The sequence below is a fragment of the Lissotriton helveticus genome, chromosome 3_2 (assembly GCF_964261635.1).
Source record: "Lissotriton helveticus chromosome 3_2, aLisHel1.1, whole genome shotgun sequence".
In the NCBI taxonomy this organism is placed as follows: Eukaryota; Metazoa; Chordata; class Amphibia; order Caudata; family Salamandridae; genus Lissotriton; species Lissotriton helveticus.
In genome coordinates, this window is record NC_136062.1 from 387917330 (window position 1) to 387989418 (window position 72089).

The window sequence follows — 72089 nt, forward strand, 5'->3', positions numbered from 1 at the left end:
TCGGTCCGCAACTTAGACATCACCTCGGTGCCATCCGGATCTTGGCATCTCAGCGCCTTGTGGTGTATTCTCTTCAGAAAATATTGTTGAGCTGCCTTTGGCCCCATTCGCACATCGGTCCGCAACTTACACATCACCTCGGTGCCATCCGGATCTTGGCATCTCAGCGCCTTGTGGTGTCTTCTACTCCGAAAATATAGTAGAAAATATTGTTGCGCTGCCTTTGGCCCCATTCACACATCAGTCCGCTACTGACACCATCTCACAGGCCAACAGGGCGCCCCACGCCGACTTTTACCATTGTACGATGGCCACACCAGTGCCACAACTTGCTAGACACCACCTCGGTGCCATCCGGATCTTGGCATCTCAGCGCCTTGTGGTGTCTTCAAATCAGAAAATATTGTTGCGCTGCCTTTGGCCCCATTCGCACATCGGTCCGCTACTGACGCCATCTCACAGGCCAACGGGGCGCCCCACGCCGACTTTCAGCATTGTAGGATGGCCACACCAGTGCGGCAACTTACTAGACACCACCTCGGTGCCATCCGGATCTTGGCGCGTTGTGCTGCCTTCGGCCTATTCGCACATCGGTCCGCTACTGACGCAAACTCACAGGCCAACGGGGCGCCCCACGCCGACTTTCAGCATTGTAGGATGGCCACACCAGTGCGGCAACTTACTAGACACCACCTCGGTGCCATCCGGATCTTGGCGCGTTGTGCTGCCTTCGGCCTATTCGCACATCGGTCCGCTACTGACGCAAACTCACAGGCAAACGGGGTGCCCCACGCCGACTTTCAGCATTGTTGGATGGCCACACCAGTGCGGCAACTTACTAGACACCACCTCGGTGCCATCCGGATCTTGGCGCGTTGTGCTGCCTTCGGCCTATTCGCACATCGGTCCGCTACTGACGCAAACTCACAGGCCAACGGGGCGCCCCACGCCGACTTTCAGCATTGTTGGATAGCCACACCAGTGCGGCAACTTACTAGACACCACCTCGGTGCCATCCGGATCTTGGCGCGTTGTGCTGCCTTCGGCCTATTCGCACATCGGTCCGCTACTGACGCAAACTCACAGGCCAACGGGGCGCCCCACGCCGACTTTCAGCATTGTAGGATGGCCACACCAGTGCTGCAACTTGCTGGACACCACCTCGGTGCCATCCGGATCTTGGCGCGTTGTGTTGCCTTTGGCCTATTCGCACATCGGTCCGCTACTGACGCCGCCTCACGTGCCAACGTATTTTCTCCGCATTTTACACCCTATGCCGCATAACAGGTCATGTGACTTGTTTATAAAACTTTTCACTGGTTCATTTTACTTTTGGTTTCCTAATGATGGAAGGCTTGATCATGTGACCTAAAAACAACACTTTTCATAGGATGAAAACTTTTTTTTTTCCCAAACGATGAAAGCCCCACCTTGTTTCTGGATGTTTCAGACTGAAGCTGGCGTCAGCATGAAAGCACCACCATCTCGTAGCTCAGTCGTGGTCATTCCGCGAGCAATCATGGCAGCCGCTCCCCACCAGAAGCCTGCAGGAGTCGGAGCCCCCAAAACTTTTGATGAATTCTCAAGGCGGAGGGGACGCTTTCGAGAATGGGGTCCAAGACCTAGCAGACAAGCGTCCGATTTCCAAGGTGTCCCAGGGCCATTTCAGTGGACCAGGCCCAAAAAGGAAACAGCCTGCCGCCATTTTGAGAGTCCTGTGACAGCCGCCTATCGCTGCACCGCAAGAGTGGGCGCAACTCAGCTGAATTGCGGCTTTTGACACAGTGGACCAAAAACGGACGGAATGGCAACTGAAACGGTAAAGGGGCGCCCCACTACAACAGATGACACTCCACCTGGAGAGGCCCGTTCACGCCGCCTCCCCCGGGGCGCTCCACGCCGTTATTCGGAGCAGCATTGTAGGATACCAAAACCAGTGCGGCAACTTACTGGACATCACCTTGGTGCCATCGTTCTGCTGCCTTGGAACTATTCGCGCAACAGTTTGCTACTGATGACCCACCCCCGCGACGCCCCATGCCGTTATTTGCTGGGTGGCAACTTACTAGACATCACTTTCGTGTCATCTAGATTTCGGCGCGTTCTGCTGCCTTGGAACTATTCGCACAACAGTTTGCTACTGATGACCCACCCCCCGCGACGCCCCACGCCGGAAATCTGGACGTTGTGCTGCGTTGGGACTATTCGCACAGCCGACCGCTACTTCGTTGTTTTTCCTTAAAAATGTTTATATGTTATTACTATTTTTGTTTTCTTCTATATATTTATAAATTATTAAAGTTTTATAATCTTACTACTTTGTCGGAGTGCTATATATTTTTAATGTGACACATAATTGTAAAAACTTTGATGTACAAACAGTCATCCCTGGAATCTTCCGCTTCAGGCTCGGTCCCCTCCCCAATCACAATACAGGATGGTTTTCAGATAATAGCAACGCTTCTGCTGTGACGGATCTCATCGAGTGTGGGCCTTGATCTACTATAACTCCTTTGATCTCTCCTGAGGTGGAAAGCCGGGAATCCACCTTTTTAAAATATTGTATTTTCTGTGTCACCTTTTGTTGAAATAATTGTTTTTAAAGCCTCACTCACTTGCCTGGCTCCTCCAGAAACGAGCGATAGAAACCCCCTAAACAGCGCATCTCGCTGCAACAAATACTTGGCAGAATCACTTGCCTGCCGCCATTGACGGCGAGGACACGAGGCCACGCCTACCCTAGGCCACGCCCACCGCCCAACATAGTATAAAACACCGCTCGCAGCGCCACGGAAACAGAACTTGATCACTCCTGAGGCGGAAAGCCGGGAGTCCACCTTTTTAAAATATTGTATTTTCTGTGTCACCTTTTGTTGAAATAATTGTTTTTAAAGCCTCACTCACTTGCCTGGCTCCTCCAGAAACGAGCGATAGAAACCCCCTAAACAGCGCATCTCGCTGCAACAAATACTTGGCAGAATCACTTGCCTGCCGCCATTGACGGCGAGGACACGAGGCCACGCCTACCCTAGGCCACGCCCACCGCCCAACATAGTATAAAACACCGCTCGCAGCGCCACGGAAACAGAACTTGATCACTCCTGAGGCGGAAAGCCGGGAGTCCACCTTTTTAAAATATTGTATTTTCTGTGTCACCTTTTGTTGAAATAATTGTTTTTAAAGCCTCACTCACTTGCCTGGCTCCTCCAGAAACGAGCGATAGAAACCCCCTAAACAGCGCATCTCGCTGCAACAAATACTTGGCAGAATCACTTGCCTGCCGCCATTGACGGCGAGGACACGAGGCCACGCCTACCCTAGGCCACGCCCACCGCCCCTTTCCTCCCCCCTAAAAGATGTGCAATCACCGGACGCGCAGCGGACGGGCGCAGCGGGCGCGCCGTCAGCGCGCCGAAGGCGCGCCAAAGGCAAGCCCGTCTGCGCCCGTCATCGCCAAGTCATCGCCTCTCGCCAGACCCCCTGGCCTTATTCCGTCACCGCCCCTTGCATACGACAGTGAGACACTCTATAGCTGGAACCCCGGAAGAAATTGCGCTAACATTACAGGTAAGCTCGGCTTCACCTGCCAACAATGCCAAACCTGCAATTTCTCCACTACTAAACCCCACGCCATTCGACAGCTCTTAGGTCCGGACAAAACCACCTCCATTACGATACTTCACATCAATGTAAGATCATTAGCCAAACATCACCTTGAGGTTAATACCCTAATCCTGGATGAAAATCCAGATATCCTCTTCCTCTGTGAAACATGGCTTCGCGATGGCACCTCCACCATTCCCAACCTTATGCTACCAGACGACTATTTGATGTCGGCCATCAACAGAGGGAGAAGAGGAGGCGGTCTCGCTATAATCTACAAAAAACCGCTCTCCTGTTCTTTTGTTAAGGAAGATTTGTCAGACTCCGAAAGCGCCCTCTTCAAAATCACCATAAACCCTAACTTTACCGTGTCGGGTCTCTACATCTACCGCCCACCTGGCCCCTCTTCAAAATTCATTGAGGCCCTCCTTGAGTCAACAACTTCTCTAATAACCAAAAGCCCCAATTTTACCATTCTGGGAGACCTTAATCTTCATTTTGATCTACTTAATGACCCTACGATCAAAACACTCCTTGCAGACCTCTCCGCACTACAACTCAACCCTCTCATCTCCACTCCAACTCACCTAGCTGGCCACATCCTAGACCCAGTTTTTTCAAATTTAGAAGAACTCACCTCAGAGCCACCCCTTCCTATGGGATGGACAGATCACTCCCTTATTAAAATGACCATTCCGGTCAATAAAAGCAGGCTCAAGACGGCATCGACCAGCCGCCTAAAAAGACCATGGCATAAACTGTCTCAAGAGGACTTTCACAAGACCCTAGGGGATTTCTACCTTGACAACAACTCTGACATCAACGCCAACTATAGCACGTTTCACGAGTGGATTACGGGTGGACTAGACAGTCTTATCCCAGCAAAATGGACAAAAGGTCGTAACTCTCCATCCAACCCCTGGTACAACGACACACTCAAAAATCTACGGAAAGAGTGCAAAAAGGCAGAACGCCTCTGGCGTAGGGAATACAACAAAGAAGACAAAGCTAAATACCTTCTGTTACAGAAAACCTATCACAAAGCCATCCGTGCTGCACGGACCGCTTTCTACGCCAACAAAATCGAATCTAGTCCCACTCCCGCTAAAGAAATCTTCAAACTGGTACAAGAACTGCAGAGCAGCAAAACACCCCTCCCTACTATTTCCTCCGAGCAACAATGTGAAGAACTTGCCAGGTTCTTCGTTGACAAGGTACGGAAAATTTACACCTCCTTCCCCCAACACGACCCTAGTACCATCAGCAATCCTTCAGTTTCTCCTAGCTACTCGACCTTGACCTACATCCCAGAAATCTCCAAAGACATCCTCATCAGACTATGTAATAGAGTCAAATCTGGCTCCCCCGCAGACCCCATGCGCCCGGCTCAATTCCTGGAGTCACTCAACTTCTTCCTACCAGCGCTAACCGCCATCCTGAACCTCTCCTTCACTTCAGCGTGTGTACCATCTGCCTGGAAGCAAGCGTGGGTTTCGCCTATCATCAAGAAACCCACCCTAGATCCATCTAAACCGGAGAATTTTCGTCCAATCTCCCTGCTCCCATGGCTATCCAAACTCGCTGAAGCGCATGTTAACAGCACTCTATCCCAGCACATGGTCAAAAACAACATTCTGGACCCATCACCAAATGGGTTCAGACCAGGCCATAGCACTGAGTCTGCTCTCTTAGCCACCACAGAGCACCTCCGTACGATCTTAGATGCCGGTCAAAGTGCTGCGCTGATCCTTCTGGATCTCAGCGCGGCATTTGACACGGTATCCCATGTCATCCTTCTTAAACGTCTGGAGACCTTTGGAGTAACCGGTCATGCCTTGGAGTGGCTTAGATCCTTCCTCGAGAACAGGTCTTTTCGAGTTTCTGCCCCCCCCCTTTCTATCTAAGCCCCACCCTATTGAACAGGGAGTCCCGCAGGGCTCTGCGTTAAGCCCCTCTCTTTTTAATCTTTATGTTCAGCCTCTGGCGGCAGTGGCCAAAGAATGGGGCTTGACATTAGTATCGTACGCTGACGATACACAACTGGCCATCGCTCTCTCAGATGGTCCTTCCAACTTTTCCTCTAATTTCAAAAACGGACTCTCTGCGGTCGCCCAATGGATGACAACGAACTGTTTACAACTTAATGGCGGAAAAACAGAGGTGCTCCTCCTTGGCAAAAACACCAGCCTTTGGAACGAGCACTGGTGGCTGTCCTCCCTCGGTACCATCCCTCCCCCCAAGACTCTAGTGAAAAACTTAGGTGTCTGGATGGACGACTCACTCAACTTTCGAGCCCACACCAAAAAAGTTGCCGGCACCTGTATTGGCCTACTGAGAAGCCTCAGCCACATACTAGGCTTCTTTGACGCAAAGACCCGCCAACTCATCATCCAAGCCACCATCCTCTCGCGCCTAGACTATGCCAATGTGCTCCTTCTTGGTGCCAACAAATGTGAGTTAGCACGACTCCAACGCGTGCAGAACTCTGCGGCTAGAACTCTGGTCGGCCTCCCCCGCAGATGCTCAGCCAGAACGACCATCAGAAAACTGCACTGGCTCCCTGTAGACTCCAGAATCAAGTTCAAGACCCTCATCATGACCTTCAAAATCCTCAAACTCAACACCCCCCCTCTGCTTCAACCCCTTCTTACTCCCTACGCGCCGTCACGGAACCTAAGGTCGTCCAACCAAAACCTTCTATGCGTCCCACGCATAAAACTCTGTCGCATGGGCGGCCGCTCCTTTAGGTTCCTGGGAGCCAAGATGTGGAATGAACTACCACATCACATTCGCTCGATAGACAACTTATCAGCTTTCCGGAAAGCAGTGAAAACTTTTCTATTCCCTTGCCTGTAATCCTTCCTCTATCCATGGACTCTCCACGCTTAGGATCTGATCCGGGTTCCAGCGCCGGGACGCCTCATTGCCGGGGCAGCTGTAGCGCTTTACCAAAACAATAAGATAAGATAAGATAAGAAGAGGGGTGATTCTTTACAGCTGTGGCCATAAACTACATCTGCAGGGCTAGCTGATACCCTAGGACCAGCCTGGACAATCGGACACAGAGGAAAAGGAGTGTCAGAGGGTGCGGTAGTGAATAGGGCGAAAGGGAGGTGTCGGGCGGGCACAGGGTGTGATTCTCAGGGAACAGCAGCGCAGATGGGGGAGGTTTATTACCCATGCATAAGACAGAGAGCGGGGGTGACCACTGCCTGGGGGAGATGCTTGCGAGGGTGGGGAGCCATGCTAAGGATCAACAGCGTGCACAGAGTGGGTCTGGTCAAGGCATCTAAAATGGCTGCCGTGCACGACAAAAGTGTGGCATTTGAAAAAAGACAAGATGGCGCAGACAATTTTTTTCAACACTTCCTGATTTCCTTCGAATCGAACGTTAACAGACGTTGGGGCATATTACCAAAGTTAAGCGATATTTATCCCTAACGATGCTTAGCAACGATTTTTTTACCGTCAGAAATTATCGCAGATAAACCTTGCTATTATCAAGGTTTATCGGAAATACGATAAAAAACGACCGCAATGCATTAATATCGCTGAAAACTCAGCGATATTCATGCATTACCGAGCTAATGCTCTTAGCCATGTTATCCACCTCCCATTGGATAACATGGCTAAGAACTGCTCAGGGCAGGTGGTAGCTTTTGGAGATATTCGCCCTTATCTCGAATATTTCCAAAAGTTGATAATAGGAGATAACGATGTTAGCGACTGTTTCCAGTCGCTAACATCTTGGCATGCCCACTTTGCATGTCATTAGTGATAAATATCACTCACATGCAAAGTGGGGCCCAAGATGGTCGCTATCTTCTACTAGCCGTCGCTAACTGGTGTTAGCAACAGCTAGGTAATACACATATAATTTTATCTCCGCGAAGCGGAGCGCTGTTACAGATATATATCTTGTTTCTGAACGTTAATTTCTCAAAATGCACTGAAGCACATATATTGAGACCTAGCAAAGGCACATCGGGCTACCAGTCCCTACAATTTTGCCAAGTTTCGTGCAAATCCATTCAGCTGTTCGATCCTACCGAGAGACAAGATGGCGGCCGCTACGGACTGTTTGGAATGTTTACAGACACCGGAGAGCCAATCAGCTTCGCTTCGCAAAGCTCCGTAACGCGAAAAGTACGCGAAGCGGTGCGCTGTTACAGATATATACCTTTTTTTGAACGTTAATTTCTCAAAATCCACTGGAGCACATATATTGAGATCTACCAAAGGCACATCGGGCTACCAGTCCCTACAATTTTGCCAAGTTTCGTGCAAATCCATTCAGCTGTTCGATTATTATTATTTTTATTTTTCTTTGCCCCGCGGGGCCCTTTTAAAACCTCCACATCAAACCTAGGGGGTGAGCGACAATGTACTATGCCCCCTTATGGTCATTTGCCCCTTCGCTTTGGCCTCCTCTTGTCTCTCGATCCTACCGAGAGACAAGATGGCGGCCGCTACGGACTGTTTGGAATGTTGACAGACGCCGGAGAACCAATCAGCTTCGCTTCACAAAGCTCCGTTGCGCGAAAAGTACGCGTAGCGGAGCGCTGCCCAGTCCGCTGTTACAGATATATATCTTTTTTTGAACATTAATTTCTCAAAATCCACTGAAGCACATATATTGAGACCTACAAAAGGCACATCGGGCTACCAGTCCCTACAATTTTGCCAAGTTTCGTGCAAATCCATTCAGCCGTTCGGGCTAAAAGTGAGGCCAACCGCCCTATGGAAATTAACATGGGAAAAACGCGTTTTGGGACCCCCCTTTTTTCTCGGCCCCCCCTTGACGAACCCCCCCAAAATTTTCAGGGGCTGCTCAGAAACAAAATGTGCCATTTTCCTGAAAATTTCAGCCAATTCCGTCCACAAACGCCAAAGTTATTAGACATAGAATTTTCAAAAAACCCATAGAGAAAAAATCCTAACTATATATACCTACTGGCGACCGCCAGTAGGTAATATATATATATATATATATATATATATATTCACTGAAAAAACCATAGGTTATAGACCATATATAGTTAGGAATTAGCATTTACAAAACCTTGAAAATTCACTGCAAAAACCATAGGTTAGAGACCATATATAGTTAGCTGGACATTTTATTGACATAAAACCAATGAAATTCCATATATAGTTAGTTGCACTAACTATATATCGCGCACCCGCAATCCACTGCTGATGATGTCACATATTACATCATTCATGACATGGTCAGTGACATCACTGATGACATCACTGATGACATCTCAAATGACATCACTGATGACATCACTGATAACAACATCCAGTGATTTTTTGTTTCTATAAAGTTTAAATATGTCTTACATATTGAAGAATGAGTGGATGTGTAAGTGTCTGGACGAAGGATTTAGTAGGTGCATGACTGACTGTATGAGTGAGTGATTAAATGTGTCTCACTGAGTGCATGGGTTAGTGACTAAACTGTCTTAATTTGTGCATCATTATGTCTGTTGTTCTGTAAACTGCTGCATGTGTTGATCAGTAGCTATATGAGTAACTATATGGGTTATTGATTGATTGCCCAAGTATTTGTATGGGAGACTGAGTGTGTGTGTGGCTAGCTGGGAGGTGTGTGACTCTGTGCAGATCAATCTGTACTTGTATCAATGATTGTATAAGAAGGTAAGTATGTGTTAGTATATGTTTGAAAATGTAAGGTGCTCTATGTTTAACTGTATAGACAAGAAAATGGAAGTGTCATTGATTCTTTACAGGACTGACTAGGTGTGTGAGTAACTCCATGGATGAGTGGCAGACTGTGAGTGTCTGTATAGGTGTATGAGTGCATATGATAGTGTTGTAAAGATGAGTGATTGTATGTATGAATGATTGTATGGGTGAATGAGTGAAGGTGTGTGTAGACGTAGCAATCAGTGAGTGCGTATGTAGTAACTAGTATTGGTGTGTCAATGGTTTCAAAAATTATACTCTCTTTTTAACACTGGGTGAAACAGAGGTTATATTAAAATGTGAGGAGATGCATTGTATTGTCACATGAATGATATCATCAGTGATGTGGTCATTGATGTCAAATGAGATGTCATCAGTGATGTCATCAGTGATGTCATTTGAGATGTCATCAGTGATGTCATCAGTGATGTCACTGACCATGTCATGAATGATGTAATATGTGACATCATCAGCAGTGGATTGCGGGTGCGCGATATATAGTTAGTGCAACTAACTATATATGGAATTTCATTGGTTTTATGTCAATAAAATGTCCAGCTAACTATATATGGTCTCTAACCTATGGTTTTTGCAGTGAATTTTCAAGGTTTTGTAAATGCTAATTCCTAACTATATATGGTCTATAACCTATGGTTTTTTCAGTGAATTTTCAAGGTTTTGTAAATGCTAATTCCTAACTATATACGGTCTATAACCTATGGTTTTTTCAGTGAATTTCAATGGTTTTTTAATAGCAAATATCATAAGCTGTCGAATGTCAAGTACGTGGTAAGTAAAAACATTTTCATGTTTATGCACACTGATCTGCTTTGAATGCTGCCCCCCACCCCTCATTTCTATTAGGAGTACTCTCTCTTTGCAGATAGTGAAGGGTAGTTAACGCAGCCCTTTGCCCCCTTTGTAATCCGTCGTGCCTGCTTCTCTCTCCATTTGATTGATTGTTCTCTTTGGTTCATTCTCTATTTACAAACAAGCACAGAGTCGCAATACTCTGTTTAGTCTTTGCAGATAGCGAAAAATCGTGTAAAAAAACAAAAGGAATCGAGCAAAATCAGTAGGCCACTAATGGGATCTCTTTTTGACCTCGCTAAAATAGAAACATTAGGAACAACCTGTTGAAAATAGCAATGCGTATGTACATAAGCGGCGTTCATTTGTGTTCACAGTACCCCTTGTTGATTGTTTGAATCGAGCATTGAATTGTTCGAAGTTGGTTCTCTTAAGGATCTTCTCTGCCTGCAAACGAGGAAGAATAGGAATATTCTCTCTCCCTTTGCAGATAGTGAAGGGTAGGTAACGCAAGCCTTTAACACGTCGTACCTATTTCATTCCTCATTGATTGATTGATTGTCCGAACATTGACTGTTTGGGAATTAGTTCTTTTTGGAGGTATTCCCTGTTTGCAAATAAACGTAGGAAAATCTTTGCAAGTAGTGAAAGGGTACGTAATGCGGACCTTTCTCCCCCGTTGTAATCTGTCATGCCTATCTACTCCCCACTGATTGATGCACCTGTTTCACCCGGACCATTTACTAGAGATACGTCATCTGGCCCGACCAGAGAGCACCCCTAGTGAAAAGGACATATGCAATAATAACGAAGTGATCACTGTATCCTGTTAACAGAAACTTTAGCATGAAACAACCTGGAAAGAAAAGAATAGGAAAACGAAAATCAGTAGGCCACTGATGAACATGAACTTTTATTAAACAACGAACAAAGAAACGATAACATAACGTAATGATAAAACCTATTACTGTCCTAGAAACAAGAAAACGTTAAAATATGCCAGTGGTGAGAGACCAGAAAAACAGTAAGAGAAACCAAATCACCCCTCGCTGTCCCACCGCCTGCCACGCCAAAAAAATCGATAGACTAGGGAAAATGCAAGTCAGTAGAACATCCGCCCCCACTCTGGAAACTTCCAAGGTGGGGCAGGGTTGCGGCTACGCCCAGCCGGGAGCAGCCCATATAAGGCAGGTCCTGCTGCCACGCCTCGGCCAGGAGATCCTAACGTAGGGTGTAGCTGGAGGAGAGGCCGAGGCCAGCGGGACCCGGCCAGGGGATTGCCTTTACAACGCTGAACAGTTGCAGGGGGGGGGAATGTCTCCTCGACCCTCCCCTCTCTCTCCCAGTCCGGCCGCGGTGGCCCTTGAGAGTTGCAGGTACTCCCGCCACATGCTCTTCCGGTCCGGCCACCAACGGTCGGGGGGCCGAGGCCGACGGGATCCGGCTGCAGCCGATAAACCAAGAAACCCGTTCATGGGGCCAGAGCCAGGGGCGTCCGGCCGACATCTACCGGAAGCCCGGCCCGAAGACGGACGGGACACTTCTTCTTTCATGAATAATGGCTGCGACAACACTGGGGGGGGATGTCTTGCACATGCCTCCGACCCCCCCCCCCCCCTCGTCCTCATCGCCTGGTCCGGCCATAACAAATCTCAAGCGAGACGCCGTGGGGTGCACTGGGAGGGAGAGACGGTGCGAACAGGCCTCTCCCGCCTCCCCAGGTGGAGGCTTCCCAGCTGCACCCTCAGCGCTCCAGGCGCCCGGAAAAGGGTTCTTCCACTGTGGCCATGCTGCAACGTCTCGCCCGGCAGGGTGGAGCCCGTCCGCTCATTTGACCCCGCGATCGCCAGTAGCTACCGAACTCTCAAAATGGCGGTCGACCTGGCAAGAGCGGGCCCAGTATAAAGAAATGGCCCGGTCACTGGTTGACTCCACCACCGTAGTCCTCCACGACCTTGAAGATTCTAGAGGAGCCGCGGGAGTCTCCGACCCCCGATGGGGAATGACTGCCATGATCGCCCGTGGAGTGACGAAACTGTATCCGCGGGACGTTGGCGCTCCCATGCTGGCGCCAGCCTCACTTTGAATTACTAGAATCCTGCAGACCTCAGTTCCGGTGAAAGCACAGTGTGACCCGGTAGGAAAAATTGTTGCACCCCCTCCCCTTTTTGACTGATAGTTCAAACCACCGATCCTTTCCTTTGCCCTTTTAACGGAACTTTGGACTGCCTCCCCCTCTTTTACATTTTCTAGAGAAAACAAAACATTAACCACTACATTAGCATAGCAGTTGACACCAGAACTGTTTTCAAATTTAAAACCAACAACATCTTCAACAGAATCCGTTTTGTTTCTGCTGTGACCCTGCTACAGCACAGGCATTGTCCCCAGCAGTAATTCTGCAATGCCGGTAAGAATAGCTGTGGTGCCTACTGGACTCACTCACCCCCGCGGCGCCCCACGCCGTTATTTGCTGGGCGGCAACTTACTAGACATCACTTTCGTGCCATCTAGATTTCAGCGCGTTCTGCTGCCTTGGAACTATTCGCACAACAGACCGCTACTGACAAGAATATTTCATTATTGGTGCTGTCAATTTCAATAAATCTATTGGATAATTCAAAAGAAATTGCCACGGTCTCTTCGTTGTTTAAATGTTTTTACTGTTTTTGTTTTGTTGTATATATTTATATGTTATTAAAGTTTTATATTCCTACTACTTTGTTGGAGTGCTATATATTTTTAATGTGACACATAATTGTAAAAACTTTGATGTACAAAGAGTCATTCCTGGAATCTTCCGCTTCAGGCTCGGTCCCCTCCCCAATCACAATACAGGATGGTTTTCAGATAGTAGGAACACGTGTGGTGTGACGGATCTCATCGGGTGTGGGCCTTGATCTACTATAACTCCTTTGAAGAGGGGTGATTCTTTACAGCTGGGGCCATAAACTACATCTGCAGGGCTAGGTGATAGCCTGGACAATCGGACACAGAGGAAGAGGAGTGTCAGAGGGTGCGGTAGTGAATAGGGCGAAAGGGAGGTGTCGGGCGGGCACAGAGTGTGATTCTCAGGGAAGAGCAGCGCAGATGGGGGGAGGTTTATTGCCCATGCATAAGACAGAGAGCGGGGGTGACCAGTGCCTGGGGAAGATGCTTGCGAGGGTGAGGAGCCATGCTACGAATCGACAGCGTGCAGAGAGTGGGTCTGGTCAAGGCATCTAAAATGGCTGCCGTGCACGACAAAAGTGTGGCATTTCAAAAAAGGCAAGATGGCGCAGACAATGTTTTTCAACACTTCCTCATTTCCTTCGAATCGAACGTTAACAGACGTTGGGGCATATTACCAAAGTTAAGCGATATTTATCGCTAACGATGCTTACCAACAAATTTTTTACCGCTAAGCATCGTCAGAAATTATCGAAGATAAACCTTGCTATTATCAAGGTTTATCGCAAATGCGATAATAAACGGCCGCAATGCATGAATATCGCTAAAAACTCAGCGATATTCATGCATTACCGAGCTAATGCTCTTAGCCATGTTATCCACCTCCCATTGGATAACATGGCTAAGAACTGCTCAGGGCAGGTGTTACTTTTTGGAGATATTCGCGCTTAGCGCGAATATCTCCAAAAGTTGGTAATAGGAGATAGATATCTTGCATGTTGTAATGCAAGTTATTGTGGTATATGGAACTCATACCATAATCTCTCAGGAAAGCAGAAACTGATCCTTTTGGGACCGCCTAAAAAGGCCTAGGGGGTGAGGAGTACTCTACTTTGCCCCCTTTTCACGTTCCGAACAATTTTATTTTACTCTCTTCTGTAATTACACAAAATAGCAGCGATAAGATGCATCGGAGACACACAGTGAGAGAAAGGAGGCCGGAGATGAAGAAGAGATGTCAAATACACATTGGAGATAATATAGTGGCAGAAGGGAAGTAAATATGAGTAAACTTACCATGTAACATAAAAATGTTGCACTCTATACTATAAGTCTAATTTTATACTACAATCACTTCGCTACAACCTCATAAATTAAAAATAAAAATGAATAATGTCTCAAATAATTTTTGATTTCTAAATATAAATTTATTCTTCAGAATTTTCTAAATTTGAAAGAACTAGTAACATGTCCTCATCAGCAATTTCCTCATGAAAAGTCTGCAATGATGATTCTTCTAACTCTATGGTCTCCAAACATTCGATAAATTCGCCATCAACAGATTGATCAAAAAAATCATTCAAGTCATCTCCTCCTTGTGACAATATTTCATTATTGGTGCTGTCAATTTCAATCAATGTAGTGGAATCATTCAAGTCATCTCCTCGTGACAATATTTCATTATTGGTGCTCTCAATTTTAATCAATGTAGTGGAATCATTCAAGTCATCTCCTCCTTGTGACAATATTTCATTATTGGTGCTGTCCATTTCAATCAATCTAATGGAATCATACAAGTCATCTCCTCCTTGTGACAATATTTCATTATTGGTGCTCTCAATTTCAATCAATGTAGTGGAATCATTCAAGTCATCTCCTTGTGACAATATTTCATTATTGGTGCTGTCCATTTCAATCAATCTAATGGAATCATACAAGTCATCTCCTCCTTGTGACAATATTTCATTATTGGTGCTCTCAATTTCAATCAATGTAGTGGACAATTCAAAAGAAATTGCCACGGTCTCTTCATTGTGAGCCATTTTATTTTGAAATTGCTTGCTGTAAATTGCAGAAAAAAATAATCACTTTCATTTATCGTTTTTAGTAATACATAATATAAAACTAACTTTATCAAGTATTTAGTATAACAGAAGGACTGCAAATAAATAACAGAAAACATTTTTCAAATTATCTTCAAGTGTACAACATAGTTCCCCTTACAAATTAACAACTCACCTTTTTAAAAGTAGGAGAAGTGTTAGTACTGTGTAAATCAAACACCAGAAATTCACCACCAAAAATTCCTCACAAATGTACCTCAGACAGTAGTATCACAAAATGGCTGTGGTTTCCTCTCATTTGACATATATACATAACCAATTAACTTTCATCACACACAAATACAAAACCAAACTAACATTTTAATTGGTTCTAAATTTCAACACTTTCAAATGTGTTTTCCCCATGCAATTTTCCATAGGACATTTACATACGTCTACAGCCTGAATGGCTGAACGGAATTACACCAAACTTGGCAAAATGGTACATCAAACCTAAGAGGTCAGGAAGGATCTACTATGCCCCCTTATGGTCATTTCCCCCTTCGCTTTGGCCTCCTCTTGTCTCTCAATCCTACCGAGAGACAAGATGGCGGCCGCTACGGACTGTTTGGAATGTTGACAGACGCCGGAGAACCAATCAGCTTTGCAAAGCTCCGTAACGCGAAAAGTACGCGAAGCGGAGCGCTGTTACAGATATATATCTTTTTTTGAACGTTAATTTCTCAAAATCCACTGGAGCACATATATTGAGACCTAGCAAAGGCACATCGGGCTACCAGTCCCTAATATTTTGCCAAGTTTCGTGCAAATCCATTCAGCCGTTCGATTATTATTATTATTTTTTTTTTTTGCCCCGCGGGGCCCTTTTAAAACATCCACATCAAACGTAGGGGGTCAGCGAGGATCTACTATTCCCCCTTATGGTCATTTGCCCCTTCGCTTTGGCCTCCTCTTGTCTCTCGATCCTACCGAGAGACAAGATGGCGGCCGCTACGGACTGTTTGGAATGTTTACAGACGCCGGAGAACCAATCAGCTTCGCTTCACAAAGCTCCGTTGAGCGAAAAGTACGCGTACTGGAGCGCTGCCCGGTCCGCTGTTACAGATATATATCTTTTTTTAAACGTTAATTTCTCAAAATCCACTGGAGCACATATATTGAGACCTACAAAAGGCACATTGGGCTACCAGTCCCTACAATTTTGCCAAGTTTCGTGCAAATCCATTCAGCCGTTCGGGCTAAAAGTGAGGCCAACCGCCCTATGGAAAACTCAATGTTAAAAACACGTTTTGGGACCCCCCTTTTTTCTCAGCCCCCCCTTGACAAACCCCCCCCATATTTTCAAGGGCTGCTCAGAAACAAAATGTGCCATTTTCCTGAAAATTTCAGCCAATTCCGTCCACAAACGCCAAAGTTATTAGACATAGAATTTTCAAAAATCCCATAGAGAAAAAATCCTAACTATATATACCTACTGGCGACCGCCAGTAGGTAATGTGTGTATATATATATATATATATATATCAAAACAAAACCCTTTCAGGCATAGAGTGACGCATAAATTATGCAAAAAAGAAGGAGAGAACTCTGGGTAGGTCTCAGTTTAGGTGGAAAGCAGCTCCTGTTAGAGCACTCTCAACACCAGCGACACTCTAGATCTGCTCACCTCAAATGTCTGTTTTTCTATCAAAGTTTTTAAGCATAGGATTAGACAGTGCTATCCAAGCCGAGATAGAAAATGACAAAGTCTTTCGCCATTTAAACAGACATTTGAGGTGAGCAGATCTAGAGTGTCGCTGGTGTTGAGAGTGCTATAACAGGAGCTGCTTTCCACCTAAACTGAGACCTACCCAGAGTTCTCTCCTTCTTTTTTGCATGATTTATGCGTCACTCTATGCCTGAAAGGGTTTTGTTTTGACTTAATACTGGGTGCTCCCTTGTGTCTGGACAAAGCTATACCTCTCTGAAGAGCTCTAATTAGAGCGAAACACTGTGTCAGGGGTTGCTTTTATTCATTTCAGGTTGGCTTGATTTGGTATTTTACCAATTCAAAGCTGTAATATTGTGCCTGGAGTGATAAATGGCTTTTGTTATTTGACAGCTCGGCAAGGACTGCACTGTACTAGTCCTATGCTTAAAGACTTTGCTGTTTAAATGGCGAAAGACTTTGTCATTTTCTATCTCGGCTTGGATAGCACTGTCTAATCCTATGCTTAAAAACTTTGATAGAAAAACAGACATTTGAGGTGAGCAGATCTAGAGTGTCGCTGGTGTTGAGAGTGCTCTAACAGGAGCTGCTTTCCACCTAAACTGAGACCTACCCAGAGTTCTCTCCTTCTTTTTTGCATAATTTATGCGTCACTCTATGCCTGAAAGGGTTTTGTTTTGACTTAATACTGGGTGCTCCCTTGTGTCTGGACAAAGCTATACCTCTCTGAAGAGCTCTAATTAGAGCGAAACACTGTGTCAGGGGTTGCTTTTATTCATTTCAGGTTGGCTTGATTTGGTATTTTACCAATTCAAAGCTGTAATATTGTGCCTGGAGTGATAAATGGCTTTTGTTATTTGACAGCTCGGCAAGGACTGCACTGTACTAGTCCTATGCTTAAAGACTTTGCTGTTTAAATGGCGAAAGACTTTGTCATTTTCTATCTCGGCTTGGATAGCACTGTCTAATCCTATGCTTAAAAACTTTGATAGAAAAACAGACATTTGAGGTGAGCAGATCTAGAGTGTCGCTGGTGTTGAGAGTGCTCTAACAGGAGCTGCTTTCCACCTAAACTGAGACCTACCCAGAGTTCTCTCCTTCTTTTTTGCATAATTTATGCGTCACTCTATGCCTGAAAGGGTTTTGTTTTGACTTAATACTGGGTGCTCCCTTGTGTCTGGACAAAGCTATACCTCTCTGAAGAGCACTAATTAGAGCGAAACACTGTGTCAGGGGTTGCTTTTATTCATTTCAGGTTGGCTTGATTTGGTATTTTACCAATTCAAAGCTGTAATATTGTGCCTGGAGTGATAAATGGCTTTTGTTATTTGACAGCTCGGCAAGGACTGCACTGTACTAGTCCTATGCTTAAAGACTTTGCTGTTTAAATGGCGAAAGACTTTGTCATTTTCTATCTCGGCTTGGATAGCACTGTCTAATGCTATGCTTAAAAACTTTGATAGAAAAACAGACATTTGAGGTGAGCAGATCTAGAGTGTCGCTGGTGTTGAGAGTGCTCTAACAGGAGCTGCTTTCCACCTAAACTGAGACCTACCCAGAGTTCTCTCCTTCTTTTTTGCATAATTTATGCGTCACTCTATGCCTGAAAGGGTTTTGTTTTGACTTAATACTGGGTGCTCCCTTGTGTCTGGACAAAGCTATACCTCTCTGAAGAGCTCTAATTAGAGCGAAACACTGTGTCAGGGGTTGCTTTTATTCATTTCAGGTTGGCTTGATTTGGTATTTTACCAATTCAAAGCTGTAATATTGTGCCTGGAGTGATAAATGGCTTTTGTTATTTGACAGCTCGGCAAGGACTGCACTGTACTAGTCCTATGCTTAAAGACTTTGCTGTTTAAATGGCGAAAGACTTTGTCATTTTCTATCTCGGCTTGGATAGCACTGTCTAATGCTATGCTTAAAAACTTTGATAGAAAAACAGACATTTGAGGTGAGCAGATCTAGAGTGTCGCTGGTGTTGAGAGTGCTCTAACAGGAGCTGCTTTCCACCTAAACTGAGACCTACCCAGAGTTCTCTCCTTCTTTTTTGCATAATTTATGCGTCACTCTATGCCTGAAAGGGTTTTGTTTTGACTTAATACTGGGTGCTCCCTTGTGTCTGGACAAAGCTATACCTCTCTGAAGAGCTCTAATTAGAGCGAAACACTGTGTCAGGGGTTGCTTTTATTCATTTCAGGTTGGCTTGATTTGGTATTTTACCAATTCAAAGCTGTAATATTGTGCCTGGAGTGATAAATGGCTTTTGTTATTTGACAGCTCGGCAAGGACTGCACTGTACTAGTCCTATGCTTAAAGACTTTGCTGTTTAAATGGCGAAAGACTTTGTCATTTTCTATCTCGGCTTGGATAGCACTGTCTAATCCTATGCTTAAAAACTTTGATAGAAAAACAGACATTTGAGGTGAGCAGATCTAGAGTGTCGCTGGTGTTGAGAGTGCTCTAACAGGAGCTGCTTTCCACCTAAACTGAGACCTACCCAGAGTTCTCTCCTTCTTTTTTGCATAATTTATGCGTCACTCTATGCCTGAAAGGGTTTTGTTTTGACTTAATACTGGGTGCTCCCTTGTGTCTGGACAAAGCTATACCTCTCTGAAGAGCTCTAATTAGAGCGAAACACTGTGTCAGGGGTTGCTTTTATTCATTTCAGGTTGGCTTGATTTGGTATTTTACCAATTCAAAGCTGTAATATTGTGCCTGGAGTGATAAATGGCTTTTGTTATTTGACAGCTCGGCAAGGACTGCACTGTACTAGTCCTATGCTTAAAGACTTTGCTGTTTAAATGGCGAAAGACTTTGTCATTTTCTATCTCGGCTTGGATAGCACTGTCTAATCCTATGCTTAAAAACTTTGATAGAAAAACAGACATTTGAGGTGAGCAGATCTAGAGTGTCGCTGGTGTTGAGAGTGCTCTAACAGGAGCTGCTTTCCACCTAAACTGAGACCTACCCAGAGTTCTCTCCTTCTTTTTTGCATAATTTATGCGTCACTCTATGCCTGAAAGGGTTTTGTTTTGACTTAATACTGGGTGCTCCCTTGTGTCTGGACAAAGCTATACCTCTCTGAAGAGCTCTAATTAGAGCGAAACACTGTGTCAGGGGTTGCTTTTATTCATTTCAGGTTGGCTTGATTTGGTATTTTACCAATTCAAAGCTGTAATATTGTGCCTGGAGTGATAAATGGCTTTTGTTATTTGACAGCTCGGCAAGGACTGCACTGTACTAGTCCTATGCTTAAAGACTTTGCTGTTTAAATGGCGAAAGACTTTGTAATTTTCTATCTCGGCTTGGATAGCACTGTCTAATCCTATGCTTAAAAACTTTGATAGAAAAACAGACATTTGAGGTGAGCAGATCTAGAGTGTCGCTGGTGTTGAGAGTGCTCTAACAGGAGCTGCTTTCCACCTAAACTGAGACCTACCCAGAGTTCTCTCCTTCTTTTTTGCATATATATATATATATATATATATAAATTCCAACCGGAAAATCGATGCGGCGCTTCCACATCAAACCCAGTGCGCAGACACAGATGAGTAAATCCACAGCCAGACTTTCTTAGGATATTTCTTCGTCCTTTATTGCATATAAAGTGCAGAGGTGCAACACACTGCCAAACAGACGCGTTTCGGGCGTGAACGCCCTTGCTCACTGTCAGCGGGTAAGCGGTACATGAATCATTTAAATACATTAGTTAATTGATTGATTGATTAAACGCGCCAAAACTCCCCTGCATTTGCATTGGGCTAAAAAGAGGACTAAGGCAGAAACCCACTAGCAATGTACGTAATTAATATTAATATATATATATCCAAGAAAGAAGTGACTCAAACAGATAGATTTACCAAAGAACAAAAATATATTGCCACTACAACGTTTCAGCTTCCGCCTTCCTCAGGTAGTTCTTCAGGAAGCTGAAACGTTGTAGTGGAAATATATTTTTGTTCTTTGGTAAATCTATCTGTTTGAGTCACTTCTTTCTTGGATATTTTATTTCTTTGTGACTCATTGTATCCTTTGGGATCCAGATTTTTGCCCTGGCTGGCTGTTGTTTTCTTGTGATCCTTCATCTTCAAGTATATATATATATATATATATGAAACCCAAAGTGCCTGAAGCTTTTGAGAGGCACTCAACAGTTCTCCGCCCTGCCAGGCTTCTCTCTCAGCGCATTTCTCCCTCTTGCAATTAGCATACTTGCCCGACGCGTTTCAGGGAATAAATCCCCTCATCAGGGGCTGCCAACAGGAAACACTCGTTGAGGCATCCAGGATTTCACGGAACTTTATTGACACAAATCACATGATTGGCGCTTGCTGAGTTTCACACTCGCCTTCATTACTGGGACTTGTAGTCCGTTTCAATGCCAGTCAATCATTTTTTCTTTTTAGTAAAGTCGTGTGTTTCAAGTAGGTTAAGGCAATTCTTTTCTTCGAGGTTCTGTGCGCTGTATATCTGAATAGGAGTTCTGTGCAATGCTTCCAAACAGTTTGGAAACACTCGCCTCACGTTGCTGTGAAGGGTTGTATTCCACGCAGGTGATGGTGCTCTCTCCACGGCACAGGCGGCCGTGCTGAAATGTGAAACCCAAAGTGCCTGAAGCTTTTGAGAGGCACTCAACAGTTCTCCGCCCTGCCAGGCTTCTCTCTCAGCGCATTTCTCCCTCTTGCAATTAGCATACTTGCCCGACGCGTTTCAGGGAATAAATCCCCTCATCAGGGGCTGCCAACAGGAAACACTCGTTGAGGCATCCAGGATTTCACGGAACTTTATTGACACAAATCACATGATTGGCGCTTGCTGAGTTTCACACTCGCCTTCATTACTGGGACTTGTAGTCCGTTTCAATGCCAGTCAATCATTTTTTCTTTTTAGTAAAGTCGTGTGTTTCAAGTAGGTTAAGGCAATTCTTTTCTTCGAGGTTCTGTGCGCTGTATATCTGAATAGGAGTTCTGTGCAATGCTTCCAAACAGTTTGGAAACACTCGCCTCACGTTGCTGTGAAGGGTTGTATTCCACGCAGGTGATGGTGCTCTCTCCACGGCACAGGCGGCCGTGCTGAAATGTGAAACCCAAAGTGCCTGAAGCTTTTGAGAGGCACTCAACAGTTCTCCGCCCTGCCAGGCTTCTCTCTCAGCGCATTTCTCCCTCTTGCAATTAGCATACTTGCCCGACGCGTTTCAGGGAATAAATCCCCTCATCAGGGGCTGCCAACAGGAAACACTCGTTGAGGCATCCAGGATTTCACGGAACTTTATTGACACAAATCACATGATTGGCGCTTGCTGAGTTTCACACTCGCCTTCATTACTGGGACTTGTAGTCCGTTTCAATGCCAGTCAATCATTTTTTCTTTTTAGTAAAGTCGTGTGTTTCAAGTAGGTTAAGGCAATTCTTTTCTTCGAGGTTCTGTGCGCTGTATATCTGAATAGGAGTTCTGTGCAATGCTTCCAAACAGTTTGGAAACACTCGCCTCACGTTGCTGTGAAGGGTTGTATTCCACGCAGGTGATGGTGCTCTCTCCACGGCACAGGCGGCCGTGCTGAAATGTGAAACCCAAAGTGCCTGAAGCTTTTGAGAGGCACTCAACAGTTCTCCGCCCTGCCAGGCTTCTCTCTCAGCGCATTTCTCCCTCTTGCAATTAGCATACTTGCCCGACGCGTTTCAGGGAATAAATCCCCTCATCAGGGGCTGCCAACAGGAAACACTCGTTGAGGCATCCAGGATTTCACGGAACTTTATTGACACAAATCACATGATTGGCGCTTGCTGAGTTTCACACTCGCCTTCATTACTGGGACTTGTAGTCCGTTTCAATGCCAGTCAATCATTTTTTCTTTTTAGTAAAGTCGTGTGTTTCAAGTAGGTTAAGGCAATTCTTTTCTTCGAGGTTCTGTGCGCTGTATATCTGAATAGGAGTTCTGTGCAATGCTTCCAAACAGTTTGGAAACACTCGCCTCACGTTGCTGTGAAGGGTTGTATTCCACGCAGGTGATGGTGCTCTCTCCACGGCACAGGCGGCCGTGCTGAAATGTGAAACCCAAAGTGCCTGAAGCTTTTGAGAGGCACTCAACAGTTCTCCGCCCTGCCAGGCTTCTCTCTCAGCGCATTTCTCCCTCTTGCAATTAGCATACTTGCCCGACGCGTTTCAGGGAATAAATCCCCTCATCAGGGGCTGCCAACAGGAAACACTCGTTGAGGCATCCAGGATTTCACGGAACTTTATTGACACAAATCACATGATTGGCACTTGCTGAGTTTCACACTCGCCTTCATTACTGGGACTTGTAGTCCGTTTCAATGCCAGTCAATCATTTTTTCTTTTTAGTAAAGTCGTGTGTTTCAAGTAGGTTAAGGCAATTCTTTTCTTCGAGGTTCTGTGCGCTGTATATCTGAATAGGAGTTCTGTGCAATGCTTCCAAACAGTTTGGAAACACTCGCCTCACGTTGCTGTGAAGGGTTGTATTCCACGCAGGTGATGGTGCTCTCTCCACGGCACAGGCGGCCGTGCTGAAATGTGAAACCCAAAGTGCCTGAAGCTTTTGAGAGGCACTCAACAGTTCTCCGCCCTGCCAGGCTTCTCTCTCAGCGCATTTCTCCCTCTTGCAATTAGCATACTTGCCCGACGCGTTTCAGGGAATAAATCCCCTCATCAGGGGCTGCCAACAGGAAACACTCGTTGAGGCATCCAGGATTTCACGGAACTTTATTGACACAAATCACATGATTGGCGCTTGCTGAGTTTCACACTCGCCTTCATTACTGGGACTTGTAGTCCGTTTCAATGCCAGTCAATCATTTTTTCTTTTTAGTAAAGTCGTGTGTTTCAAGTAGGTTAAGGCAATTCTTTTCTTCGAGGTTCTGTGCGCTGTATATCTGAATAGGAGTTCTGTGCAATGCTTCCAAACAGTTTGGAAACACTCGCCTCACGTTGCTGTGAAGGGTTGTATTCCACGCAGGTGATGGTGCTCTCTCCACGGCACAGGCGGCCGTGCTGAAATGTGAAACCCAAAGTGCCTGAAGCTTTTGAGAGGCACTCAACAGTTCTCCGCCCTGCCAGGCTTCTCTCTCAGCGCATTTCTCCCTCTTGCAATTAGCATACTTGCCCGACGCGTTTAGGGAATAAATCCCCTCATCAGGGGCTGCCAACAGGAAACACTCGTTGAGGCATCCAGGATTTCACGGAACTTTATTGACACAAATCACATGATTGGCGCTTGCTGAGTTTCACACTCGCCTTCATTACTGGGACTTGTAGTCCGTTTCAATGCCAGTCAATCATTTTTTCTTTTTAGTAAAGTCGTGTGTTTCAAGTAGGTTAAGGCAATTCTTTTCTTCGAGGTTCTGTGCGCTGTATATCTGAATAGGAGTTCTGTGCAATGCTTCCAAACAGTTTGGAAACACTCGCCTCACGTTGCTGTGAAGGGTTGTATTCCACGCAGGTGATGGTGCTCTCTCCACGGCACAGGCGGCCGTGCTGAAATGTGAAACCCAAAGTGCCTGAAGCTTTTGAGACGCACTCAACAGTTCTCCGCCCTGCCAGGCTTCTCTCTCAGCGCATTTCTCCCTCTTGCAATTAGCATACTTGCCCGACGCGTTTCAGGGAATAAATCCCCTCATCAGGGGCTGCCAACAGGAAACACTCGTTGAGGCATCCAGGATTTCACGGAACTTTATTGACACAAATCACATGATTGGCGCTTGCTGAGTTTCACACTCGCCTTCATTACTGGGACTTGTAGTCCGTTTCAATGCCAGTCAATCATTTTTTCTTTTTAGTAAAGTCGTGTGTTTCAAGTAGGTTAAGGCAATTCTTTTCTTCGAGGTTCTGTGCGCTGTATATCTGAATAGGAGTTCTGTGCAATGCTTCCAAACAGTTTGGAAACACTCGCCTCACGTTGCTGTGAAGGGTTGTATTCCACGCAGGTGATGGTGCTCTCTCCACGGCACAGGCGGCCGTGCTGAAATGTGAAACCCAAAGTGCCTGAAGCTTTTGAGAGGCACTCAACAGTTCTCCGCCCTGCCAGGCTTCTCTCTCAGCGCATTTCTCCCTCTTGCAATTAGCATACTTGCCCGACGCGTTTCAGGGAATAAATCCCCTCATCAGGGGCTGCCAACAGGAAACACTCGTTGAGGCATCCAGGATTTCACGGAACTTTATTGACACAAATCACATGATTGGCGCTTGCTGAGTTTCACACTCGCCTTCATTACTGGGACTTGTAGTCCGTTTCAATGCCAGTCAATCATTTTTTCTTTTTAGTAAAGTCGTGTGTTTCAAGTAGGTTAAGGCAATTCTTTTCTTCGAGGTTCTGTGCGCTGTATATCTGAATAGGAGTTCTGTGCAATGCTTCCAAACAGTTTGGAAACACTCGCCTCACGTTGCTGTGAAGGGTTGTATTCCACGCAGGTGATGGTGCTCTCTCCACGGCACAGGCGGCCGTGCTGAAATGTGAAACCCAAAGTGCCTGAAGCTTTTGAGAGGCACTCAACAGTTCTCCGCCCTGCCAGGCTTCTCTCTCAGCGCATTTCTCCCTCTTGCAATTAGCATACTTGCCCGACGCGTTTCAGGGAATAAATCCCCTCATCAGGGGCTGCCAACAGGAAACACTCGTTGAGGCATCCAGGATTTCACGGAACTTTATTGACACAAATCACATGATTGGCGCTTGCTGAGTTTCACACTCGCCTTCATTACTGGGACTTGTAGTCCGTTTCAATGCCAGTCAATCATTTTTTCTTTTTAGTAAAGTCGTGTGTTTCAAGTAGGTTAAGGCAATTCTTTTCTTCGAGGTTCTGTGCGCTGTATATCTGAATAGGAGTTCTGTGCAATGCTTCCAAACAGTTTGGAAACACTCGCCTCACGTTGCTGTGAAGGGTTGTATTCCACGCAGGTGATGGTGCTCTCTCCACGGCACAGGCGGCCGTGCTGAAATGTGAAACCCAAAGTGCCTGAAGCTTTTGAGAGGCACTCAACAGTTCTCCGCCCTGCCAGGCTTCTCTCTCAGCGCATTTCTCCCTCTTGCAATTAGCATACTTGCCCGACGCGTTTCAGGGAATAAATCCCCTCATCAGGGGCTGCCAACAGGAAACACTCGTTGAGGCATCCAGGATTTCACGGAACTTTATTGACACAAATCACATGATTGGCACTTGCTGAGTTTCACACTCGCCTTCATTACTGGGACTTGTAGTCCGTTTCAATGCCAGTCAATCATTTTTTCTTTTTAGTAAAGTCGTGTGTTTCAAGTAGGTTAAGGCAATTCTTTTCTTCGAGGTTCTGTGCGCTGTATATCTGAATAGGAGTTCTGTGCAATGCTTCCAAACAGTTTGGAAACACTCGCCTCACGTTGCTGTGAAGGGTTGTATTCCACGCAGGTGATGGTGCTCTCTCCACGGCACAGGCGGCCGTGCTGAAATGTGAAACCCAAAGTGCCTGAAGCTTTTGAGAGGCACTCAACAGTTCTCCGCCCTGCCAGGCTTCTCTCTCAGCGCATTTCTCCCTCTTGCAATTAGCATACTTGCCCGACGCGTTTCAGGGAATAAATCCCCTCATCAGGGGCTGCCAACAGGAAACACTCGTTGAGGCATCCAGGATTTCACGGAACTTTATTGACACAAATCACATGATTGGCGCTTGCTGAGTTTCACACTCGCCTTCATTACTGGGACTTGTAGTCCGTTTCAATGCCAGTCAATCATTTTTTCTTTTTAGTAAAGTCGTGTGTTTCAAGTAGGTTAAGGCAATTCTTTTCTTCGAGGTTCTGTGCGCTGTATATCTGAATAGGAGTTCTGTGCAATGCTTCCAAACAGTTTGGAAACACTCGCCTCACGTTGCTGTGAAGGGTTGTATTCCACGCAGGTGATGGTGCTCTCTCCACGGCACAGGCGGCCGTGCTGAAATGTGAAACCCAAAGTGCCTGAAGCTTTTGAGAGGCACTCAACAGTTCTCCGCCCTGCCAGGCTTCTCTCTCAGCGCATTTCTCCCTCTTGCAATTAGCATACTTGCCCGACGCGTTTCAGGGAATAAATCCCCTCATCAGGGGCTGCCAACAGGAAACACTCGTTGAGGCATCCAGGATTTCACGGAACTTTATTGACACAAATCACATGATTGGCGCTTGCTGAGTTTCACACTCGCCTTCATTACTGGGACTTGTAGTCCGTTTCAATGCCAGTCAATCATTTTTTCTTTTTAGTAAAGTCGTGTGTTTCAAGTAGGTTAAGGCAATTCTTTTCTTCGAGGTTCTGTGCGCTGTATATCTGAATAGGAGTTCTGTGCAATGCTTCCAAACAGTTTGGAAACACTCGCCTCACGTTGCTGTGAAGGGTTGTATTCCACGCAGGTGATGGTGCTCTCTCCACGGCACAGGCGGCCGTGCTGAAATGTGAAACCCAAAGTGCCTGAAGCTTTTGAGACGCACTCAACAGTTCTCCGCCCTGCCAGGCTTCTCTCTCAGCGCATTTCTCCCTCTTGCAATTAGCATACTTGCCCGACGCGTTTCAGGGAATAAATCCCCTCATCAGGGGCTGCCAACAGGAAACACTCGTTGAGGCATCCAGGATTTCACGGAACTTTATTGACACAAATCACATGATTGGCGCTTGCTGAGTTTCACACTCGCCTTCATTACTGGGACTTGTAGTCCGTTTCAATGCCAGTCAATCATTTTTTCTTTTTAGTAAAGTCGTGTGTTTCAAGTAGGTTAAGGCAATTCTTTTCTTCGAGGTTCTGTGCGCTGTATATCTGAATAGGAGTTCTGTGCAATGCTTCCAAACAGTTTGGAAACACTCGCCTCACGTTGCTGTGAAGGGTTGTATTCCACGCAGGTGATGGTGCTCTCTCCACGGCACAGGCGGCCGTGCTGAAATGTGAAACCCAAAGTGCCTGAAGCTTTTGAGAGGCACTCAACAGTTCTCCGCCCTGCCAGGCTTCTCTCTCAGCGCATTTCTCCCTCTTGCAATTAGCATACTGGCCCGACGCGTTTCAGGGAATAAATCCCCTCATCAGGGGCTGCCAACAGGAAACACTCGTTGAGGCATCCAGGATTTCACGGAACTTTATTGACACAAATCACATGATTGGCGCTTGCTGAGTTTCACACTCGCCTTCATTACTGGGACTTGTAGTCCGTTTCAATGCCAGTCAATCATTTTTTCTTTTTAGTAAAGTCGTGTGTTTCAAGTAGGTTAAGGCAATTCTTTTCTTCGAGGTTCTGTGCGCTGTATATCTGAATAGGAGTTCTGTGCAATGCTTCCAAACAGTTTGGAAACACTCGCCTCACGTTGCTGTGAAGGGTTGTATTCCACGCAGGTGATGGTGCTCTCTCCACGGCACAGGCGGCCGTGCTGAAATGTGAAACCCAAAGTGCCTGAAGCTTTTGAGAGGCACTCAACAGTTCTCCGCCCTGCCAGGCTTCTCTCTCAGCGCATTTCTCCCTCTTGCAATTAGCATACTTGCCCGACGCGTTTCAGGGAATAAATCCCCTCATCAGGGGCTGCCAACAGGAAACACTCGTTGAGGCATCCAGGATTTCACGGAACTTTATTGACACAAATCACATGATTGGCGCTTGCTGAGTTTCACACTCGCCTTCATTACTGGGACTTGTAGTCCGTTTCAATGCCAGTCAATCATTTTTTCTTTTTAGTAAAGTCGTGTGTTTCAAGTAGGTTAAGGCAATTCTTTTCTTCGAGGTTCTGTGCGCTGTATATCTGAATAGGAGTTCTGTGCAATGCTTCCAAACAGTTTGGAAACACTCGCCTCACGTTGCTGTGAAGGGTTGTATTCCACGCAGGTGATGGTGCTCTCTCCACGGCACAGGCGGCCGTGCTGAAATGTGAAACCCAAAGTGCCTGAAGCTTTTGAGAGGCACTCAACAGTTCTCCGCCCTGCCAGGCTTCTCTCTCAGCGCATTTCTCCCTCTTGCAATTAGCATACTTGCCCGACGCGTTTCAGGGAATAAATCCCCTCATCAGGGGCTGCCAACAGGAAACACTCGTTGAGGCATCCAGGATTTCACGGAACTTTATTGACACAAATCACATGATTGGCGCTTGCTGAGTTTCACACTCGCCTTCATTACTGGGACTTGTAGTCCGTTTCAATGCCAGTCAATCATTTTTTCTTTTTAGTAAAGTCGTGTGTTTCAAGTAGGTTAAGGCAATTCTTTTCTTCGAGGTTCTGTGCGCTGTATATCTGAATAGGAGTTCTGTGCAATGCTTCCAAACAGTTTGGAAACACTCGCCTCACGTTGCTGTGAAGGGTTGTATTCCACGCAGGTGATGGTGCTCTCTCCACGGCACAGGCGGCCGTGCTGAAATGTGAAACCCAAAGTGCCTGAAGCTTTTGAGAGGCACTCAACAGTTCTCCGCCCTGCCAGGCTTCTCTCTCAGCGCATTTCTCCCTCTTGCAATTAGCATACTTGCCCGACGCGTTTCAGGGAATAAATCCCCTCATCAGGGGCTGCCAACAGGAAACACTCGTTGAGGCATCCAGGATTTCACGGAACTTTATTGACACAAATCACATGATTGGCGCTTGCTGAGTTTCACACTAGCCTTCATTACTGGGACTTGTAGTCCGTTTCAATGCCAGTCAATCATTTTTTCTTTTTAGTAAAGTCGTGTGTTTCAAGTAGGTTAAGGCAATTCTTTTCTTCGAGGTTCTGTGCGCTGTATATCTGAATAGGAGTTCTGTGCAATGCTTCCAAACAGTTTGGAAACACTCGCCTCACGTTGCTGTGAAGGGTTGTATTCCACGCAGGTGATGGTGCTCTCTCCACGGCACAGGCGGCCGTGCTGAAATGTGAAACCCAAAGTGCCTGAAGCTTTTGAGAGGCACTCAACAGTTCTCCGCCCTGCCAGGCTTCTCTCTCAGCGCATTTCTCCCTCTTGCAATTAGCATACTTGCCCGACGCGTTTCAGGGAATAAATCCCCTCATCAGGGGCTGCCAACAGGAAACACTCGTTGAGGCATCCAGGATTTCACGGAACTTTATTGACACAAATCTTGCTAATTGCAAGAGGGAGAAATGCGCTGAGAGAGAAGCCTGGCAGGGCGGAGAACTGTTGAGTGCCTCTCAAAAGCTTCAGGCACTTTGGGTTTCACATTTCAGCACGGCCGCCTGTGCCGTGGAGAGAGCACCATCACCTGCGTGGAATACAACCCTTCACAGCAACGTGAGGCGAGTGTTTCCAAACTGTTTGGAAGCATTGCACAGAACTCCTATTCAGATATACAGCGCACAGAACCTCGAAGAAAAGAATTGCCTTAACCTACTTGAAACACACGACTTTACTAAAAAGAAAAAATGATTGACTGGCATTGAAACGGACTACAAGTCCCAGTAATGAAGGCGAGTGTGAAACTCAGCAAGCGCCAATCATGTGATTTGTGTCAATAAAGTTCCGTGAAATCCTGGATGCCTCAACGAGTGTTTCCTGTTGGCAGCCCCTGATGAGGGGATTTATTCCCTGAAACGCGTCGGGCAAGTATGCTAATTGCAAGAGGGAGAAATGCGCTGAGAGAGAAGCCTGGCAGGGCGGAGAACTGTTGAGTGCCTCTCAAAAGCTTCAGGCACTTTGGGTTTCACATTTCAGCACGGCCGCCTGTGCCGTGGAGAGAGCACCATCACCTGCGTGGAATACAACCCTTCACAGCAACGTGAGGCGAGTGTTTCCAAACTGTTTGGAAGCATTGCACAGAACTCCTATTCAGATATACAGCGCACAGAACCTCGAAGAAAAGAATTGCCTTAACCTACTTGAAACACACGACTTTACTAAAAAGAAAAAATGATTGACTGGCATTGAAACGGACTACAAGTCCCAGTAATGAAGGCGAGTGTGAAACTCAGCAAGCGCCAATCATGTGATTTGTGTCAATAAAGTTCCGTGAAATCCTGGATGCCTCAACGAGTGTTTCCTGTTGGCAGCCCCTGATGAGGGGATTTATTCCCTGAAACGCGTCGGGCAAGTATGCTAATTGCAAGAGGGAGAAATGCGCTGAGAGAGAAGCCTGGCAGGGCGGAGAACTGTTGAGTGCCTCTCAAAAGCTTCAGGCACTTTGGGTTTCACATTTCAGCACGGCCGCCTGTGCCGTGGAGAGAGCACCATCACCTGCGTGGAATACAACCCTTCACAGCAACGTGAGGCGAGTGTTTCCAAACTGTTTGGAAGCATTGCACAGAACTCCTATTCAGATATACAGCGCACAGAACCTCGAAGAAAAGAATTGCCTTAACCTACTTGAAACACACGACTTTACTAAAAAGAAAAAATGATTGACTGGCATTGAAACGGACTACAAGTCCCAGTAATGAAGGCGAGTGTGAAACTCAGCAAGCGCCAATCATGTGATTTGTGTCAATAAAGTTCCGTGAAATCCTGGATGCCTCAACGAGTGTTTCCTGTTGGCAGCCCCTGATGAGGGGATTTATTCCCTGAAACGCGTCGGGCAAGTATGCTAATTGCAAGAGGGAGAAATGCGCTGAGAGAGAAGCCTGGCAGGGCGGAGAACTGTTGAGTGCCTCTCAAAAGCTTCAGGCACTTTGGGTTTCACATTTCAGCACGGCCGCCTGTGCCGTGGAGAGAGCACCATCACCTGCGTGGAATACAACCCTTCACAGCAACGTGAGGCGAGTGTTTCCAAACTGTTTGGAAGCATTGCACAGAACTCCTATTCAGATATACAGCGCACAGAACCTCGAAGAAAAGAATTGCCTTAACCTACTTGAAACACACGACTTTACTAAAAAGAAAAAATGATTGACTGGCATTGAAACGGACTACAAGTCCCAGTAATGAAGGCGAGTGTGAAACTCAGCAAGCGCCAATCATGTGATTTGTGTCAATAAAGTTCCGTGAAATCCTGGATGCCTCAACGAGTGTTTCCTGTTGGCAGCCCCTGATGAGGGGATTTATTCCCTGAAACGCGTCGGGCAAGTATGCTAATTGCAAGAGGGAGAAATGCGCTGAGAGAGAAGCCTGGCAGGGCGGAGAACTGTTGAGTGCCTCTCAAAAGCTTCAGGCACTTTGGGTTTCACATTTCAGCACGGCCGCCTGTGCCGTGGAGAGAGCACCATCACCTGCGTGGAATACAACCCTTCACAGCAACGTGAGGCGAGTGTTTCCAAACTGTTTGGAAGCATTGCACAGAACTCCTATTCAGATATACAGCGCACAGAACCTCGAAGAAAAGAATTGCCTTAACCTACTTGAAACACACGACTTTACTAAAAAGAAAAAATGATTGACTGGCATTGAAACGGACTACAAGTCCCAGTAATGAAGGCGAGTGTGAAACTCAGCAAGCGCCAATCATGTGATTTGTGTCAATAAAGTTCCGTGAAATCCTGGATGCCTCAACGAGTGTTTCCTGTTGGCAGCCCCTGATGAGGGGATTTATTCCCTGAAACGCGTCGGGCAAGTATGCTAATTGCAAGAGGGAGAAATGCGCTGAGAGAGAAGCCTGGCAGGGCGGAGAACTGTTGAGTGCCTCTCAAAAGCTTCAGGCACTTTGGGTTTCACATTTCAGCACGGCCGCCTGTGCCGTGGAGAGAGCACCATCACCTGCGTGGAATACAACCCTTCACAGCAACGTGAGGCGAGTGTTTCCAAACTGTTTGGAAGCATTGCACAGAACTCCTATTCAGATATACAGCGCACAGAACCTCGAAGAAAAGAATTGCCTTAACCTACTTGAAACACACGACTTTACTAAAAAGAAAAAATGATTGACTGGCATTGAAACGGACTACAAGTCCCAGTAATGAAGGCGAGTGTGAAACTCAGCAAGCGCCAATCATGTGATTTGTGTCAATAAAGTTCCGTGAAATCCTGGATGCCTCAACGAGTGTTTCCTGTTGGCAGCCCCTGATGAGGGGATTTATTCCCTGAAACGCGTCGGGCAAGTATGCTAATTGCAAGAGGGAGAAATGCGCTGAGAGAGAAGCCTGGCAGGGCGGAGAACTGTTGAGTGCCTCTCAAAAGCTTCAGGCACTTTGGGTTTCACATTTCAGCACGGCCGCCTGTGCCGTGGAGAGAGCACCATCACCTGCGTGGAATACAACCCTTCACAGCAACGTGAGGCGAGTGTTTCCAAACTGTTTGGAAGCATTGCACAGAACTCCTATTCAGATATACAGCGCACAGAACCTCGAAGAAAAGAATTGCCTTAACCTACTTGAAACACACGACTTTACTAAAAAGAAAAAATGATTGACTGGCATTGAAACGGACTACAAGTCCCAGTAATGAAGGCGAGTGTGAAACTCAGCAAGCGCCAATCATGTGATTTGTGTCAATAAAGTTCCGTGAAATCCTGGATGCCTCAACGAGTGTTTCCTGTTGGCAGCCCCTGATGAGGGGATTTATTCCCTGAAACGCGTCGGGCAAGTATGCTAATTGCAAGAGGGAGAAATGCGCTGAGAGAGAAGCCTGGCAGGGCGGAGAACTGTTGAGTGCCTCTCAAAAGCTTCAGGCACTTTGGGTTTCACATTTCAGCACGGCCGCCTGTGCCGTGGAGAGAGCACCATCACCTGCGTGGAATACAACCCTTCACAGCAACGTGAGGCGAGTGTTTCCAAACTGTTTGGAAGCATTGCACAGAACTCCTATTCAGATATACAGCGCACAGAACCTCGAAGAAAAGAATTGCCTTAACCTACTTGAAACACACGACTTTACTAAAAAGAAAAAATGATTGACTGGCATTGAAACGGACTACAAGTCCCAGTAATGAAGGCGAGTGTGAAACTCAGCAAGCGCCAATCATGTGATTTGTGTCAATAAAGTTCCGTGAAATCCTGGATGCCTCAACGAGTGTTTCCTGTTGGCAGCCCCTGATGAGGGGATTTATTCCCTGAAACGCGTCGGGCAAGTATGCTAATTGCAAGAGGGAGAAATGCGCTGAGAGAGAAGCCTGGCAGGGCGGAGAACTGTTGAGTGCCTCTCAAAAGCTTCAGGCACTTTGGGTTTCACATTTCAGCACGGCCGCCTGTGCCGTGGAGAGAGCACCATCACCTGCGTGGAATACAACCCTTCACAGCAACGTGAGGCGAGTGTTTCCAAACTGTTTGGAAGCATTGCACAGAACTCCTATTCAGATATACAGCGCACAGAACCTCGAAGAAAAGAATTGCCTTAACCTACTTGAAACACACGACTTTACTAAAAAGAAAAAATGATTGACTGGCATTGAAACGGACTACAAGTCCCAGTAATGAAGGCGAGTGTGAAACTCAGCAAGCGCCAATCATGTGATTTGTGTCAATAAAGTTCCGTGAAATCCTGGATGCCTCAACGAGTGTTTCCTGTTGGCAGCCCCTGATGAGGGGATTTATTCCCTGAAACGCGTCGGGCAAGTATGCTAATTGCAAGAGGGAGAAATGCGCTGAGAGAGAAGCCTGGCAGGGCGGAGAACTGTTGAGTGCCTCTCAAAAGCTTCAGGCACTTTGGGTTTCACATTTCAGCACGGCCGCCTGTGCCGTGGAGAGAGCACCATCACCTGCGTGGAATACAACCCTTCACAGCAACGTGAGGCGAGTGTTTCCAAACTGTTTGGAAGCATTGCACAGAACTCCTATTCAGATATACAGCGCACAGAACCTCGAAGAAAAGAATTGCCTTAACCTACTTGAAACACACGACTTTACTAAAAAGAAAAAATGATTGACTGGCATTGAAACGGACTACAAGTCCCAGTAATGAAGGCGAGTGTGAAACTCAGCAAGCGCCAATCATGTGATTTGTGTCAATAAAGTTCCGTGAAATCCTGGATGCCTCAACGAGTGTTTCCTGTTGGCAGCCCCTGATGAGGGGATTTATTCCCTGAAACGCGTCGGGCAAGTATGCTAATTGCAAGAGGGAGAAATGCGCTGAGAGAGAAGCCTGGCAGGGCGGAGAACTGTTGAGTGCCTCTCAAAAGCTTCAGGCACTTTGGGTTTCACATTTCAGCACGGCCGCCTGTGCCGTGGAGAGAGCACCATCACCTGCGTGGAATACAACCCTTCACAGCAACGTGAGGCGAGTGTTTCCAAACTGTTTGGAAGCATTGCACAGAACTCCTATTCAGATATACAGCGCACAGAACCTCGAAGAAAAGAATTGCCTTAACCTACTTGAAACACACGACTTTACTAAAAAGAAAAAATGATTGACTGGCATTGAAACGGACTACAAGTCCCAGTAATGAAGGCGAGTGTGAAACTCAGCAAGCGCCAATCATGTGATTTGTGTCAATAAAGTTCCGTGAAATCCTGGATGCCTCAACGAGTGTTTCCTGTTGGCAGCCCCTGATGAGGGGATTTATTCCCTGAAACGCGTCGGGCAAGTATGCTAATTGCAAGAGGGAGAAATGCGCTGAGAGAGAAGCCTGGCAGGGCGGAGAACTGTTGAGTGCCTCTCAAAAGCTTCAGGCACTTTGGGTTTCACATTTCAGCACGGCCGCCTGTGCCGTGGAGAGAGCACCATCACCTGCGTGGAATACAACCCTTCACAGCAACGTGAGGCGAGTGTTTCCAAACTGTTTGGAAGCATTGCACAGAACTCCTATTCAGATATACAGCGCACAGAACCTCGAAGAAAAGAATTGCCTTAACCTACTTGAAACACACGACTTTACTAAAAAGAAAAAATGATTGACTGGCATTGAAACGGACTACAAGTCCCAGTAATGAAGGCGAGTGTGAAACTCAGCAAGCGCCAATCATGTGATTTGTGTCAATAAAGTTCCGTGAAATCCTGGATGCCTCAACGAGTGTTTCCTGTTGGCAGCCCCTGATGAGGGGATTTATTCCCTGAAACGCGTCGGGCAAGTATGCTAATTGCAAGAGGGAGAAATGCGCTGAGAGAGAAGCCTGGCAGGGCGGAGAACTGTTGAGTGCCTCTCAAAAGCTTCAGGCACTTTGGGTTTCATATATATATATATATATATATATATATATATATATATTTCCGCACTTGTATTCCTGCTATCGCGACAGGCTATCAATCCTCAGCCATCGACGAATAAGAACACGGAAGACCCAGAGTGCAGGTGAGTTTTTATTTTCCAGTACACCACGCCAGGATAACGTTTCGGCCTGCACAGAGGCCTTGATCACATGACGCACTGAAAGAGTTGCGTGTATTTAAAGTGCTAGTGCAGTAACAACGGTAACTTTGATTGGTTACAACTTGATTAGTGGAAATACTCAACACATTTGTTAAAACAGCAAATTATAAATGCAAAGCAGGAAAATTATGCAGTGTTATAGTGGCACATCTCATTACCATATATGTTTAAATACAGTGTAATTATCCGATAATTTATATGGAGTTTAAAAAGAGGACCTTCTAGGTATTCCTAAAGGCATATTATAAAATTTCATATATTTACAATCTATGCAAAGCTACAGCCGCAATACTGTCTATAGTGTGGCTCATTTATGATAACTGCTTAAATGCCATGTATCAAATAGCCCCTAATGCACAAACTGACAGTCCTCCAAATTCCTTTTAAAATATATATAACTATTTCATATATATACAACTATGTACAATCAGAATTTTTTATGTACTGTTACCCATAATCAAGTTGTTCTATTAACTGATAGTGGGTGAGCGGATAATAAAAAAGGCACGATTTTATACATGCCTCACCATGTTCCCTAATGCCCTGCTAGGGTTGCTGTTACCACATCCACAAGTACCGTTATTACAGACACAATTATAAACAGGTGAAATTTAAAAACAGTTCTTAATGAAGTAGAAATTTTAGGATACAGTTTAGCACACCTTACTGAGGATCTATAGCAAATAGAAATAGTTTATGGGGTGACTGATTAAATATACTGATGTTTCTTCTCTTAGATAGTTATATTTAATCAACTAGCAACTAACAGAAACAAATATGATAGATGGCATGGACGCAAAAACCAGCTATATAAGACACAAGGAGAAGTGGTAATACGAGAGGTTGGAGAAATGGGTAAGCCTATAGACATGTGTAAAAGTCCTCCGTGGAATTCAGACCATTAGGACTTTTACTGTCCATCTCCAAAATGTATCTGGTCTCAAGAGCCCTTAAGATCCCTTCTCGGTTGCCTCCTCTCCTAAGTGGACCTATAGCATCAATGGCATAATATCTAAGGAGCCCACTATTATTATTATGGAACTCCTTAAAGTGCCTAGCTACGGGGTATGTGGCATCATTTGTATTGATTGCTCTAATGTGCTGGAGCACCCTTTTGTGAACCTGCAATTTGGTGCTACCAATATATTGCAGGCCACAAGGGCACTCCAGCACATAAACCACATACTCCGACTTGCAGGTTAGCTGCTTGGTGATTCTACGAGGCACTGTGGAGAATGCTGTCAAGAACTCGGTCTTGTTGAGCCCCTGAGAGCATGCCTTGCAGCTAGAACACTTCCTGAACCCGCGACTGGCGGCTAGCCAGTTTTTGGGTGGGATCACCTCAGGGCTGGATTTCACCAGTGCATCTTGCAATGAAAACGCCTTCCTGAAGGTAATCGCAGGCCTATTGGGCACATGTTCTCCTATAACTGGATCCAATTTAATCAGATTCCAGTGTTGGTTGATGATTTTTCTCAGTGCCCCATGCTGGCTGTTATAGGTCCAGATAAGTCTAACTGGTTGCTCACTGCTGGCTCCAATAGTTCTCTGGGCTTTCTTATGGGACAGTGCTTCATTACGGGATAGGGCATTGGCTTTTCTGATAGCTGTATCAATCAGATTTTCACAGTAGCCCCTTGCCAGAAACCTTTGTTTGCTGGCTGCTTGTGCCACTGTACAATGGGATTCTGTACTACAAACCCGCCGAATTCTAAGCATTTCCCCGTAGGGAATGCTTCGAATCAAATGCGGGGGGTGGTGGCTTTCAGCATGCAAAATGGTATTGCCCGCAGTGGGCTTCCTGTAAAGCTTGGTTTCCAGCTTGCCCTGGCTGACTTCCAGAGTAACATCAAGAAAATGTGCTATCTCCTGACTGATATGAGATGTGGAGGACAAATTGAATGAGTTAGTATTCAAAACATCAATGAAACTAGCAGCCTCCTCATAAGTACCACGCCATATCATTAGAATATCATCGATGTATCTGTACCATCGAATGATATGGCGAGTGCAGAAGTCTAGGTGAATACCATTGAGGACCTGTCTCTCCCAGTACCCCATATGCAGACAGGCATAACTAGGAGAGAAACAGGCCCCCATGGCAACCCCTCTGACCTGTTGGTAATAGCGGTTCAGGAACATGAAGTAATTGTGATGCAAACAGAAACTGATCATGGAAAGCAGCATCTTATTATGTTCACATAGCTCTATTGGTCGCTTGCCCAGGAAGAACTCAGTAGCCCTTAACCCATCTGCATGTACTATGCTTGTGTATAGAGATGACACGTCCAGTGTAATCAGCCAGTAATCATTACGCCACTGTAAGTCATTTAGTTTCCTCATCAGATCACTGGAGTCCTGTATGTATGATGGCAATGCCAATACATGTTCTTGGAGGAACAAGTCGATGTGAGTAGTGGCTTTCTCCAGCAAACCCCCGCACGCCGAAATAATGGGTCTTCCTGGCGGCTTGATCGCATTCTTATGTACCTTTGGGATCAGGTACAACACAGGGGTGATGGGATGATCATTTTTAAGGCACTTTAACTCATCCATACTGATAAGTCCACTGGACCGCCATCCCATCAGGAGAGAATGAAAATCCGTTTGCGCTTTCCTGAGTGCATTAATGTCACAATGTCTGTAGCAGTTCGGGTCATTTAGCTGGAGGTAGGCTTCTTCAAGATATAGTGCTCTGGGCCAGAGCACGATGTTGCCCCCCTTGTCAGATTGCCTGACTATCATGTTTCCATCCGCTTTTATTTTCTTGACCAGTTTTTGATATTCATTTCTGCCATAATTTTTACCATAGTTAGATTTCAGAGTTTTCACATGCAACGCCTTCACTTGTTTCACAACAGCATCCTGAAATATGTCTATGTTGTCGTAGGTGGTGACAGGGGTGAAAGTAGAGCGCGGTTTGAGATTGCTCAAGCCTCCGGTTTGAATATTCATCTGCCCTTGAGTATTCTGTGAATTTGGAGCTTCCGCACGCAGAGCTACCAGATCCTGCATTAAAGGGACATCATTCACCACCAGTCCCGAAGTTGCAGTTTCAACCCCCGATTTTTTAACAGCATTGCGAGATTTATTGTTAGCAAAGTGTTTTTTGAGCTTCAATTTTCGTGTAAATTTAAAAAGGTCTATTCTGGTATTCACGTAATTGAAACTGCTGGGGGGGCTGTACGACAATCCTTTAGACAAGATGCTGATTTCTGAATCAGTGAAAGTTGTATCAGTCAGATTAATAACAGATAAGCCATTATCTAGTGTTTGCGTCAAAATGCTTGCTTGTGTCATGCTAGTTACGGTTTCTTGTTGGCATTCCACCGCCTGTAATTTCTTTTCTTGGGTTTTTCGTTTGGCGTGGCTTTTTCTCCGCTCCCGCCGTTTTGTGTTTGGGGTTTTGTGGGCGCTGGAATTCTTGGGCGCAGCGTTTCGCGCCTGTCCTGCCGGATACATTCCAGTTCCTGCTCCATGGTTAGCCGTGTAAACCCCAATTGGTCTGAAAGTCTACCAGCTTCTGCTTCAGACCCACTATCAATGTTGGAGCTAAGGTCCGTGAGACTTGAGCCTGCAGGTGAGTTGGATCGTGCCTGAGCTGCTCCATGAGTTGTGCTAAGGCCCGCCCGTGAGCTCTTTATCTTAGATGCTTTAATTGCATCATACTTGCGGGCGAAGGTGAAGATTCTGCCTTCATTATAATCAGTTTTGTCACGCTGAAACTTGAATGCTTTGCGTTTTCTAATAACGTCCTCTTCTTTCTGCACTCGTTGTTCCATTGTTTCCCTATATTTCTTGCATTCCAGCGTGATATTTGCATCCTCCACACGCAGACTCTCTATTTCTGCCTCTAGCACATCAATTTCAGTTTGTATTTTTGACCTGTCGCTTTCTGCGTAGCGCACCAACATTGTAACCAAACGGCGGGATGAATCTAAGCTCCATTCAGCCCAATCTTTGAGCATTGCTGGATCCATATACTCATAACTCGGAGCTAACATAACCCTTAGTCCACGTGGTATCCGATTTACTTCTAAATACCGGCTGAGGGAGCGATGCTCCCACCACTTAGACTGCTCCCGTTTTAACAATTTCTCCAATGCTTTAAATTTATCACGGAGATTGACGCCGCCAGTATATATATATATATTCAAGGTATGTAGAGATGCAGTTAAGAATAGTAAATTTATACTTGACTATAGATTTTAATCTTCATAATATTTTGGTCAATATTCTGGATCCAATATTTTTATGGCATAATATTTTTGTTCACTATTTTCTGACATACAACCAACAATGTAGTGGTCTACGTTAGAGCAGTGATACTTAAAGTACGGCCCGGGTGCTGCATGCGGCCCTCTTGACCTTTACGTGCGGCACTCTGGCCAACAAAAGCACTGGGCTGATCTTTACTGGACAGAGCACTAACATTAAAAATGTGTTAAATAAACCAGCAAACGTTTGTTTAAATGTTAATCGCAGTTAAAGAATGGAATTAACTATTGAGTTCTAAACTGCTTAACTTTAGGAGCACCTTCATTTATAAAGACATCTTACAGCAAGAGTGTGTGAATATAATAGTCTCTTCAAAATTCAACACGTGTATTTCAATAACATGCAGAAACTTTCACCTTAGTAAATCCGATTCTAGCAGTGCATTGATAAGTATTTGTGTTTCATGTGAGCGTTTTCAAGCATGAATTTAGAAATATTCATGCTTCCCCACCCCACTGGCAACTGGGCCAATAATGAACTAAGAGGCAAGTCAATTGTTATGTGCACCCTTTGGGTTACTATCATACATGAAGAATATTACAGTTTATTAGATGTACCACAGGTGTAGTTTTTGTACAGCACACATTCTTAAGTCAAGTATTCCGAGGTTCTCTTATATGTGAAAAAGAAGGTAAAGGAGGGAAAGTAAATTAAAACAATTGTCCAGGGTGACAAAATATGGTTGAGTGAGTAATCCAGGATTTGTCCCAGTGTTTCCGTTTCTACATTGTACAATTCAATTCAGCCAGTATATGGACATGGTTAGCTCCCCCTAGACCCACCTTAGCCCCCCACCCACACTACCACCTGACCACCCCCTGCTGGTAACTGTGCGGCCCTTGGTCACACCACGCGAGTACCCATGCATTAGACGAACAACGCCTTGGGAACCATATTCAATATGCCCTGGGCCTTCACAGCTGCTGCCAATGGGTCACTGATGACATTCAGTGCACCCAGCAGCTTTCCTTCTGCTGGTGCTATGACCGCTGATAACATGACATACAACCCCCAGCTCCTTCTCTCCTGCGGCCGGGCAACTCTTGAAATACAAATTCACCACACTCTGCTGTGCCTGTGATGCTGCCACCAGACGGTGGAGGAAATTCTGCATGTCTAGGGCCTGCTTCACATATGTCAAACTGCAAATCATGCTTGCTGATTTGACATCTCCCACCCAATCTATTTCCTTACAGTCTAGCCATTACGGTTTTCAATAGTCCCTCCTCTTTTACTACCCGGAGCAGCAGCTGACTGTGCCATAGTTTTTTTCTACAGCTTTCTCTTCCTAAAATTAGATTACTTCATTGTAATTGTATGCTGTGTGGCTATCTTTAAAATCTGGAATGGATCCAGGCTCCTGGTAGTGTGCGGTTGCTTGCGGTTCTTCTAGCGAGAGCATCTCCTGGCGGGTCGGGATGGACTGTTCCCATGAGGAGCTGGGTCAGTTCTGATTTGTTTAAGGTAGGCTTTTGTATAGATTGGCAAACTGGGTGAAGAAAAATGTGTTGGACTGCTCCCCAGAGTGATTACCACTGTTTAGACTACTTGCAAGCATTCCTTCCATCACCTTTTGTGTGTTTGATGTAACTCCCTACCTAGTCATGCGTATGCTCTCCAGTAACCTGTATTCACCTCGTGCCCCTCCATATGTGGGCACTGCACCTCCACCGTTCTATTTACACTGATTCCTCTCTCACCTGCATCTCGTCATGGCTGTCACGCTTATGTACTCCGCACCTTTTCACATTTACCTGTTTGTACCTAGGCTCCTCTCACCTAGAAAACTCAGCCACAACTCATACCTCTACACACATGCACACATGTGTTCCTAACATGGTCACAAACACCTATTCTTAAAACAAACAAACAAGCACATATTCCTGACATGCAACCCACCTAATCAGAAATGTATTTCTTACACGGGCTCAGTCAGACACACATTCCTAAAACACACAGCTAGATGTACACAGATATACAATAGAAGATACCTATTTTGTAGACTAACAGGCACACCTTCTTAACAAACACACAATTGATACTATCTCTTTTGGCAATCTATTGATAACAAGGACAACTAAAGTCATCAGTGTCTAGATGGAACTGGTGATGACTTCACCATAAGAAAGATCACCACCTTTCTCCCTCTTATTAGGTCAGGAAAGCAAAGGATGAGGCAAGATAAGATTTGCAATATTGTTTTACAAAACCCAATTACTACCAACATCTAAATCAGCAGTGGTGGCTTTTCTCAATGCCAAGTGGTGGGCCAGTGTGGGGGAAAATACAAAAAAAGCACTAAAGAAATATTGAAAAAAACATATAAAAGAGTACTTATCTGCTGCTACCGGCCACCACCTTGCTCCTACGCTCCTGTTGCGAATCCCGACGGCAGCCATGGGCTGGTGCACACTGCAAAGGCTCCCAGCTGCCAATCCATATGCTGCTCTTATGCTGGGAATACTATTACCCAGCATGAGAGTAGTGCTGGTAATGGACTGAACGCCCTGGGTTGGTGCTCAGACAGGGCCTGGGAGCCTGGGTCTGTTCTCCACCCGGCTGTGCAACACAACTTGGGTTGGAGAAATGCTAAGTATGCATGTCAGTTTGACCATACTAAGAGAGCTGACCAAACCGACATGCGCACTTATGGGTCGTCCATCAGGATGCCTAACATTCCCTAACACTCGGCAGACTTACGCTCTGTAAAAAATACAATGATAATAACATTGTTTTATTTCCATTTTATTTTTCACGTTTTGCTCTGCTGGCTCTTAGCAGTGGGGCTACACTCCTCTGCCATAATGTAGGAGCCGCCACTGTAAAATCTGTCCCTAAATAGGACAGATGGTCTGAATCCATTTTTGAGCATATCATGTCTACACAATCGTGGTGCCAGAGAGACTGATTTCAACTGCTCTCGTAATAGGGAAGGGGAGACTTCCCCCTTTGCAAGTCAGTTACCACCCCAACTCGGGGGTCAGTAACATATTATGGATTTGCGCCTGCAGTAGCGGTCATACACTATTGATACGAAATTGATGAAAATAGAAGGGGGAGCCCCTTACACATCCCACTAACTTGCAAATCAAAAAGAATCGCAAAAGCCCGAAAAGTCGGAAAAGATTTGCCAACACATAATAGGACTGTTGTATTCTAGCAGTCATTAGCTCTTTTGGATTCGAACACCATGTAATTTTGTGATTCGCAGGGTTTGCCATTTACAAATGAGCAATAAACGTTTTGACGCATTGGGGGATATTTACTAGAAAGTGGCAGAACACTGTAACGCCAAAATTGGTAATGCCATACTCTACCAGGGTAGCACCATATTTACAAGAATGCCGCCCCCCCCCCGCCCCCAGAGCTACCTAGCCCCAAAGCAGATACCCTTGCGCCATGTTGTAAGGAGACCTGCGCTGCGGGGGGATTGTGTATGTGCAGGAAGGGGTCACCTTCCTTCACATACACAATCTTTACAGGCAATTTGCTGTTTCTATGTGTGCTGCAGAACGCCGCACACATAGAAATAGCTAAATATGAGGTGAAATGGGGCAGCATAAAAAAACAATGGGTGTTGAGGTGGAACGTCCTCTGCAACACGCAATTCACGCCCCTTTCACGCTAAGTGCTACGTGAAATGGGGCATTATTTGCAAGGCAGCGTTAAGCCACATTAAGTCTCCTTGTAAATAAGGTTAAATGACTTAACGCCACCAGAACGTAGGAGAAACTGACGTTCTCGTAGCATTAACTCCTTGTAAATATGCCCCAATGTGCTGCCAAAGCAAAAGCAAACCAAGAAGATTTGCAAGTACGAAAATCCTATAGGTCTCAAAATTTCACAGGTAAAACAAAGTACATTGCGCACACACCAAATGCATGGAATACAAAAGTATGCATTGAAATACAGTTTAGTGAATAAAATGGAAATAAAAACCCTTGTGCTATTTTATAATCACCTAAGGCACCAGGACACAAATGGAGGCAATACATGTTTTAATAGTATTTATGTTCTGTGTTTGACCATACCATACAGCTACAACTAGAGTATGTATTTAGGGCTTAAGCTATTATAATTATACTGTTAATTTTCGTGTTAAATTGTATTTCTGTTTAAATACGAGGTCAGCAGCCTCGGACTTCTGAGTATTTTGGTATGGTTAGAATTAAGCGCTGACTCACAGCAGATCAAAAACTGTAAAAACAGATAAACAGTTCGGGTTTGTTCTGTGTTATTAAAAAGAAAAATACATATTATTCTCGACAGGATACTGCACGAGTGACTTTTTGGTATACCCGTAATAGCTAACAATGACGTCCACTACCCACTTACAACATGGTTTGACTCCCCTCTACAGGTAATTGTGAAGAACTGCAGGGATAACCATGCTTTACTAAATTTCGTGAGAGATATTATACGAAAACAGATTTTTGGGTGTTTGGAAGAAAGCACACCCAAAGAGAGCGCCAGAAAACTGTGTGTAAAATGAAAATGTATTCAGGGTACGGGGAAAACTGCAATCATATATTTTTCATCATCAAATCAAAGAAAGGGTTCTTATTATGGAAGATATTCCGTCTGACAAAGCTGTCGATAAATGTTACCTCCGGGGTTAATCCCGTGGGGGGAGGGATTACACATAGCAATCTAGAAGGATATTTTACTATCCTCCAGAACAAAAGCGAACTCAGTCACTGTCACTAGAAGGGGTGCTTCCGGAGGAGGGGGTGTCTGGGCCCCCGTCCAACCCTGTACAGCACCCGTGAGCCTGTACTTTTCACCACAGTAACACCACTCACGAACAGCAAAAGACTGATAGGGATATGTACAAGGTAGTGGCGGAGCATGTCTTTAGCCTCCTTGGCTTAACTACACGCTCCGCAACTTCTGAAACGAAGGGTAGCAGCACATCTACAAGAAAGTGGTGCAGCCTTGCGTTTTCCCCTGCGATGGCGCTAAGTTTAACAACTTAGCTCCAATACAGGCACCCTTGCACCAGAGTGCAAGGGTGTATGCGTGCAGGGGAGGATTGTTTATGTGTAGGTAGGTGTCCTTTGCTGCCCAGAAATAATCCTAATATGCCATTTTGTCACTTTCATGTGTGGTGCTACAAGCAGCACACATGAAAGTGTCAAAATTGTATTTGTTGTAATGGTTGGTTTATGTACAGGAAGGGACACCTTCCTGTACATAAACAAACCATGGCATTTTGTTTTTTCCATTTGTGCTGCACAGGACAGCACACATGGAAAAAGCAAAAACGAGGAGAAATAATGCATTTCTCCTCATTTCACCAATTTACGACCAGAGTTTTCCTGATCTTAATTTTCACACTTCCCCCTATGTATGCCACCCTTATAGATAGGGGGCAGCGTCAAATACAATGGGTGTTGCGGTGGAACTCCCACCACAACACTCAATGCACGCCCATTTGATGCTAACCATAGCGTGTAAGGGGGCCTTAGGTACAAGGCAGCCTGTTGCCAATGCCACGTTAAGTGGCTTAACGATGCCCTGTACACAAGGCGGAGCCCCTATCGCCCCTTTTGCAAAAGTGACGTTGTGGTGGCGATAGGGGCTTATACATATGCCACTGATTTTGTTATATGTATGGTTTCCCCATCCACCACCAGTATCAGAGATACAGAGCACACCTCCATGCCAATGATGTGGAGCCAGGCATAGTGCTCCACGAAGGGGCCTTATTACTACAGCACACAGTTATGGGTGGCAACTACCATATGTGTAACTAGGGGTTGTCATAACTCACGTAATTCCGTGTAGCATAATCATCCAAAGATACCCCAAAATTCTGTGAGATTATGCTGAACTACGAAAAAAGAGTAAGGCCAGATGTATGACCAGTTTTTGCATCTGCAAACAGGTTTGCGACCCGTTTGCTCATGCAAATATCCACAGAGCCATGTACAATTCCTAAACAGCGAGTCGCAATTTATTTGCGAGTCGCTATTTAGGAATTACGAGTTGCAGTTAGGAAAGGGGCGTTCCCTTCCTAATTGCATCTGCAAATCAATGTACGAATGTTTTGTGACCGAATTTGCGGTTGCAAAACACTTGCAAATTACCACCCTCTTCAACGGGGTGGTAATGCAGTAGCAATTTGGAAGGTGTGCCCAGGGGACCACTACTACTTACAGACTGTCTCCGAAAAATATTTTTTAAGGGCAGGCAGTACCTACTCTTAAAAAATTAAACGAAAATGTTACTTTTTTTTCTTTTTAAAAGCATCCTGTTTTCCTTAAAGGAAAACGGGCTGCATTTAAAAAAAGAAAAAACTGCTTTATTTAAAAGCAGTCCCATACATGGTGGTCTGCGGAGGACAGCAGGCCACCAGACCTGGAAGGGGCTGTCATTCCCAATGGGCTCGCAAATTGCAAGAGGCTCATTAATATTAATGAGCCTCACAATTTGCAACCTCATTGAGAATCGTAAACAGTGGTGAAAACACTGTTGTACATGCATAATAGCTCCTCGCAAATTCTGAGTTACAAAAGACTCGCAAATTGAGAGGCGCTATTTTGCGGGTCGTACATCTGGCCCTAATTCTACATACAGTGGTATTTTTTTCTCAGCGCAAAATGCACCCTTGTGTCCAAAATAGATGGAAGGAGGCATTTTGCGCTAAAAACATAGCACTAAATGCAACAGAACATAAACAGCATTGTGAGCAGCCGTTCAAGCTTACTAAATGTGCTCTTGCGGTAGGATTCCCCCTCCAATTACTCTTAATCACATGAGCGGGCATAATCCCATTATTAATGGTTCAATGGTAAGGCAGCATTACTGAAATAATTCCGGCGTAACAGGTAAGTTAATGATAATCTATGGTTCATCACAAGTAGTTATATCACATGCCACTCTTGAGGCAGCTTCAGTGCTTAATTTGTAAAAAAGTTTGTACCAGGGCGGTCATCACGAGGCCGTTGCAGCCTACATCACCCATTGCCCCTGCTAGCGCTACCAATCACAGTACCAAACCAGCTACTAACCATCAGACGCCTACAAGAGTGACAATTCAGACTATTCCAGGCCCCCAAAGCTATAAGATTAGCATTGGTGGCAGGTAATAGTCATTTTTCCGTATATTGAACTTGTAAACAAAGGTTGTTGTGCTCACTGTAAATCAGACAAACAGCTCACCATGTGGCAGTCATGAGTGCCGGTGTTGCCAATTACGTACCAGTGCTGAGTACTGGAAACCACCAGCTCAAATTAGGCACTGCTGCTACTACATTTGAAATACTGCTTGTTCATAGTAGCAGCTCTGCAATGTGCCTTACGTCTGATCTGCAGCCCGGGAACCACCGATTTCAGGTGTCTTTTTCTAATTTAAGTGTGTGCACGTGAACCAAAAGTAATGAAGAGCTTTACAAGAGCACCAGTTACATTACAAAAGGACACATTAATACTTTGTGGGCACAAGGAGATAAAGTAATTTGCCCATAATCACAGGACACCACAGAGACTCGAACATGGTTCCCCAGTTCCAAAGTCAGCAGCTCTGGCTGTTACTCCACATCCTCTCTCAATTCATCTCCTTTTCCCATCCTCCCACCTGCTCTTGACCCCCTCCTCATCCTACCTTCTCTCCTCAACTTTCTAGCCACTCTTTACTACCTGTCTCCTATCACCAACCCACACTTGTTCCTTTTGCACACCTCCACACACATTCACCCGCTTCACCCATATAACATCACTCGTCCCACTAGTCTCTCTGCTTTCTTGGTTTGCTTTGAGTGACTGCTTTTAAAATGACAACAAAATGACACTGTGCTGTGTATGCATGTTTGTAGGACGGGGGAGTCTCTGGTTGGCGCAGTGCAGCACTGGCGACAAGCATGGCCTCTCTCTTCCCCGTCAGGGCTGAGGGTTACCTTCAAGACAACCTCTGCTTACCCTCTAGGTAGTGTGGCTTAAGCAGTCTTAGGCTAATCTCTGGGGCATATAGGGTTAAACATTTGCAATATCACACCATCACAACCAACCCACCACACAATGACACCAAACTGTATTTGTAAAAATATATGTTCTTTATATAAATTTCAAGCAGGCTTGTAAATACAGTCTTGGTTACTTCAAATGCAGGTTCCAGTTACTCTTTATGAAAAGGCACAGTTCTTGAATAAATGCGGTCTTGTGGGCCTTCTGCCCTGGTTTTGAACAAGGTTCAGTGGTTTGCAGGGCCTCAAGGCGCTTTCCGCCGTCTCCGCTCTTGCTCTGAGTCACCCGTCGGGCTTGACTCTAGGGGAGGGGGCGCGGGCCACCGAGAGCGTCAGGCGGGGCCTCGGGGGCCAGGAGCAGAGCGAACCTCGGCCTCAGGGGCGGCTCGCGCTGCAAGCAGATAGCAGCTGCGAGGTTCCCGGGGCGCCCAAGCTCACACGGTGTGGTGCAAAGTCACTGTACCTTGGGGTTCTCGAAGGTCTTGGAGCGGACGGCTGTCCGGGGAGCTGTCCCACATCGCGTTGTCTTCCTGGGGGGTGCAGCAGCCTGCGAGTCTCAGCGCAGGTCACAGGGCACCCGGGATGGCGGTGCAGATGCAGGACAGGATTCTCCGGGGTCAGGTTCGCTCGCACTGAAGAGGGAAGCTGCAGGCAGGCGGGGCTGAGGGGGGTGCACTCCACGGAGCGCGAGGCACAATTCAGGCACGGCTCAGCAGCGAGTCACTTCCAGCTGCGGGGGCCAGGGGGTCTCAGCGCCCAAGTTACGAAGGGCACAATCTTGGCAGTGCCGGTCTTTGCGGAGCAGCCTGTACCTCGGGGGTCACACAGGCGGCGATGCTTGGACCGGGCAGGTCCTCCCTTTCCTTTGCAAGGGCGGCTCAGCGCGGACAGTCACGGCGCTCAAACCAGCGTGGGGCTGGTCCTTACTTTGCGGCTGGCTCACGATCAGGCCACCGTCACGGTGGTCGGGGGAAGGGCACGGCTGCACAAATTGTCAGAGAGCGGGGCGGAAGGCACAGCGCTCTCAACTCTCCTTTCCTTGGCGCTGTAGAGACACACAGCACACGCCAGCAGCAGCTTTTCTTCAGAGGGGTAGCGCCCACTGTTCCTGGGGCGCTGGTCAGGGGGCAAGTTCACAGGCAAGCCCTTGGAGATCTTTCAGCAGAGTTTGGCACAAAGTTTCAATAGCGCAAAAGTCTCTTGTAGTCTTTTCTTTCCTCTCCTTTGGCAGCAAGGCACCAGACACAGGCCAGAGACAGCACTCCTCCTTGTAGTCCTTCCAGGTCCTTCTCTTCGGGCAGAGTTTCTTCTGTAGCGCAAACAGGATCTAATTTACAAGGAGCAGGGCTCCTTCTTTTATACCCAGTTTCTTTTGTTCTAGCAAGCCAGGGGGGCCTCTGCATAACTGCTCCAGTCTCTGAGCACTTGTTGTGGGTACTTCTGGCTTCTGCATGCAGTGTGAGGGCAGGCACATCAGCCGCTCCCCAGGGGGGCGGAGCCGGCATTGTGAAGACAGAGGCAGCTTGAGCACTTTGTTGACAAGCTTCGGTCCTTCCTGGGCCAGGTGCAGGCTGAGTCATCAGTCGCTCCCCAGGAGGGCGGAGCCAGCATTGTGGGGGCAGAGCACAGCCTGATGCATCATTCAGGGGAAACTCCCACCACCCACTAAGGTGTCATCTGGCTATTCACTACCTGTCAACTCCCAGCCCTGTCACTCACACACACCAGACAGTCAGATCCACATCCAAGCAGAGGCGGGATGAAATGGTTAGGCCAGCAAATGCTAACTTTCTAAAAGTGGCATTTGCAAACACAGGATATTAAAATAAACTTTACTAAAAGAAGTATTTTATTATTCTGAGTTCAGGCATACTAAACATGAATTTCTACCATGTTCCCTGAGCCTGCTGGGATTATAGAGTGTAATAATTCCAGCAGCCCAACTGGCCTAGAAGGGAACTGGTAGCCTTACAATAGTGAAAAATGAATGTGGCAGTAATTCACTATTAGAACATGCCACACACATCAGGGCATGTTCTACCTTACACTTACAATGCACCCTGCCCTCAGGCCTACCATAGGGGTGACTAATATGAAGTTAAGGGAAGGTTTAGGGGCTGGCAAGTGTGTGCACTTGCCCAGCCAGCATGGCAGTACCAGACTGCACGCAGGTTCTGCAATGGCAGACCCTAGACACATTTTAAGGCTGCTTCTGTGGGTGGCGCAACCAGCGCTGCAGGCCCACTAGCAGTGTTGGCATTCACAAGCCCTGGCACTCCTGGTGCCCTTTACTAGGGACTAACAGTAAATCCAATGAACCAATCGTGGACATCAATCACATGTACACTTTACAGTAGGGAGCACTTGCACTGCGGCACGGGTTGGCCGTGGCGCAGTGCCCTGAGTAGCAGACACCAGCAAAACATTTGAGGCACAACAGCAAAAAGTGGAAGGGAAACTCACGCCAAGGTGCCAGGTCTAACAATATTTCTTTAGTACTATTGACAAGCACAGAAATCTGCAATGATGGACTCTGAGAACACAATTCACAATGGTCAGAACTGGAAAGTGAGCAGCATGGCGGTGTTGCCTTGAAGCTCCGATGAGCCCGTATGCAAGAGAGCCCCGTGCACAGTCTGCAGACCTGCCAACTCACATGGTGCCACCATGTGACACACAATATCAGGACCCATCACATGGTTACCCGGTGAGGGGCCGATATCACCGTGCCATTGAAAATGAGCTGAAAACCACTGAAATGGTATATTTTCAGCTCCTATTCAAAGGCTTTAAACTGCTGACATTTATTAAGAGGCGCGAATCCACCCATGGACATCGGCACTAGTCTCAACAAGCTTATTTTTTTTTTGTGGAGAGGGCTTGGGGCCGGGTGGGGGCAAAGGTGTCTCTGGGGTACTTCTCGGCACAAAGCCTGGCCCCCTCCAAGGCCCCACCCTCTTCTCACACGGTGAGATTTTTGTTCAAGTTGGCAAGTCCGAGAATGACACAGGAAACTGTGGGCTTGTCTGTGGAACTACACCGGAAACAGGACATGAATGGTATTTTGTATGCAGTGCTCCTATCTGGAGTACCAGAAGGTGACTAATTAGGATACCTGTACGTACTATGCTCAAGCGTACTCCCTACGCAAGCACGCGGTGGCTCCGCCTAGTACATGGACCCGCCTGCCTATTGCTTTTTGACCTAATTCAAATATGTCTCTCCTGGCCCAAGGCAGCATCGGCCAGGACACATGTCCACTTTGGCAGAGACAGATTCAGGTACCCTAACTTCACGAGTTGCATATTTCAACTGCATAATACAGCATGATGGGGTGACCTCCTCAATAGCCCCTGTACTACTTACCAAATGCATATCCGACTTTATGGTTGCCTTGATGGTCCCACACATTGCCTTAAGATGTGCCCATGCTACAGCCTAAGACAGACCTTAACCAAACACATGCGCTCATGGTGGCATTACAGCCCACAACTGCAGTGGAAATCTATACAGTGCATTACTGGATTACCTCAGTTGGTTGCTGGGGATTTCAGTGACACGTGACTACTTTGTTAATTCAACCAATCAGACACTAGAATTGCATATATATGTAATGAATCATGGTATCACCAACACAGTCACTCATAACTTCCACAAATCACAAGAGACACTCAGAATGCTATATAAATAAATATAATACAGAATAATAAATACAGAACAAGAGAGAACGTGATACATATATTCAGACAGTTTAATCACTATGCCATATGTTCAGTGACACGCTTTACATTAGGTACTAAAAAAGTCAATCATAGTGGTACTAAACTCTCCATCTACACACTTATACATCCACTGAGTCTTCAATGCAGATTGCTATATATATAATACTAATTTAAATATGGAAGCAAACCACATTCAGTGATGTCACTGGCAATGTCATGAATTATGTAATATGTGACATCATCAGCAGTGGATTGCGGGCGCGCGAGTTATAGTTAGCACAACTAACTAGAACGGTGGAATTTCAATAGTTTAGTACGAGTGAAATGTACAGCTAACTATAACACCCCTAAAACCTATGTTTTTTTCAGTGAATTTCTAAGGTTTTTTAAATGCTAATTCCGAACTATAACATGTCTGAAACCTATGGTTTTTTCAGTGAATTTCAAAGGTTTTTTAAATGCTAATTCCTAACTATAATATATCTGAAACCTATGGTTTTTTCAGTGAATATATATATATATATATATATATAAACTCACTGGAAAATCAAATGGTAAAGTAACGTTAGAGTTAGGTGTTGGGTGACATGTGCAGTAATAATGTTACATTATAAAGTCTTAGAATCACAGAAACTCACCAGTTATAGTTAGTTATCTCAAGAAACTCTAACCTAGGGTAAGTATTACTTGTCTCTCTGCTGGGGGCAGCTATTAAAATTGTTGAAACGCTGTGGGGATGTTTTAACTCACCTGACAGTTGCTGTGCATTGTGTAGCCTACCCGACCCCGTTCCATCGCGGCTGTGTGCCGTTTGTGTGGAGGGCGGGCGGCCATCTTAGCAGGAGTCCTCTCCCCGGCTGAAACCTGTGGCAGCGGTCTAGCTGGGGGAGTGACGCTCTGCCATAAATCAGCTGCTGCACAAAGCACTGGGCGGTAAGAGTGAGTGGTGGCAGCGCTCATTACCAAACCGCTTTTCGTTTTGCTCGCATGTGCTGAGGTCTTAAGATAACTTTTAAAAAAAGCATTTCTGCAACCCACTGTGATTGTGACTTTGGGGCTTTTTATTTTTCATTTATCTGACTCGTTTTTCGAGTCTGTCTCTCTGCTGGGGGCAGCTATTAAAATTGTTGAAACGCTGTGGGGATGTTTTAACTCACCTGACAGTTGCTGTGCATTGTGTAGCCTACCCGACCCCGTTCCATCGCGGCTGTGTGCCGTTTGTGTGGAGGGCGGGCGGCCATCTTAGCAGGAGTCCTCTCCCCGGCTGAAACCTGTGGCAGCGGTCTAGCTGGGGGAGTGACGCTCTGCCATAAATCAGCTGCTGCACAAAGCACTGGGCGGTAAGAGTGAGTGGTGGCAGCGCTCATTACCAAACCGCTTTTCGTTTTGCTCGCATGTGCTGAGGTCTTAAGATAACTTTTAAAAAAAGCATTTCTGCAACCCACTGTGATTGTGACTTTGGGGCTTTTTATTTCTCATTTATCTGACTCGTTTTTCGAGTCTGTTTGTCTCTCTGCTGGGGGCAGCTATTAAAATTGTTGAAACGCTGTGGGGATGTTTTAACTCACCTGACAGTTGCTGTGCATTGTGTAGCCTACCCGACCCCGTTCCATCGTGGCTGTGTGCCGTTTGTGTGGAGGGCGGGCGGCCATCTTAGCAGGAGTCCTCTCCCCGGCTGAAACCTGTGGCAGCGGTCTAGCTGGGGGAGTGACGCTCTGCCATAAATCAGCTGCTGCACAAAGCACTGGGCGGTAAGAGTGAGTGGTGGCAGCGCTCATTACCAAACCGCTTTTCGTTTTGCTCGCATGTGCTGAGGTCTTAAGATAACTTTTAAAAAAAGCATTTCTGCAACCCACTGTGATTGTGACTTTGGGGCTTTTTATTTTTCATTTATCTGACTCGTTTTTCGAGTCTGTTTGTCTCTCTGCTGGGGGCAGCTATTAAAATTGTTGAAACGCTGTGGGGATGTTTTAACTCACCTGACAGTTGCTGTGCATTGTGTAGCCTACCGGACCCCGTTCCATCGCGGCTGTGTGCCGTTTGTGTGGAGGGCGGGCGGCCATCTTAGCAGGAGTCCTCTCCCCGGCTGAAACCTGTGGCAGCGGTCTAGCTGGGGGAGTGACGCTCTGCCATAAATCAGCTGCTGCACAAAGCACTGGGCGGTAAGAGTGAGTGGTGGCAGCGCTCATTACCAAACCGCTTTTCGTTTTGCTCGCATGTGCTGAGGTCTTAAGATAACTTTTTAAAAAAGCATTTCTGCAACCCACTGTGATTGTGACTTTGGGGCTTTTTATTTTTCATTTATCTGACTCGTTTTTCGAGTCTGTTTGTCTCTCTGCTGGGGGCAGCTATTAAAATTGTTGAAACGCTGTGGGGATGTTTTAACTCACCTGACAGTTGCTGTGCATTGTGTAGCCTACCCGACCCCGTTCCATCGCGGCTGTGTGCCGTTTGTGTGGAGGGCGGGCGGCCATCTTAGCAGGAGTCCTCTCCCCGGCTGAAACCTGTGGCAGCGGTCTAGCTGGGGGAGTGACGCTCTGCCATAAATCAGCTGCTGCACAAAGCACTGGGCGGTAAGAGTGAGTGGTGGCAGCGCTCATTTTCAAACCGCTTTTCGTTTTGCTCGCATGTGCTGAGGTCTTAAGATAACTTTTTAAAAAAGCATTTCTGCAACCCACTGTGATTGTGACTTTGGGGCTTTTTATTTTTCATTTATCTGACTCGTTTTTCGAGTCTGTTTGTCTCTCTGCTGGGGGCAGCTATTAAAATTGTTGAAACGCTGTGGGGATGTTTTAACTCACCTGACAGTTGCTGTGCATTGTGTAGCCTACCCGACCCCGTTCCATCGCGGCTGTGTGCCGTTTGTGTGGAGGGCGGGCGGCCATCTTAGCAGGAGTCCTCTCCCCGGCTGAAACCTGTGGCAGCGGTCTAGCTGGGGGAGTGACGCTCTGCCATAAATCAGCTGCTGCACAAAGCACTGGGCGGTAAGAGTGAGTGGTGGCAGCGCTCATTACCAAACCGCTTTTCGTTTTGCTCGCATGTGCTGAGGTCTTAAGATAACTTTAAAAAAAAGCATTTCTGCAACCCACTGTGATTGTGACTTTGGGGCTTTTTATTTTTCATTTATCTGACTCGTTTTTCGAGTCTGTTTGTCTCTCTGCTGGGGGCAGCTATTAAAATTGTTGAAACGCTGTGGGGATGTTTTAACTCACCTGACAGTTGCTGTGCATTGTGTAGCCTACCCGACCCCGTTCCATCGCGGCTGTGTGCCGTTTGTGTGGAGGGCGGGCGGCCATCTTAGCAGGAGTCCTCTCCCCGGCTGAAACCTGTGGCAGCGGTCTAGCTGGGGGAGTGACGCTCTGCCATAAATTACCATGCCTTTCCTGTCGCGCAGCGGCCGCGCGTGGCGGGCGCGCCTAAGGCGCGCCGAAGGTAAGCCAAAGGTCAGCCCGTCTGCGCCCGTCCGCGCCTCGGCCGTGACGGACGCAGAGCGGGCTGCTCAACAGCCTAGGACTGTGCAAGACCTTGAAGTCAAGTACACTAGGGAGCAGCTGTTGTCTCTGCGTCCTGCTGGTTGCTTGGATGCGGGAGGCGCTGTGGGGAACTATCCTTGGCTCAACACGTGTCCGATCTGTGGCTTTTGCTGTCTGGATACTCTCTCTACCCCTTCGGCACGGGAGCCAGTCCCCCATGTTTTCTCGGCCGCCCTAGTCAACGCGCGGTCGATGTGTAAACATGCTGCTGATATTTTCGAGCTGCTTGTTGATAGGCCGCTTGATTTTTTGTTTGTAACAGAGACCTGGCTCACGGAGGCCAGTGCCCCGGATGTCGAGTTAGCGGTCCCTCGTGGTTACAAAATTCATAGGATGGACAGAGCACTGGGAAGAGGGGGGGGTGTCGCTATTATTCTCAGAGATTCATTAACTCTTCAGGTAGACCCCCCGATAACCCTGGAGGGGGGCGAAGTTATGAATTTTTCTGTGGTTCTCTCCCCGCACTTTACCCTTGGGGGTTCCCTGGTTTATCGGCCCCCAGGACCAGTGGGCGCTTTTCTTACGGCTCTGACTGAGCTTTGCACCCCCGAGCCCTTAGATTCCCGTCCTTTTTGCTTCTGGGCGACTTTAACATTCATATTGATGCGGTGGGTCTCCCGGAGAGCAAAAGTTTCTTAGACTTTTTGGATTTCTTGCACCTGTCTCAGTGGGTTTCTTTACCCACACACTCGGGAGGGCACACCCTGGATGTGATCTGCTCCAATTTTCTCCTCCAGGCTGATGCCCCTGAACCTCTGACGTGGTCTGACCATCAGCTAATTAGGTTTGCTTGGTCATCGCTGGGGACTACCTCTGCGAGGATTAAATCATGGTGTGCCAATAAAATCAATAACGAAACTCTGGTGGCCACTCTAGCTGAGAATCGGCCTGTGTTGGGTAATGATCTTACTACAGCAGTGTCGTCCTTTAATGAGTGGTTGGTTGCGGGGGTCTCCGCCTCTTCTAAAGGAAGGGGAGGTAAACTGCGCTCCACCGCCTCACAACCCTGGTTCTCCCAGGAGTTACGTCTCCATAAACAGTCCTGTAAAAGACTCGAGCGGGATTGGCGTCAATCGTATTGTCCTCTGGCCAAGGAAATACTGCGTAAGGAACAGAAAATTTATTATGCAAGTATTAAAAAGGCCAAAGGTATCTATTACGCCAACCGAATTGCTAAAGCTAATAATAATAGTCGGGAGATTTTTTCAATTGTGAACAGCTTCCTGGCGCCCTGCGCTGAGCAGCGGATAGTTCCAGCTTCTAAGGAGTGGTGTGAGAGCCTGTCTGGGTTTTTTGTTGACAAAATAGCGGCTATCCAGTCAAACTTTGCTGCCTCCAGCCTGTTTGTTAACCCGCAGGACTTTCCCCTTCCCCGGAAGGTTCCCTCGTCCAAGCTGTCGGAGTTTGTTCCACCTTCTATCACTGACACTCTTGCCGTGATCAAGTCTTTAAAATCGGGGTCTCCTTCTGACCCCTGTCCTGCAAGAGTGCTGGCCGCTGCTGCTGATGTGGTGATTGAGGAGGTGACGCACTTAGTTGGCCTCTCCTTCAAAACTGCCAGTCTGCCTGCAGAGTGGAAACAAGCTAAGCTCCTACCTCTGCTGAAAAAGGCCGGCGCTGATCCGGCGGTACTGACCAACTATCGGCCTATATCGCTGCTTCCTGCCTTGGCTAAAATCGGTGAGAGGCTGGCCTTCCAACAGCTTAATGAGTTTGTGGAAGGATCTGGAGCTCTGCACGAGGCTCAATCCGGGTTCCGCACTGCCCACAGTACGGAGTCGGCCCTGGTGGAAATCTCCGAGGCGGTCAGGGAATGTTTGGATGGGGGCGGCAGAGCGGCTCTAATTTTATTGGACCTCTCTGCCGCGTTTGACACGGTTCCCCACCAACGCCTCCTGTCCAGGCTTGCCGACATCGGTATTTGTGATCTTGCCTTAGACTGGCTGAGCTCATTTCTGTTGGCTAGATCTCAACAGGTTTGGCTCCCTCCGTTTTCATCTTCGGCTAGACCACTCCATACAGGGGTCCCGCAGGGCTCGACATTGAGCCCCTTGCTCTTTAATATATATCTGACCCCCCTGATTGATCTAGCTGAACATTGGGGAGCCAAACTTATTGCATACGCGGACGACACGCAGTTGTTGTTCACTTGGCCAGGTGAGGCTCTGGATACAAAGCAGATCCAAAATTGTCTGTCCTCAGTCTTCAATTGGCTAGCGTCATCTCAATTGAAGTGCAATGAGGACAAGACGGAAATCTTGCTCTATGGCCAGTTCCCCCCTGACTTTAGGTCACTATTGTGGCCAGATGGCTTCCCCATTCCAGGTACCTCAAACACCTTGGCTAAGAACCTCGGGGTCTGGTTTGGGGAGGACCTCCGCTTTGAGGGGCACATTAAGAGGCTCACTGGAAGCTGCTTTGGGACCCTGAAGTCTCTTAGAAGGTTTTTTCCGCTTCTGCCGGCCTCTGCCCGCGAGTCAGTCGCGAGAGCTTTAATTCTCTCGCGCCTGGACTACGCGAATGCTCTGTTCAGTGGTTCTCCGGCTTACTTGATAGGGCGACTCCAGGTTATTCAGAACGCCACTGCTAGATTGCTGGGGAATATCTCCAAGCGGATCAGCGTTAGGACTTACCTGGAGAGCTTGCATTGGCTCCCGGTGCAGCATCGAATTACCTTCAAAATCCTGACTTTGGCCCACAAAGCCATCAATGGGCGCGGCCCCGTCTATCTGATGAAACGATTTCTGCGGTACACCCCCAATCGAGATCTGCGCTCAGCTTCTCAACACCTCTTGCAAGTACCGCGTTTTCGGCGCATCCGGCTGGGTGGGCACTCTGTGACAGTGAGAGCTGCGCGAGCATGGAATGCGCTCCCAGTTTCTCTGCGCAGCACGGTGGACTTCACGGTTTTTAAGAAAGCACTAAAAACCCATTTGTTTAGATTAGCTGTGTAAATTGTTATGTTACTTCAGTGCTTGGCTGCTTTACTTCTTTTGTTTTCCTTCTTTCGCGCCAGGATACTCCGGCAGTAATTGTGCGCGCTATAAAACAGCTTAACATAACATAACATAACATAACACTCCTGCCATGCACAGTTTTCTCATCAATAATTTCATTGCAAATGTTACAGTGATATTATCAATGATATCATAGACCATGTCATGAGTGATATAATTTTTTGGGGTGATTAGCAGTGCATAGTTATAGTATTCTATATCGGTTCTGTTTCCCTACCCACATGAGTGTAGGTTTGGCAGCAGATTTTAAAATGCTCACACCAGGCATGAGACATAAGAAACTACTGTGTTCCAAAAGTGGGCACCGCTGGGCACAGTTACTAAGCTGGCACCAGGCAATAGGATCCTCAGGGTATTTTAAAGGCTCAGAGAGCGGTGGCCACAAGACCCCCTACCAATTGTAATTAGTTAACTTTTTAAGGCTCAGGAAGTGGTGCTGTGTGGCCACATCCTCTTTTATTTACATTTCATCCTCAGGGGGATGAGATGCCGGCATCTAATTAGGTTTGGATAGTGTGGCCACATGCCCCCTTCAGTTATGTTAATACAATTCCTGAAATTTAGGGCAGATTCCCTGATACTGTGAGAGATGGCTACCATAATTTGCCCAAAGGATTTCACAGCCTTGGCCAGAGGGGCAACATAGATATTAAACAGTGTTGGGCTCAGGGAAGACCGCACAACAGGGGTTTAGCGCCCTAATAGAATTGGCCAAATGTAACGGTCTATGCCCGATCACTGAGGAAGGAGGCAAGAAGCCCCAAGGCCGAGCCTCCAATCCCTATCTCCCTGAGGCGTTCAACCAGCCTCAGAGGAGACAGGGTATCAAAGGCTGCGGTGAGGTCAAGTTGAACAAGCAGGGTGGTGTGCCCTGCGTCCACTTGAATACGGATATTATTGAAAACAGCAATCATTGCTGTTTCCATACTATGGTGGCTTCTAAACCCATGTTGTGAGCCATCAAGAAATTGATGGTCCTTCAGGTAGGCATTGAGATGGGAGTTTAAGTAAGATTTCAGAATCTTGGCTGGGACACGAAGTATAGAAATTGGCCAATAATTTTTCAATTCTACTGGGTCCAGAGAAGGCTTCTTCACAAGTGGCTTGAGCACTGCTGTCCCCTCTACATTTAAATTCAGATCAGATTCCTTTTAACGACTGGAGACGCGAAGCATTGTCGCACCATGCTCATTCCTGAGCCCGCTCGAGGCTTGCCCAACCTGACCATAAGCACTGCTGCTGCCACACCCATGTGTGGCTGTGAACTTGGAGCCGAGACCCACTCAGTCTAGAGGTTGGAGAGCGGGTCCAGACCATGGTGGTTGGTAGTGCGACAGCAGGCGAGTTGGCGAAGGGAAGAGAGGAGTAGTGTTGCCACGAAGTTCAGCATCATGTAGGACCCCAGCTCACAGCAGCACTTTGGTTTAAAGGGGTGCTGAGGCAGGAGGGGTTGGGGGAATCAAGACGAGATGAGCGGTGCTGGTGGAGGGGAGTGTGACTGATGTGAAATAGTTGTAGCCCTCGGGTAGAGCCAGAGTGGCACAGAGGCAGCTAGGATTGGTTTCCTTGTGCGGTCTGTACTACTCCGCGAGCTCCCCTGTTCAGGCCCTACCAGCTGCCTCCATCTGATGCCCACTCCTGCTGCCCTTTTGTAGCCTGACTACCCTTTGGCAGTATCTTAATAGGAAGTCTTTGCCTCCCTAATCCTCCCTCAACCGGCTCTCCTGGAGCTCCCATATTTCCTAATAATAATAATCCTTTGTAATACCATCCTACACAGGCTGTTCGATAACTAGGACGTAGTCCCCTGGGGCAGCATATATACCTTTTAAAGAAAGAAAGTCTATATTGCCCATTAATCAACCTCAACAAAGTTATTTGGAACATTATACTTACCTCCTGTAACAGCCTCTTGGTCACAAAAGGCTGTTATTACTACTGAAGGAGCAACATGCATTCTGTGCGGGTGAGGGTGCAGTTATCCCCGGTACAGAGGAAAAAGAAGTAGCAAGCACTTCCCGCCTTAATAATTACCAAAGCGAAAGTTCATCGGCAGAGCCAATATCTAATTAGCCCGGTGGCACACATGTTTGATCAGTACATTAGAGAACCATCACAATTTGACTTTCTAAAAGACCCTGCAGGGTCCATTCTTTCAGCAACAGTGGATATAGAAGATCCTTACACATATCTCCTCGACATAATGCCTCACCAGCCACAATAGATCATCCTGTGTGGTATCCCTGACTATGAGGGCTCAAGGGGTGGGTGATGGTGTAGAAATGTCAGTAAATAATGCTGTTAATAGAGAAACATCCTGGGGCCATGTAACCCATAGATTCAGGAAAAATGCCTATCATACAAGATGACAGGAGGTGGACCAGACAGTGGCAGCAATCACTGTGTTTGGACTCAATACCATGCTCCCCCAAGCTGAACAATTTCCAGACCTTGATTAGAAACAACATAAATCATGGCCGCCCAACCAAATTAAATTACGGGGAGAGCAGGGGTTTGATAACAAGACTGGCACCTGCGGGAGAGCTCAACAAATCACAAATCTCCCACTAGTAAAGAGGGAAAAGTTGTCTCGGAATTAATTGAACCTACCCAGTAGCTCTAGTGGATCCCCATCCCCCTTCTGGAGCTTTATGGAAGTAGGGACCCAAACAGGAACCGCAATAGAGAGCAAGAGACATTCCACTGAGGCATCTCAGTCCACGCAACACAGGGGATCTAATGGACAAACACAATCAGGGGACCTATGGGACTTGTACCTTAGAACTTCACAGCTGACTACAGACCCCTGTCCAACCAGTCACACAGAATGGATGTTCAAGTGTACTTGTTAAACACCCATGCAGTATTAGTTTCTGGGATTGAACACACATTGGCGCATTTAAACATGCAAAAGATTTGAGTCCAACACTAAACATACAGAACGCTCCTGCGCACCAGTGATCTATAAACTCTGTACAATTTCAGAAGTTGTAGGCACGTTACTCGAAAATTTTAAAGATAACCTGGTCCCTATATTGCCAATAAGGTCGCCAGAGCAACATAACGGGCAATACACTGACATAAGGGTAGTAGGAGAGATAATAATAGGTCTGCTTCTGGGACAATTAAGAAGCCCCATGTTCCCACTAAAACCAGGGTCTGTCCAAGGAGGGAATCCACACTGATCCAGTTTGTTTACAGGCCAACAGTGCCATCACAGGTGTAAAATACATAAGAAACAATTGATGGAAGGAATGCTGGACAATGCAAACATTCACCCCCAGTCACAAGGATCTGGGTTTAATCCATCATCTTTTGCTCAGCACACCACACCTGTTTGGACCCAGCCATATAAAAATTAGTCATGACCCTGTACCCTATGGGAAAAGTCCAGCCCGAACTGCTAAGCCAGGTCCTCCCTGGGAAACAAGCATCCCTGGTTATACCACCCCAGGTTGGACACATCCATATGCAAATCAGTCTTGACCCTGTCCCTTATGGGAACAGTCCAGCTCGAACTACCAATCCGGGTTCTCCACTACGGCCCCTCGCGGTGGGATGCCTGGCTTTCACCTTGTGGATACCTCGCTGGGGTTATCTCACAGGAGAATACCAGGACGGGTTACCAAGGCAAGCGCCTTGATGCCTTCGGGTGATACGTGCGCTATAAAAATCGCAATACATTTACATTTACATTCCTAGACCGGACACAAGCATTCTGGGACCGGTTTCAGAGCATCACCTTTCATCAACCAGGCTAGCTTGAATCCAGTGGTGCAGTGGAACGGGACCCACGTCTGGGCATACCCTTCCCACTAAGGGCGGCATATGCAAAAGAAACAATTGATGGACAGAATACTGAACAATGCAAACATTCATCCCTAGTCACAAGGATCTGGGTTTAATCTATCATTCTTTTGCTCACCACACCACCCCAGTTTGGACCCAGCCATATGCAAATCAGTCTTGACCCTGTTTCTTATAAAAACAGCCCAGCCCAAACTGCAAACAAGCATCCTGGTTTATACCACCCCTGTTTAAAACGGGCCATATGCAAATCAGTCTTGACCCTGTTGCTTATCGGAACAGTCCAGCCCAAACTGCCAAGCCAAGTCCTCCCTGGACCGCAAACAAGCTTCCTGGGACCGGTTTCAGGGCACCACCGTTCGTCAGTCAGGCTAGCTTGAATCCAGTGGTGTAATGAGCACGGGACGCACATCTGGCCATACCCTTCCCACTTAGGGCGATATATGCAGAGATTGGACGGAATGCTGGACAATGCAAACATTCACCCCCAGCCACAAGGATCTTGGTTTAATCCATCATTCGTTTGCTCACCACACCACCCCAGTTTGGACCCAGCCATATGGAATTCAGTCTTGACCCTGTCCCTTATGGGAACAGTCCAGCCCGAACTGCCATGCCAGGTCCCCCCTGGACAGGAAACAACCATCGTGGTCTATACCACCCCAGTTAGGACCCCACCATATGCAAATCATTCTTGACCCTGTTCCTTATGGGAACAGTCCAGTAAAAACAAGACAGCAGTAGGCCTGGAATGCAGTTTAACTTCAAAGCCAATAGACACCGGTGAGATGAACAAACTGACTGCCCACCCACAGTCGGAAAAGGGAAAGACAAAAAAGAAAAAAGGAAGAAGACGAGACGATGTAGCCTTACGGCTAGAGCAGTCGACCTTGAAGCTGGGGAACTGGGTTCGAGTATCGGCAGGGACACTCAACAACCTGTGATTCTGGGCACATCACTTAATCTCTCCGCGCCTAACAAAAATTAATGTGTTTATCTATGACAAAACTGGTGCTCATGTAAAGCGCTCCGATACCTGATATCTTCGGGTCGAGTTTGTGCTATATAAAACTCTAAATAAAAAAAATGTAAGGCAGAAAGGTGAGTTGAAAACAGAGTGGTACTGCTACCATTTACAAGTAGAAATCATGCCACAATATATAATACTGCACCAGATGTAGAAGCAACTCAACTAGCATCCCTTGCTAGAAGTTATCCATCTAAAGGAATGAAGACCTTCCCCATTTTTGTTAACCTCTTCCATGCTCATGACGGCTCCCGGCCGTCATGAGTCATGGTGGGCGTGTGCTGCTGACGGCCAGGAGCCGTCATGACCATGCCCGCAATCGGAATGTTCAGCACTGCGGCGGAAATTGGCTCCGCAGTGATGAGGTTAAAGTACCAGAAACAACCAAGTAATACTACTCCCTCAAAAGTGCAGGTACCAGTTGAATTTGGCACACTAAAATACTCGCAAAGGCAGCTTTGACAATGCCAATTCCGACCCATGCAGAGATATCATCAAAAGAAATACTTCCTGCGGATATGGAAGTGTCCAGCAGGCATAACCATGTACCTAAGATCAGCGAACATGGAACCTTGAGTGATACATCTCCAATCATTACAGAAATAGTACTTGCACATCCTCCTTCCCAAAAAAAGAGAGTCAGACTTTACATTGAAGAAACACAAAGTGTTAACCGCTACGTACACATCTCTGAATAATGTCCACAGCTATAAGGACCCCATAGATTGCAGGCAAGTGTCAGCATACACACAGGGAACTTAGTGCAGAGCAAGCACACGTGGGCAGATTTACAAGCCCCTTGCGCCTCTTTTACGCCGCTGTTGCGTCACTTTTGTGCATCTGGGAGATGCGTCACAACGTAAAGCCCTGCGCCAGAAGTAGGTGTTCCTGTGCAGGGGAGGGGTTACGGCGTAGGAACGCGTCCTAAAAGTGGTTGAGTGAAATCTACAAGATTTCACTCAGTCACTTTTGAGCCCATGCTGCATCAACACCCTACGACTGGTTGAAGCATGAGTAAGGATTGACGGAGCATTTTAAAGATAGGACACCTCAGAGCCTTGCTGGATCTGCGACGCGCTTGCGACGCAACTCCAGCAATGCGCCGCCTTTACGGCACAGATGCGTGACGCATCTGTCCGTTTTTGCCAAATGGTACGCCGCATTGTAAATGCGGCGCATCCATGGTGGCAGAGCCGTGACGCACAATAACTGATGCATCCCTACTGATATGCAGGGATGCGCCAGTTATTGTAAATCTGCCCCACAGTCCTTACCCCGGAATATCAGTCGAGGGGCAGGTATGGCATTCTAAATTGTGGCAACAATCTGAAACTACTACACGCTGTGCCTACTCTATTGAACATGGCCTCCATAGACATCACGCTCGTCGAATTTCTAGACCTCACAGAAAGTAACATGTGGGAAGCCACCTTCGTGACATGGGTCTCATGCGTAATGGAGAAGAAAGTCCTCCAGGACAGTGATTGCTTTTGCAGTTGGGGAATCAAGATTAGCTCACACGCCTGCACCTATCCTGGAAGAGAAGAACTAAGTGTCTTCCATTCTAAGAGATCCTGTTGATACATCAAATACGGCATCACCTTCTCTCAAAAATAATGCTCAATTTCCAACAGATACATTCAAAGAAACGCCATTACAATTAGGTTGGCTTACAGAGGCCTTGCACTGAGTAGACTATCTTGAGATGTACACACCCGTAGTAGCAGTACAGACTGATCGCCCAATTTAATGAAATGTTGTCCCTGGAACATAAATGGCTTTCAAAGCAAAGATGACAAGAAGGGTCTCTTTCATTCTTTAAGAAACGTTCAATTCGTATTGCTGCTAGAAACATGGCTAACTCAGCCCTTCCCTCTTGAAGGGTTTTTAGGCTATTATAGCCCAGCGTATAAAACCAAGAGCTTCGGTCGTTCAAAAGGAGGTTTGACAGTCTTCTTTGCTGGCTCTATTAATCTAGGGAGCAAATATGTGGAATCGGGTGAAGCAAACATCTTAATGGTCAAGCTGAGGAAGTGGCATTCAAAATATGATAGATACCTTTTATCAATTAATATATACATCCACCCCGATGGAGAGTCAAGGAGTACCTTGTCACTAAAAATAACAAACAGCCAAAACGATGTCTATTAAAAATATGGGAACCAAATGACCGCTCTCATCCAGGATTGGGCAACACTGGGGATGATGTTTGCGAACCGTAATATGGCTAGAAAGTGGGGATCAAGGGAACCACCGACGCTCCAAGATTGGTGCAAGAATATGAACGTAGCCATGGTGGCAGAAAAGGTGACGTACGTACACAGGAGATACCCCCGGAAATGGGACAGAGTGTGGGGAGCAAGGAATACATTTTGAGGCTACATATGTGAACCATCTCCGCTAGAGATGGCAGACGATTCAGAATGAGGGGGGGGCAGAGAGGAAAAAGGTACTCAAAGTCAACAAGTGCATCAATGTAGCAATGTGTATTGCCAATGTATGGAGTAGCGCCTACGTTTACTACAATGAATGGTAACCAATGTATGTATCATATGACTATGCTGTGCCCTGAATTTTTTTCAATAAGAAAAAGTTTTTTAAAAAAACAACATCTTATTTAATAAATTACATGACCATTTACAACTGGAAATCTTGATGACCGGGGATTTTAACATGGACCTGCTGCGGATGCCTTATGCTCGAGACAACTACATCATGCAGCAAGAACAACTCTGTTGCGGCCCTCACTAAACTATGGCAATTGAATGTAAAAGAAAAAAAGACACAAAGGCAGTCTCTTTTGTAATAGACATCGAGTCTCTCGGTCTGAGAGTACTAAATGACAGATATCAAGCAGATACCCCACCGGCCTGCACCTACTATTCAGCTGCCGCTCGCTACATAATGCAACGTAATTGATTTCACAGTAGCCACTCTCCCCTACTTCACTTAATAACATCATTTTGCATAGAAAATAAATCATGGCCTACAAATGATTGAGCTTAACATCAAATGTGCCTTTTATCAGCAGGCAAGTATCCTGCCGGTGGATATGGAAACAGTAAATTATAAGATTAGGTGGTCCACGGAATCCATCGGAGTCATTAAGACAAAATATTTAACCTCGATTAACAAGAGTGTTTTATAAAAAATATTTCAAATAAGTACCCGCTGTAGAACCGCATTACTACACTCAAAGCTACAAAGAGCAACTAAGGCCAAAAAAGCCAATTCGTCTAGGCAATCCGAGGGCTATTAGTGTTGCGAAAGTAAATGTCTTTTAGAGCCGAGGCCTAAAAATAAGGTGTAGTCTCTTGTTTACTTAAACAACAGCTTACCCTACAAACTCTTCTCTTGGGGAACAGCATGCAGGACAAGCTAATCGTCGCCATCTTGGACTACAAGCCTCACCGTCCAATCCAGCTGACGCCACTAAAGAGGAAAGAGATGCCCGGGCCACCACATTACCATTATCGCTCCTTGCATTGAAATAAAAGAAGGATGACGCGTGTGCTCTCATTTACATGGGAGCATTTAAGTCATTTCGGAACAGCACTTGTACAGGATAGTCTAACAACTGTTTTAAATAATTTGCCAAATTAAACACTTCACTAAGGAAATGTGTAAAATGTACGACATGTATATTTATACTTTCTTTACTGTGACTGATAACAAAGTAATGTGTCACCCTCTGCAAGGTCCCTTGTTCACTTTGCCACTGGTTTCAAGCTAGCATGGCTGACGACGGCTGATTAGCCAGAAATCGATCCCAGGTCGCTTGTTTCCGGTCCAGGGAAGACATGGCTTGGCAGTTCGGGCTGGACTGTTACCATGAGGCACAGGGTCAACCTGATTTGCATATGGCCATGTCTGAACTGGAGTGGCGGAGTGAGCTAAAGAATGATGACGGATCAAAGCCAGATCAGTTGACTGGGGGTGAGTGCTTGCATTGTTCAACACACCGTCCATTGTCCCCTTTGGTTGTATTACCCCAAGTGCCATTTAATAGAATGTTCAGTGGTTTCAGAAACAAAAGAAGGCCTAAATTGAACAGAGCGACTGGTGAAAGACGGCGGCCTCTGACAAATATTAAAAAACAATTTCCAGGACCTCCAAATCTTTTCGCTTTGTAGTCAGAGAAAGAAAAGTGAACGGCTCTTGGTAAACAGCCTCTGACATTTTGCATCTCTTTTTGAATGCACAGAGAAACGGCGCTAGGAGTTAGCGCTTTTGTGAAGTGCTAAAAATCAATTAACAAAGTAGTCCAAATAATAGTTGCCTTAATGGGACCAGTGGATGAATAGTAGTAATTGGTACCAGAACTCTGGGAAGGCTTAACACACGAAGAGGTATGATGCATACAAGCTCTGGATAGATCGGTATTAGGCTTACGAAAGCGTCGATGGAGCCAGCAAATGGAAGCCTATGATGGGCTGAACCCCACAATGTATATAAAACCTGTTTCTTCGAGACGACGCATGCGCTGTGCAACCGAAACCAAAAAAGAAATTGAATATCTGCCTTGTGTCAAACAGCAAAGAAGGATCCTAATCGAATTCAAAGAATGGCATGCAAGCTGCCCAGTAACCATTCGATCCAAGCCATGATGATGTGCCTCAAAAAACACTATACTAAGACGGTATGGGAGAAAGAACTCACAGCAAGAAAGTCTTTCTGGGCTAAAGCTCAGCACCTTAACATGCCTCTAAATGGTGTCAATAATTCAAATCATTGAGGCGAGTTCACATATGATCATTTTAATCAATCTTTGAATGGAATTCCATCTCTTCAGAATGTACCAAAAAGCCTAACTCCAACAGTTACCACATCTTTGGATGATCATGACCTTAGTTTTTCTGAAGACCACGTCCATAAGTCAATCCTGAAGTGTAGATATGTTGGAGCCCCTGGCCGAACTTGATCTCCCAAAAACTGTATTAAACCAATCCTACGTTCCTGGCTATAACAAGGACTTTGGTCTTCAACAGTGCACTGCAACCTGAAAGCATTCTTAATTCATGGAAAGGCTATTTCATCAACCCAGTTTTTAAAGGCGGTAACCAAGCACAGCCTGAAAACTCACCTCAATACCCTACTGGATACCAAGGCAAAACACTCCACATGCCTCCTACTAGCAGAGCTAATTTTCTGGGCAGAAGGGAATAACATAATTTCTCCAAATTAAACTGGATCACACAAGGTGGGGCACGTCAATTAATATTCTGGCACTCTCAATCATAATAGATTAATTGAAACTAACTAAAAAAAAACACAAGCCACCACTGCTTTATGAACTTTATAGCTGCATTTAACTGTGTGCAGAGTAGTCTCCTCTGACAGAAACTGTCACATTGGGGCATTCCAATATGCCTCCTAATAGCAAGCCAGATGCTATACACAAGCACCTGGAGAAGAGTAAGAGTTGTCATGCTCCTTCTAATCCACGAAAATATAAACCTACCAGGGCCTAAAAGAAGGTTGCGCATTGGTGCCATACTTATTCAACCTTTTCCTGGTGGAACTGACCATAGCCCTTGACCTATAACCCTATATGTCCATGCTCCAAAGCTAGGGGAGCTCCACATCTAAAATCTTTTATTAGTGGTTCTCCTAAGCCAAACAAAAGTCAGCCTACAATAGCTTATTAACAAATTAGCCAACTACTCACAGAATAATGGCTTTGACTATACATTTAAAAAAAAACAAAGTCATAGTAGTGAGTAGCAAAGGTCACAAAAAAAAGAACAATATTGACAAGATCACTGGCGGGAATTGGGCGAAAACGTACAGATATCTTGGCATCCTGTTCGATGATAAAGGGAGCTTCAACCAACACAGGCAGGAGCTACAAAGGAAGGGCAGTGCGCTAACCTTGGCATTACAAACACTACAGAGATCCCTGGATGGCCCACGCTTTACACCGCTGCTAAAGGTAATAGCTGCAAAACTAGTCCCCTATGGAAGTGAGGCCTTACGAGGCAAAAATGTCTTGACCTTGAATTCTATCTTTACACAAATCTATAGGCTCCTCTTTCGTCTCCCCCTCCCCCCCCAAGGAATCTCCGGCTCTGATAAGACTGGAGTTTGGCCTAGTAAACCAACAATCCGCCAGAAAAAGTGGCATATGACAAAACTTAGAAGAGAATAATATCCACGCTGGATCACCCTCTGAACAACGCCCTATGACATGAAATTCAAAAAACTCAAAATACACCAGCTGGTCATTACCTAAACACCACCACTGACGTCTTGGGGGTTCGAACATTATGGGATTCAACAGTATCGCAGGGGGCCTTCAAAATACTAATAAATGGGATAGTTACCCAGTGGTCAACGATAGAGTCTCAAGCCATCAGATCACACACCTGGACTGGTATACACTAATACTTAACCATTAAATATCAGCTATAGTGGGACGCTCCATGCGGCTGTAGGGGTCTTTTATTAGGTATCGCTATGGACTTCTCCCTGAACGTGCTTATTCTATGCCCTGGCTCCGGAACAAACTACCATGCATATACAGACTGTGTCATGCAGCAGAGGAGAATGTCATCCACTTACTCTGTATCTGCCCGTGCCTCATGAGGGAAAGTAGATACTCATTGATAGCGCTATGGAGCCAATGAGGCGTACGTTCTTGCAGACAGGATGTTATTGCATGTTTTAAACCAATTTACAAAATTTCTTAATTGCTGCTTTACAATACTTGTAATCCACGTTGCATAATAACTGTAGGAGTGTGAATCTAGCTAATTCATTCAGCACTACCGTATGTATAAATCTTCTCTGGTTTTAAAGGTTTTATGTAATTTACTGAGGCAGCCACATATGTAATATTATTTTTACGTATGCTATGGTTTTTATTAACTTTTGCATAATAAATATTTGCTTTTAGTTACCCTCTCTTTATATTTTTCCCTTCAGCCCCAGGGGAAGGGGTTCCACAGGACATAATTATGCTCCTGTGGGAGGGTTGCGCACCCTTCACTTCTTTATTTTACGGCGGGCCCGGAGATGTGGTCCCCAGGAACTCTCTTGAGGCTTGGGGAGAGATGCCACATACCCTCGGGAGGGAGCATTGTTTTTTAAAACGCACTTTAAAAAAACATTTACCATGGTTACCATGGTTCCACCTTGAGTTCGCTGGAACCACCCAGCAGGCTTAGAGGGTATTAACATATCCCTTACCTGCCCCCTATGGCGTTTTTTTGCATTATTTCTTAGAATTCGGGTGTGCCTGTGAGGAGGGGGTGTGTGTGTGTGTATGCACGTGTGGGGAGGGTGTGTGTGAGTGAGTGCATCTTCAAATGTGAAAAGAGCAGTTTAATATTTATACTAACACATGGTAACCAGTGATACATACCCACCCAACATGGTAGCAAGTCTTACATTAGTACAGGAATGGAATGAATTATGACAGTAACTTTGAAGAAATCTAAGGACAGTGTGATTAAACATTTAAAAATAGTGTAATAAACAATATTGAAAAACTATTAAAATTTGAGGATTGGCACAAAAAAAAATACAGAACTAATCACGACCACCAATAAAGATAAGGAAAAAAAATAGAAAAAATGAAACCAAATTAAAGGTATCACAAAATATTGTAGATAAAAGGTTTTATACGGAAGCAAAATGTATACTTTTACTCAAAGATGTAAACCATTGACAGAAAGCAAATTGACAAAACAATGATATAAATGGAACAAGAAGATCATTTCATTAGGTCAGAAATAGACACATCAGAAAGAGAAAGGATTGGATTATGAAATGACAAGGAGGTAAACCAATTCATTCTCTGACTAAGAATAATATTCAGATTGAAGATCTAGATCAACTGCTTTCCTTTTGATCTTAAAGAAAACGGATGAAATATTGATTGACACTGAACTAGAACAAAGCTTGGTATTAACAAGAGCTGAAGGGTGTATGAGCGGATATACAAACCAATCTAGATATTGTACGCTGTTACTAGTTATAGAAAAATGGATCTGCTTTATGATAAAGTATGAATGATATCAGACATGGGAAGACAGATGTAAGATAGATGGAGATAACCAGAGTACTTTAAGTCAAAAGGAAGCATTAAATAAACTACAATGAGATTCCAGGCAGGTAAAGGCGGTATCGTAGTGGTTTTAAAAATATTTATTAGAAGCAAAGTGGCAGCTATATGGAACAGCAAATTAAGGAAAAATACAAAAAACACCACTACTAGATCTGAATAGAGACTTTGATGAGAAGTAGGAACAAGCATTGTAAATGCATTCGGTTTCACCTATGTGATTAATAATATTGGTTGTTGTTGTAAGTTTTAAGTTGGTGAACACTTGTGCAATATATGTTAAAGAAACTGAAAGGTGTTACAACTTTATTTGGGAGAAAGCATTTTGCTTGTGTACATACTAATATACTTCTTTTACATCACTAAAAACACGTTTTAGAGATGAAAACACCAATGTACACCTCTGTCATCTATAGGTGCAGAACATAATTATTGCCTAATTTAGATGCATTAGGTTAATTAGACTTCTGCAACACAGAGGTGGCTCCTTGGCAACAATGATTAAATATAGGACATCTGGAGAAGGGCATTAATATCAGCAATAAAGTAGCTCCAAGTACTGCAGTAAGAGTTTTTTAATTAAGGCGTGTAACAAGCAAATCTTGGCAAACGAACAGTAAATGCCTCCGCTCAGCAGAATGGTCCTACCAGCCCCCATACACACTACAACAATGCATTAGGAATGGGTAGGGAGAGCAATGGAGGATCTGGTCAATGAGATTAAGGGGTGCAAATCAGAGCATATACCTGGGATAGACAACAAACGCCATCCAGACAAGAGCAGGGGTCTGACCCAAAGCCCACTCTAACTTTATACTATGTATTTTGGAACAATATGTCTGCCCACACACAGCTGTGTGTAGCCAATTCCTATCAAAGGTCAGAAATGCATCAGATCATTTAAATATAACCACTCACAGAATTAAGCAAAAGAATCACTTGTCTGTATTTGCCAACATTACAGCTCATCTGTATTACA